General features: G+C 40.3%; 1 long non-coding RNA gene across 2 annotated transcripts; it reads left to right on the top strand.

The window, feature by feature from the left end:
* The first annotated feature begins 45,852 nt into the window (after positions 1-45,852).
* On the top strand, positions 45,853-58,611 carry LOC138371279 (uncharacterized). 2 transcript variants are annotated; one of them, XR_011230385.1, is made up of 4 exons: positions 45,853-46,009; positions 46,519-46,736; positions 51,155-51,261; positions 58,154-58,611. It is a non-coding gene; the product is annotated as an uncharacterized lncRNA (long non-coding RNA). The 2 variants fall into 2 exon arrangements; XR_011230384.1 differs by having other exon boundaries at positions 46,519-46,754.
* The last annotated feature ends 13,478 nt before the right edge of the window (positions 58,612-72,089 follow it).

Here is a 72,089-nt window from a genome sequence, read left to right as displayed (position 1 = left end):
ATAATGGATAAATAATTCTAATAATGGAAGCGCTAATTATATGAACAAGTGCCATATATTTATTCAGACGAAAACAACAGCGAACACAAACCAGCGTATATACAATATATATATATATATATATATATATATATATATATATATATATATATATATATATATATATATATATATATATATATATATATATATATATATATATATATATATATATATATATATATATTAGTATATTTTGGTAGCAGTCTTTCCTGTAGACATATATTATTAAATATGACCGAAAAAGTAAGATTAATAATTCTAACACGAATTTTCTCAATCTTTCGTACATTACGCTTCACTGTTGGAGGTAAATCAAAAATCACTTCTCCAAAATTCATTTTTATTTCTAGTCTGACGCGACACGGGCGCGTTTCGTAAAACTTATTACATTTTCAAAGACTTCACAAATACACAACTGATTAGAACTTGCATTTCCCTGATTTTATATCTACATTTGAGTGAGGTGGGAAGGGTGATGTGGCATTACATTTGAGTGAGGTGGGAAGGGTGATGTGGCATTAACACAAGACAGAACACTAGGGGATATTAATAGGGTATTAAAAGTATCAACACAAGACAGAACAGAAACAATGGGTATTGAATAGAAGTGTTTGTAGAAAGCCTATTGGTCCATATTTCTTGATGCTTCTATATTGGAGCGCAGTCTTGAGGTGGGTAGAATATAGTTGTGCAATAATTGGCTGTTGATTGCTGGTGTTGACTTCTTGATGTGTAGTGCCTCGCAAACGTCAAGCCGCCTGCTATCGCTGTATCTATCGATGATTTCTGTGTTGTTTACTAGGATTTCTCTGGCGATGGTTTGGTTATGGGAAGAGATTATATGTTCCTTAATGGAGCCCTGTTGTTTATGCATCGTTAAACGCCTAGAAAGAGATGTTGTTGTCTTGCCTATATACTGGGTTTTTTGGAGCTTACAGTCCCCAAGTGGGCATTTGAAGGCATAGACGACGTTAGTCTCTTTTAAAGCGTTCTGTTTTGTGTCTGGAGAGTTTCTCATGAGTAGGCTGGCCGTTTTTCTGGTTTTATAGTAAATCGTCAGTTGTATCCTCTGATTTTTGTCTGTAGGGATAACGTTTCTATTAACAATATCTTTCAGGACCCTTTCCTCTGTTTTATGAGCTGTGGAAAAGAAGTTCCTGTAAAATAGTCTAATAGGGGGTATAGGTGTTGTGTTAGTTGTCTCTTCGGAGGTTGCATGGCTTTTCACTTTCCTTCTTATGATGTCTTCGATGAAACCATTGGAGAAGCCGTTATTGACTAGGACCTGCCTTACCCTACAGAGTTCTTCGTCGACTTGCTTCTATTCTGAGCTGTGGCTGAGAGCACGGTCGACGTATGCGTTAACAACACTCCTCTTGTACCTGTCAGGGCAGTCGCTGTTGGCATTTAGGCACATTCCTATGTTTATTTCCTTTGTGTAGACTGCAGTGTGGAAACCTCTGCCCTTTTCCATGACTGTTACATCTAGAAAAGGCAGCTTCCCATCCTTTTCCGTCTCGTAAGTGAAACGCAGCACGTTTGTCTTAGCACTGAAAGTCTTAGTCGACATGAACTTGAAACCGGCCATATACTGCAGGTATGTTGACGACATTTTTACACAGGTACCTGATGTCAGACATCTGCAGGAGCTGAAGGAGGCATTTGAGCAGAGTTCCGTGCTGCGTTTCACTTACGAGACGGAAAAGGATGGGAAGCTGCCTTTTCTAGATGTAACAGTCATGGAAAAGGGCGGAGGTTTCCACACTGCAGTCTACACAAAGGAAACAAACATAGGAATGTGCCTAAATGCCAACAGCGACTGCCCTGACAGGTACAAGAGGAGTGTTGTTAACGCATACGTCGACCGTGCTCTCAGCCACAGCTCAGAATGGAAGCAAGTCGACGAAGAACTCTGTAGGGTAAGGCAGGTCCTAGTCAATAACGGCTTCTCCAATGGTTTCATCGAAGACATCATAAGAAGGAAAGTGAAAAGCCATGCAACCTCCGAAGAGACAACTAACACAACACCTATACCCCCTATTAGACTATTTTACAGGAACTTCTTTTCCACAGCTCATAAAACAGAGGAAAGGGTCCTGAAAGATATTGTTAATAGAAACGTTATCCCTACAGACAAAAATCAGAGGATACAACTGACGATTTACTATAAAACCAGAAAAACGGCCAGCCTACTCATGAGAAACTCTCCAGACACAAAACAGAACGCTTTAAAAGAGACTAACGTCGTCTATGCCTTCAAATGCCCACTTGGGGACTGTAAGCTCCAAAAAACCCAGTATATAGGCAAGACAACAACATCTCTTTCTAGGCGTTTAACGATGCATAAACAACAGGGCTCCATTAAGGAACATATAATCTCTTCCCATAACCAAACCATCGCCAGAGAAATCCTAGTAAACAACACAGAAATCATCGATAGATACAGCGATAGCAGGCGGCTTGACGTTTGCGAGGCACTACACATCAAGAAGTCAACACCAGCAATCAACAGCCAATTATTGCACAACTATATTCTACCCACCTCAAGACTCCGCTCCAATATAGAAGCATCAAGAAATATGGATCAATAGGCTTTCTACAAACACTTCTATTCAATACCCATTGTTTCTGTTCTGTCTTGTGTTGATACTTTTAATACCCTATTAATATCCCCTAGTGTTCTGTCTTGTGTTAATGCCACATCACCCTTCCCACCTCACTCAAATGTAATGCCACATCACCCTTCCCACCTCACTCAAATGTAGATATAAAATCAGGGAAATGCAAGTTCTAATCAGTTGTGTATTTGTGAAGTCTTTGAAAATGTAATAAGTTTTACGAAACGCGCCCGTGTCGCGTCAGACTAGAAATAAAAATGAATTTTGGAGAAGTGATTTTTGATTTACCTCCAACAGTGAAGCGTAATGTACGAAAGATTGAGAAAATTCGTGTTAGAATTATTAATCTTACTTTTTCGGTCATATTTAATAATATATATATATATATATATATATATATATATATATATATATATATATATATATATATATATATATATATAAGTGTTAAACCTCTCCCTGCAAGATGACCAATGGGACCAAGCAACGCTCCCAGTTAGACTCGGGGGAATAGGTATTCGCAAGGCGACACAGTTAGCATTGCCAGCATTCTTATCCTCGACCAGTGCAACAGGTGAATTAGTTAAGGAAATACTACCGGAACACCTAAGAGACTCCATTGGTATTCATGATCCCAAATTCGCGGAAGGAGCCGGTCAGTGGGACACTCTCGTCAACTCTCATCCTCGACCGACTTTTCTAAATGACTGCAAACAGTCCAAATGGGATATCCCCATAGTGGAGAACATCGCCACATCATTGCTGGAGGCAGCTTCCAGGAAGGACAAAGCGCGTCTTCTAGCTGTGCAAGCGCCCCATGCCGGGGACTTCCTGTTGGCAGTCCCTAATTCCGCCTTGGGTACCCGCCTGGACCATCGGACCCTAAGTATTGGTGTTGCTCTGCGCCTTGCCGCCCCTATCTCCACCGAGCACAGGTGTATTTGCGGCCATGCACGGGCAGGCCAATATGGCAGCCATGGTCTCATCTGTCGTAAGACACAGGGAAAGATTGCCAGACATGAAGCAGTCAATGACATCATCAAGAAAAGTTTGGCTTCAGCTGGGTGCCCAGCACAAAGGGAACCTCAGTTGTGCAGACCTGACAACAGTCAAAAACGCCCAGATGGAGTCACCCTGCAGCCGTGGAGGGAAGGTAAACAGGTCGTGTGGGACTACACGTGTGCATCCACATTGGCTGATACCTATCTACCTTACAGCGCAGCTGAGGGAGGCGGGGCGGCCACCTTCAGGGAGACCCAGAAAACTAACAAGTACAGGGACCTAGAACGTTGTTACAGGTTCGTGCCAATAGGCTCTGAGACTCTGGGCGCCTGGGGTAAATGTGCACTTGAGTTCCTGAAGGAGCTGGGCGAGGAACTCATTGGGAAGACTAGAGAACCAAGAGCGGCCGGTTTTATGTTCCAGCGCCTCAGTGTCGCTGTTCAGAGGGGAAATGCGTGCTGTATCTTGGGTACGCACCCGACCCCCGAGGAGCTGGATGAGGTTTTTGAACACTGATTGGTATATTGTTATATAAGTGTGTGTTTTCTGTAAACTGTAGCAGTGCAATAAAATCAAATAAAAAAAAAAAATAGGGGTGGTAGGAGAGGAAAAGATTAAAGTATTCAGTGAGAATCCACAAGGTCTTCTCTGAACACTATTTATTTTCTTCTTCGAGGATGTGGGTCTCTTTAATTAAACCAGTGGTGGTACCCCTAAATATATATATATATATATATATATATATATATATATATATATATATATATATATATATATATATATATATATATATGCGAACAAGCCTGAATGGTTCCCAGGACAATATGCAACTGAAAACTCACACCCCAGAAGTGACTCGAACCCATACTCCCAGGAGCGACGCAACTGGTATGTACAAGACGCCTTAATCCACTTGACCATCACGACCGGACATAATGAGGTGATAGCCGAGGCTATTTGAACCACCCCACCACCGGCACTCGGATAGTAATCTTGGGCATAGCATTTTACCAAATCACCTCATTCTTTGGGGCACACGTGAGGAACACAAATGCGAACAAGCCTGAATGGTTCCCAGGACAATATGCAACTGAAAACTCACACCCCAGAAGTGACTCGAACCCATACTCCCAGGAGCCACGCAACTGGTATGTACAAGACGCCTTAATCCACTTGACCATCACGACCGGACATAATGAGGTGATAGCCGAGGCTATTTGAACCACCCCACCGCCGGCACTCGGATAGTAATCTTGGGCATAGCATTTTACCAAATCACCTCATTCTTTGGGGCACACGTGAGGAACACAAATGCGAACAAGCCTGAATGGTTCCCAGGACAATATGCAACTGAAAACTCCCACCCCAGAAGTGACTCGAACCCATACTCCCAGGAGCCACGCAACTGGTATGTACAAGACGCCTTAATCCACTTGACCATCACGACCGGACATAATGAGGTGATAGCCGAGGCTATTTGAACCACCCCACCGCCGGCACTCGGATAGTAATCTTGGGCATAGCATTTTACCAAATCACCTCATTCTTTGGGGCACACGTGAGGAACACAAATGCGAACAAGCCTGAATGGTTCCCAGGACAATATGCAACTGAAAACTCACACCCCAGAAGTGACTCGAACCCATACTCCCAGGAGCCACGCAACTGGTATGTACAAGACGCCTTAATCCACCTGACCATCACGACCGGACATAATGAGGTGATAGCCGAGGCTATTTGAACCACCCCACCGCCGGCACTCGGATAGTAATCTTGGGCATATAGCATTTTACCAAATCACCTCATTCTTTGGGGCACACGTGAGGAACACAAATGCGAACAAGCCTGAATGGTTCCCAGGACAATATGCAACTGAAAACTCCCACCCCAGAAGTGACTCGAACCCATACTCCCAGGAGCCATGCAACTGGTATGTACAAGATGCCTTAATCCACTTGACCATCACGACCGGACATAATGAGGTGATAGCCGAGGCTATTTGAACCACCCCACCGCCAGCACTCGAATAGTAATCTTGGGCATAGCATTTTACCAAATCACCTCATTCTTTGGGGCACACGTGAGGAACACAAATGCGAACAAGCCTGAATGGTTCCCAGGACAATATGCAACTGAAAACTCACACCCCAGAAGTGACTTGAACCCATACTCCCAGGAGCCACGCAACTGGTATGTACAAGACGCCTTAATCCACTTGACCATCACGACCGGACATAATGAGGTGATAGCCGAGGCTATTTGAACCACCCCACCGCTGGCACTCGGATAGTAATCTTAGGCATAGCATTTTACCAAATCACCTCATTCTTTGGGGCACACGTGAGGAACACAAATGCGAACAAGCCTGAATGGTTCCCAGGACAATATGCAACTGAAAACTCACACCCCAGAAGTGACTCGAACCCATACTGCCAGGAGCCACGCAACTGGTATGTACAAGACGCCTTAATCCACTTGACCATCACGACCGGACATAATGAGGTGATAGCCGAGGCTATTTGAACCACCCCACCGCCGGCACTCGGATAGTAATCTTGGGCATATAGCATTTTACCAAATCACCTCATTCTTTGGGGCACACGTGAGGAACACAAATGCGAACAAGCCTGAATGGTTCCCAGGACAATATGCAAGTGGAACCAGACAATATGATGGTCAAGTGGATTAAGGCGTCTTGTACATACCAGTTGCGTGGCTCCTGGGAGTATGGGTTCGAGTCACTTCTGGGGTGTGAGTTTTCAGTTGCATATTGTCCAGGGAACCATTCAGGCTTGTTCGCATTTGTGTTCCTCACGTGTGCCCCAAAGAATGAGGTGATTTGGTAAAATGCTATGCCCAAGATTACTATCTGAGTGCCGGCGGTGGGGTGGTTCAAATAGCCTCGGCTATCACCTCATTATGTCCGGTCGTGATGGTCAAGTGGATTAAGGCGTCTTGTACATACCAGTTGCGTGGCTCCTGGGAGTATGGGTTCGAGTCACTTCTGGGGTTTGAGTTTTCAGTTGCATATTGTCCTGGGAACCATTCAGGCTTGTTCGCATTTGTGTTCCTCACGTGTGCCCCAAAGAATGAGGTGATTTGGTAAAATGCTATGCCCAAGATTACTATCCGAGTGCCGGCGGTGGGGTGGTTCAAATAGCCTCGGCTATCACCTCATTATGTCCGGTCGTGATGGTCAAGTGGATTAAGGCGTCTTGTAGATACCAGTTGCGTGGCTCCTGGGAGTATGGGTTCGAGTCACTTCTGGGGTGTGAGTTTTCAGTTGCATATTGTCCTGGGAACCATTCAGGCTTGTTCGCATTTGTGTTCCTCACGTGTGTCCCAAAGAATGAGGTGATTTGGTAAAATGCTATTCCCAAGATTACTATCCGAGTGCCGGCGGTGGGGTGGTTCAAATAGCCTCGGCTATCACCTCATTATGTCCGGTCGTGATGGTCAAGTGGATTAAGGCGTCTTGTACATACCAGTTGCGTGGCTCCTGGGAGTATGGGTTCGAGTCACTTCTGGGGTGGGAGTTTTCAGTTGCATATTGTCCTGGGAACCATTCAGGCTTGTTCGCATTTGTGTTCCTCACGTGTGCCCCAAAGAATGAGGTGATTTGGTAAAATGCTATGCCCAAGATTACTATCCGAGTGCCGGCGGTGGGGTGGTTCAAATAGCCTCGGCTATCACCTCATTATGTCCGGTCGTGATGGTCAAGTGGATTAAGGCGTCTTGTACATACCAGTTGCGTGGCTCCTGGGAGTATGGGTTCGAGTCACTTCTGGGGTGTGAGTTTTCAGTTATATATATATATATATATATATATATATATATATATATATATATATATATATATATATGTCGTACCTAATAGCCAGAACGCACTTCTCAGCCTACTATTCAAGGCCCGATTTGCCTAATAAGCCAAGTTTTCATGAATTAATGTTTTTTCGTCTACCTAACCTACCTACCTAACCTAACCTAACCTAGCTTTTTTTGGCTACCTAACCTAACCTTACCTATAAATATAGGTTAGGTTAGGTTAGGTAGGGTTGGTTAGGTTCGGTCATATATCTACGTTAATTTTAACTCCAATAAACTCAGGGCAGCATACTTGGCCCTCTCCTCTTTCTCATCTACATTAATGACCTTCCAAATGCCTCCCAACACCTCAAACCAATTCTATTTGCTGACGACACAACCTTCATTTACTCCAGTCCTGACCCTCTTGCTCTAAATGCCACAGTAAATACTGAGCTAAATAAAGTCCATCTTTGGCTAACTGCCAACAAACTCACCCTTAACATTGACAAAACCTTCTATATTCTGTTTGGCAATAAATCCTCTAGTCTTATAAATCTCAAAATAAACAATACCCAAATTTGTAACAAATTAGATGGCAAATTCCTTGGCATTCTCATTGACCACAAGCTGAATTTCCAGGGACACATTCTAAATATATCTAAAAAAGTTTCAAAAACTGTGGGCATTCTTTCTAAGATCAGATATTATGTACCACGCCCTGCCCTGGTGACTCTCTATTACTCCCTTATCTATCCTTATCTCAACTATGGTATTTGTGCTTGGGGTTCTACTACCCAAAATCACTTACGTCCTCTAATTACCCAACACAAAGCCGCTATTAGAACAATATCCAACTCTGGCCCCAGACATCACTCGGTACCCCTACTCAAATCTCTTAATATGTTAGATATTAAGTCACTGCACATTCTCTCATGTGTATTATACATATATAAAACGCTAAACTATAATGCCAATCCTGATCTTAAAAGCTTCATAGTAGGTTGTAACAGAACCCATGAGCACCACACCAGAAATAAATACAGTTTTGATATTCCTAGAGTACGTCTTAATCAAACTAGAAATGCTCTGCAAATCAAGGGGCCCAGAATGTGGAATGACCTTCCCAACCATGTTAAAGACTGTACCTCTCTCAACCAGTTTAAGATAAAAACTAAACACTACCTAATAAATTCCCTGTAATCTACCTCACTCCTCTATTGTCAACCCATGTCTGTTATTTTCTTTTTTTTTTTTTTTTAATCAACACTGTTTGTCAACCTATTGTATTTGTGCTGCTTTTTCAGTCATGTTTCCCCCTTTTTTTTTATCTTTATTTGTATTTGTTCTCAACATCTTTTATTCTTTATGCTCAATTAGTATTAAGTTCTAGATATTAATGTTTTCTTGCCCGAAACGCATTGCGTAATAGTGGCTTTAGGCATTGTATGTACTAGCTCTATCTATATATCAATCCATTAATGTAACATCACTTGTATGTATATACCTTACCTGAATAAACATCTGAATCTGAATCTGAATCTGAATAAAAAAAATTGACCTCATACATAGAGAAAAGGGTTGCTTTATCATTTCATAAGAAAAAAATTATAGTAAATATATTAATTCAGGAAAACTTGGCTTATTAGGCAAATCGGGCCTTGAATAGTAGGCTGAGAAGTGAGTTCTGGCTACTAGGTACGACATATATATATATATATATATATATATATATATATATATATATATATATATATATATATATATATATATATTTATATATATATATATGTCGTACCTAATAGCCAGAACGCACTTCTCAGCCTACTATTCAAGGCCCGATTTGCCTAATAAGCCAAGTTTTCATGAATTAATGTTTTTTCGTCTACCTAACCTACCTAACCTAACCTAACCTAGCTTTTTTTGGCTACCTAACCTAACCTTACCTATAAATATAGGTTAGGTTAGGTTAGGTAGGGTTGGTTAGGTTCGGTCATATATCTACGTTAATTTTAACTCCAATAAAAAAAAAATGACCTCATACATAGAGAAAAGGGTTGCTTTATCATTTCATAAGAAAAAAATTATAGTAAATATATTAATTCAGGAAAACTTGGCTTATTAGGCAAATCGGGCCTTGAATAGTAGGCTGAGAAGTGAGTTCTGGCTACTAGGTACGACATATATATATATATATATATATATATATATATATATATATATATATATATATATATATATATATATATAAATATATATATATATATATATTTATTTATATATATATAAATAAAAGTGAATATGAAACTCCTGTTGGTCAGTCTGCGCATGTAGTGCATCCAGTATGGGAAAGCTATTTCCTTCAAAAAGTATAATCGTGTGGCTTTATGTTTAAAGAAACCATTTCAAGTACATTCTTTGATTGAAAAACTTGAATATAAATACAAGTGTTAATTGTAAATGACCAGTTATAAACAAAAATAAGAAGTAGGAAAAATGATATATGGAACCAGACAAAAACATTGGAACGCTCAGGTGATGAGAGGGTAAACAACCGCCGCCATCTTAGCAGCGCGCCAGCCGGTGGTGTCCAGCACGAGCATTAAGGGAAAACCTTGACACAAACTGCATCTATCATAAAGAAGAAGCACCACCATTGACCGCCAAGTGCTCACATCAAGTCTAACTCTAAGAAACAACACTCAAGCCTTGACGCTTCTCCCAACATCCGGGGGAGAAAACCTTCACACAAACTGCACCTGTCATAAAGAAGATGAAGACTCACCAGTGTCCACAGTGTCAGAAGGTATTCCCCAGTCCTTCACTTGTGGAGCGTCACATGTTAGTGCATTCAGGTGACAAACCTCATGAATGTCCAGAGTGTGGGAAGAGATTCAGTGAGCGTGGAAATATGAAGACACACATGTTAGTGCATTCAGGTGACAAACCTCACGAGTGTCCAGAGTGTGGGAAGAGATTCAATCGTATTGGAAATATGAAGACTCACATGATGGTGCATGCAGATGAGAGACCTTTTCAATGTGCCGAGTGTGGCAAAAAATTTAGAGTACGTGGAAGTATAATAAGCCACTTGTTAGTGCATTCAGGTGACAAACCTCATAAATGTCCAGAGTGTGGGAAGAGATTCAGTCATCTTGGTAGTATGAGGAGGCACATGATGGTGCATGCAGATGAGAGACCTTTTCAATGTGCTGAGTGTGGCAAAAAATTTAGAGAACGTGGAAGTATAATAAGGCACATGTTAGTGCATTCAGGTGACAAACGTCATGAGTGTCCAGAGTGTGGGAAGAGATTCAGTCAGCTTGGAAGTATGAAGACTCACATGTTAGTGCATTCAGGTGATAAACCTCATGAGTGTCCAGAGTGTGGGAAGAGATTCAGTGAGCGTGGACATATGAAGACTCACAGGATGGTGCATGCGGATCAGAGACCTTTTCAATGTGCTGAGTGTGGCAAAAAATTTAGAGAACGTGGAACTATAATAAAGCACATGTTAGTGCATTCAGGTGACAAGCCTCACGAGTGTCCAGAGTGTGGCAAAAAATTTAGAGAACGTGGAAGTATAATAAGGCACATGTTAGTGCATTCAGGTGACAAGCCTCACGAGTGTCCAGAGTGTGGGAAGAGATTCAGTCGTCTTAGTAATATGAAGAAGCACAAAATGATACATGCAGATAATAGGCTAAACACTTCGAGTGTGGAAGGTAATTAAGAGAATGTTGAAGGATAATGAGACACATACAGGTATATTAACTTAACTTTAATCTAACAGTGTGCTATCACAATGTCAGTTGGATGTTCTTCAAAGGTAATTCTATTTTGTTTAAGAAATACACTTCACCATGAAAGGTAAAGATCAAGATATTTTATTATATTGTTCTTTTATGAAAGTTAGATGACCAAGCAAGAACTAGAGAAGCTGTCACTATAGGAAAATTCAAAATTGCTTATAAGTATAGAAATATCTCTTTAGTTTAGCAAAGATAAATCAAAGCTTTAAATATTTTTCTTCATATTTATGAAAATAATAATGTGCTTTCTGTTTTTGTTTTCTGTGAAAATTTATTTAAAATGTAATATACTCTGTAGCTAAGTTATGGACATTATTGTTGTAATATTATTTAGCATTGGTGCTGGTGAAGAAGACAGTCTGAGATGTACTTAAGATGAGACCATTTGATTGATAGGGAAATGTAGGTTAATCAAGGAATTTTCTCATCAGATTCATATGCAAACTGATGTCTATTTTATATTTTTTGTTTAGGCATATTTATGAATAATACTCTTGATTATAAATATTTCACCGAAGAGTTTATTGAAGGCAGATTGGCATTTATAACTGTCAGTCAAGTTAATATGAAATTTAAATTTATATTACTCTAGAAATTTACATCACTCTAAATTTACCAGAAATTTATATTACTCTAGCCTAACTTTATCAGTTATGCTGTAATTGTCTTGGAATAATATTTTACCCGATTTACCTGAGGGCCACTAACCCTAGTTGCCTCAATAAAAACGGGAAGCTGGCAGCTTGTTGAAGATTCCCTTCCCCCCCCCCCCAATTTTCCTTGATTTTTTCCAGGTATATTTTGAAATTCAGCACATTTTGGCAGTTATGTCGTTGGTGGGTAGTCAGTTCCATTGATCAATAACCCTGTGGGTGAAAAAGCCTGATTCCAAGTTATATTAGCTTGATTAGCAATAATATTATCCTGATTCGTATAATCCTCTGTCAATTATATTATCCAAACTGGCAATTATATTAAGATGATTGTGAATTACATAAACCTTACTGGCAATTATATTAGCATGACTGTCAATTTATATCAAACATATTTATTTATGTTGTGGTGCTCGTGGGTTCTATTACATCTATCAATGGAGAGTTTCAGATCAGGATTAGCATTTAGGAACAAGGTTTTGTACATGTAAATAGCACAAGAGAATGTGTAGAGCGAGTGTATATGTAGCATGTTCAGGGATTTAAACAGAGAGGCTGTGTGTTGTTTGAAGACAATTTTATTGTTCTGATAACAGATTTTTATTGGGTGGTGATGAGCATCAGGTAATTTGCCGTGGATGAATGAACCCCAGGCACAGATACCATATGTTCACATACCAACCCTAATTTTCAAAGAAACCTCTAGATTTTTAGCTCCAGCCATTTCATTGCTCTACAACAAATCATTTGAACTCCAAACCTTTCTTGATATTCTAAGGGGAAAAAAGCAAGAGTAACCTTAGTCAATTAAAGTGTCAATCTCACTGAAGTCAACAATTATATACCAATATCAACTCTGCAGATTTTGTCTAAAATATTTTAAAGAGTTAATCTACAAGCAGCCTTAATCTTATTTAGCAAAACAAAATTTACTTAGTTCTTGCCATAATTGTTTCAGGCCCAAAAAAGGACCAATCATGCACCAATTAGTATGATTAACATTATATATGCAGCTCTTGGAAGAAATGAGTACCCTTGTTCATTTATTTGTTGACCTACATTAAGACTTTTTTACACTGTTAACACATTAACTTTCTTAAATTACAACATTACAGAGTAAGAGGTTAATCCCTCCAATACCTAGAGTCTTACCTTAGTGACAGGCTCCAGTATGTCTCTGTGAATGATTCCAATTCACCCACTCTACCTATTAACCCTGGTGTTACACTGGGCAGTATCACTTCACCCTCTCGTCTTTCTCATCTCTCCCTCCCTTTCCAGCCCGTTGCCATCATGAGGGGGCTTGGTTGGCGGATGGTAGAGTGTGATGCTCCATGGGACAGTGTCCTCTGTCCTTTTGAAGCCTAATGCTCTTGCTGCCATCTTCACTAATTGTGCTGAATAATTTTTCCTATTAAGTTTAATTTTTCCTTCCCAATTCTCCTGTTTAATTGCTATTTCCTTGTGACGTTTTGCAATTCTTGATTATTCTTTCAGATGTTTTCTTCTGTTTAGACACCGGGTTTTTGGGGAGGCACACCCTCTCACCCGTAAAACTGTGGTACTCGGCATTGTCGAGCAAGAGTACACCTTTATTGTCAATCTTTTCCTTCATTGCTGAGCCCAATTATATCGTGCTGAGCTTCCATTATATCTTGACGGACTGATGATTCCTATCGTTGCGATTGTAGGGCGTATATCTACAGTGCACCCCTGGGGGGGGGGGGCTTTGTCTTGTTGGGTGTCCTATCCTCTAATTGTGGCTCCATGGTGGGTATGGGGCCTTGTTTGTCGATGAAATGTTTACTCGTTCATTAACATGCTGATATCTGACCCTCTTTTTAACTTCTAAGACGAGAGGTGTGGGAGACCAGGCCCCCCAAGTCGGACTGTGATGGAAAGCTGGGCTCTGTAGCCCACACTACATTGGTCCCAGATCAGGCAGCTCCTGACTCTCCCTGCTTGATGGAGTTTTGGGAGCTCTTCTACTACCTGACTTGTGAGTGCTTGGTCCACCAGGTCCCAACTACTCCTATCTGCTCCCCCTCCCACCTCTGTGGCTGGGTTGAGCCCCAAGCTTCCAATGATGACCACCTCATCACATGGAGTGGCTCCATCTCTCATTGTAACAACTGGGCCTCTTTGTCCCCCCCCCCCCCCTCTTACTGGGGGTGCCCGGTGCTGTTCCCTCCGCAGTCACACTCACACGATTCCTTCCAGTTCTAATACGTTCCAAGCTTTATTTGGTTCTGCTACATGGATTAAGTATTTTGGTCTTAGTCATGTTGATTCTACTCGTCCTGATAATTTATTCATCCATAAACACCTAGTTGATTTGGTGGATACCTTTGTCATTTTTATCCCCTCGCCTACTGGTACATGTTTCATTGCAGCGCCTTCTCGGGAAGCAGCTGCCTGCTTAGCCTCGTTGTCCTGCATTGGGAAACCCCGGTTCGGAACTCCAAAAATGCCTAGTTAAATGCTAGGATTTACACTGCTACTCTCCCGCACCATGTAGCGACTGGTGATAGCTGTCAATGCTATCAATCAGAGCTATCGATGTGCTTTAATATACCTAGTAATCTCTCATTTTTTTTTTTTACAAAGTATCTGTCAACTTCTTATAAATTTTGCTACAATTTACCTACTTAAAATTATCTGCTAGATTAAGGACCTTCTCGAAACGCTGCATGTACTAGTAGCTTTACAAGAATGTAAACACCATGCTATGTACCCCTAACAAACCCAATGTTCCTTGCGTGTGTGTGTGTGTGTGTGTATAGACATATATATATGTCGTACTTAGTAGCCAGAATGCACTTCTCAGCCTAATATGCAAGGCTCAATTTGCCTAATAAGCCAAGTTTTCATGAATTGTTTTTCGACTACCTAACCTACCTAACCTAACTTTTTCGGCTACCTAACCTAACCTATATAGATAGGTTAGATTAGGTTGGGTAGGGTTGGTTAGGTTCGGTCATATATCTCCGTCAATTTTAACTCCAATAAAAAGAAATTGACCTCATACATAATGAAATGGGTAGCTTTATCATTTCATATGCAAAAAATTAGAGAAAATATATTAATTCAGGAAAATTTGGCTTAATAGTCAAATCGGGCCTTGCATAGTAGGCTGAGAAGTGCGTTCTGGCTACTAGGTATGACATATATATATATATATATATATATATATATATATATATATATATATATATATATATATGTCATACCTAGTAGCCAGAACGCACTTCTCAGCCTACTATGCAAGGCCCGATTTGACTATTAAGCCAAATTTTCCTGAATTAATATATTTTCTCTAATTTTTTGCATATGAAATGATAAAGCTACCCATTTCATTATGTATGAGGTCAATTTTTTTTTATTGGAGTTAAAATTGACGGAGATATATGACCGAACCTAACCAACCCTACCTAACCTAACCTAACCTATCTTTATAGGTTAGGTTAGGTTAGGTAGCCAAAAAAGTTAGGTTAGGTTAGGTTAGGTAGGTTAGGTAGTCGAAAAACAATTAATTCATGAAAACTTGGCTTATTAGGCAAATCGGGCCTTGCATAGTAGGCTGAGAAGTGTGTTCTGGCTACTAGGTACGACATATATATATATATATATATATATATATATATATATATATATATATATATATATATATATATATATATATATATGACAATGTCAGACCACCCAGACCAGATTCCTTCTGAAGATGTATTTAATATACGAAAGTACTTAAGGAAATTCCTGTTTCATTTTCCTCCGTGGTCTGACATTGTCACATTCTTAATCACGTGTTTATTTTCGTGATATACACACACACACACACACATATATATATATATATATATATATATATATATATATATATATATATATATATATATATATATATATATATATATATATCTGAAAACTCACACCCCAGAAGTGACTCGAACCCATACTCCCAGAAGCAACGCAACTGGTATGTACAAGACGCCTTAATCCACTTGACCATCACGACCGGACATAATGAGGTGATAGCCGAGGCTATATGAACCACCCCACCGCCGGCACTCGGATAGTTATCTTGGGCATAGCATTTTACCAAATCACCTCATTCTTTGGGGCACACGTGAGGAACACAAATGCGAACAAGCCTGAATGGTCCCCAGGACATATGCAACTGAAAACTCACACTTGCATTTGTGTTCCTCACGTGTGCCCCAAAGAATGAGGTGATTTGGTAAAATGCTATGCCCAAGATAACTATCCGAGTGCCGGCGGTGGGGTGGTTCATATAGCCTCGGCTATCACCTCATTATGTCCGGTCGTGATGGTCAAGTGGATTAAGGCGTCTTGTACATACCAGTTGCGTTGCTTCTGGGAGTATGGGTTCGAGTCACTTCTGGGGTGTGAGTTTTCAGTTGCATATGTCCTGGGGACCATTCAGGCTTGTTCGCATTTGTGTTCCTCACGTGTGCCCCAAAGAATGAGGTGATTTGGTAAAATGCTATGCCCAAGATAACTATCCGAGTGCCGGCGGTGGGGTGGTTCATATAGCCTCGGCTATCACCTCATTATGTCCGGTCGTGATGGTCAAGTGGATTAAGGCGTCTTGTACATACCAGTTGCGATGCTTCTGGGAGTATGGGTTCGAGTCACTTCTGGGGTGTGAGTTTTCAGTTGCATATGTCCTGGGGACCATTCAGGCTTGTTCGCATTTGTGTTCCTCACGTGTGCCCCAAAGAATGAGGTGATTTGGTAAAATGCTATGCCCAAGATAACTATCCGAGTGCCGGCGGTGGGGTGGTTCATATAGCCTCGGCTATCACCTCATTATGTCCGGTCGTGATGGTCAAGTGGATTAAGGCGTCTTGTACATACCAGTTGCGTTGCTTCTGGGAGTATGGGTTCGAGTCACTTCTGGGGTGTGAGTTTTCAGTTGCATATGTCCTGGGGACCATTCAGGCTTGTTCGCATTTGTGTTCCTCACGTGTGCCCCAAAGAATGAGGTGATTTGGTAAAATGCTATGCCCAAGATAACTATCCGAGTGCCGGCGGTGGGGTGGTTCATATAGCCTCGGCTATCACCTCATTATGTCCGGTCGTGATGGTCAAGTGGATTAAGGCGTCTTGTACATACCAGTTGCGTTGCTTCTGGGAGTATGGGTTCGAGTCACTTCTGGGGTGTGAGTTTTCAGTTGCATATGTCCTGGGGACCATTCAGGCTTGTTCGCATATATATATATATATATATATATATATATATATATATATATATATATATATATATATATATATATATATATATATATAATAACCTAGAAGGGGTACCACCTCTGGTGCAAGTGTAGGGACCCATAGCCTCGGAGAAGAAAATAACGAGTACTCAGAGAAGACCTTGTGGATTCTCACTGAACACTTTGATATTTTCTTCTCCTACCATCCCTATCCTTTTGGTATGTGTGTATATTTATCCAATTTTATTTGAAAATGTCATTACACAAAATATATATATATATATATATATGTCGTACCTAGTAGCCAGAACGCACTTCTCGGCCTACTATGTAAGGCCCGATTTGCCTATTAAGCCAAGTTTTCCTGAATTAATATATTTTCTCAATTTTTTTTCTTATGAAATGATAAAACTACCCATTTCATTATGTATGAGGTCAATTTATTTTTATTGGAGTTAAAATTAACGTAGATATATGACCGAACCTAACCAACCCTACCTAACCTAACCTATCTTTATGGGTTAGGGTAGGTTAGGTAGCCGAAAAAGTTAGGTTAGGTTAGGTTAGGTAGGTTAGGTAGTCGAAAAACAATTAATTCATGAAAACTTGGCTTAATAGGCAAATCGGGCCTTGCATAGTAGGCAGAGAAGTGCGTTCTGGCTATTAGGTACGACATATATATATATATATATATATATATGTATATATATATATATATATTATATATATATATATATATATATATATATATATATATATATATATATATTATAAATACATTGGTGTATACTGGCAGCAGGTTTTCTTTCAAACATGTTTCATTGAATATGACCGCATATTCTGTATTTATTATTTTCTGGTTTAGGGCTTCTATCCCTCTAACTATTTTCTTAGCATCAGGGCTTAATTGAAATAGGAGTTCTCCAAAACTCATTTTTGTACTTTTAAGGTGAAGAAAAGAAGTGATTTACTATAGGGTGTATTACACTTATTTATATTGTTTGCACAACGTTTCGAACCTCCATGGTTCATTCTCAAGTGAACAGATCTTACAATACTAGTTGATTTTATACCCGCACTGGGTCAGGTGATAATACAATAAAGGTGAAAACATGGGGGGGATATATAAGGGGTAAATGTGAGGTGAAACATAGAGGCTGCAGAAGGCTTATTGGCCCATACGAGGCATCTCCTATCTAAACACAAAGATTAATCCTGTGTAATTGGCCTATTATGTTGAACATTGTCTTCTGTGTTTGCATCGATATGTTCTTGTCTTGTCCTTACTCTCATGGTGGGTAGAGTAAATAGTTCCGTGATTTGGGTGTTCATGGTAGGTCGCTCTATTCTTATGTGAATTGCCTCAAGAATTTGTAATCTTCTTGCATCTTGGGTTTTGTCTATTATGCAGGTATTCTTGTTCAACATTTCTCTTGTTAGAGTAATGTCATTGACCTAATTGACCTAAAAAGACACCTAGAGAGAGAGTCAGTACTCCAATTTACACATGAAAATAGTGAAAATAACAGTCTGCCATTCCTGGATGTAATAATAACAAAAACAGGAACCTCTTTAAGCACCAACGTGTGCTTAAAGCCCACCAACCCCACCAACATAGGATTATGCCTGAATGGTAGAAGTGAGTGCCCCCAAAGATACAAAGCCAGTGTTCTCAATGTGTATATTCGTCGAGTGCTTACCCACTGCTCTGAATGAGTTTTGAGTTTTGGAGAACTCCTATTTCACTCCTATTATTTCTCCAAATGAGTTTTGGAGAACTCCTATTTCAATTAAGCCCTGATGCTAAGAAAATAGTTAGAGGGATAGAAGCCCTAAACCAGAAAATAATAAATACAGAATATGCGGTCATATTCAATGAAACATATAAATACATTATATACATATATTATATATATTATATATATGCATTATATATATATATATATATATATATATATATATATATATATATATATATATATATATTGTGACGGTAACGCGTTGGTGTTTGGCTGTTTCAAACGCTAGGGGTATGGCCTCCTCACAAAAAAAAAAAAAGGGAAAAGCTGGAACTTTCGTCTGTGGTAAGGTAATGGGAAGACACACAAAACACAAGTAAATTTAACAATGAAATTTTAATTACGTTAAAAAAGCAAGACATGAATAAAATTGGGCATAAAAATTGTAACAGATAAATCAAATAAAATAATAAGAATAATCACTGGCAAATGAAAAGTTACGTTAAGACAAGTGAATAATAGCAAAGGAAATAATGATGCAGGAATAATGGCATCAAGCTGCCACCTCCCTTAGTACATGTAAGCCAAGGCTTAGTCTACCAATGAGACGTGTTAACTTGTGTGGAGCACGATATATTCTGTCTTCCCTAGGTCGCGGTGGCCCAGACATCAGCTCGTGTGGCGGGTGGTGGAGCAGGTGCGACGAGCACCAGCCAATCAGCGACAGGCAGGCGATGGACAAGCAGTTTGCCGGTTCACGGTGGCGGAGGCGAGCAGGTGTGCCAGTGCTGGATACGTTTTGCTCTCTGGCAAAACTTGTTGTTGTACTTGTTGGATATATCTTCTATATTAGTTGTTTCTGGGACGTAGTTTGGAGGGAAGAGCAGGCTCAATCTCTTGAAAGAGATTATCGTCACATCTCTCCCCCGAAGCCTGCGGTTCTGGAAGAAGTACGTCGTTATGTGGTGGAGTAATAGGTGGAGTCGCTTCTACTTCATAAACTCTGGAGAGGGCATCGGCTATGATGTTGTCAGAACCCTTGATATAGCGGATCTCCAGGTTGAAATCTTGTAAATACAAAGCCCATCGTAGAAGACGCTGGTTAGTGAATTGGGCTTGATGTAGGAAGCTGAGAGGGTTGTGGTCTGAGAAGATGGTGGTAGACCTGGCACCTTGTAGGTACGGAGCGAAATGCTGGAGATTCAGGACGATGGATAGTAGCTCCTTTTCAATAGTGCTGTAGTTCCTCTGGTGGGGTTTCAATTTGTAGCTGTAGTAGCTGACAGGTAGAACCTCCTCGCCTCGTTGCTGCATCAGGACACCACCAACGCCGGTACCACTGGTGTCGACATGAAGGACGAAAGGCTTGGTGATATCTGGCGAGGCGAGAATGGGATTAGAACAGAGGAGGAATTTGAGTTGTTCGAAAGCAACGGTTTGCTGCATGGTCCACTTATACCGTTGCTTGGGACTGGTTAATAGGATTAGAGGTGTGGCGACTGCACTGAAATTTCTCACAAACCTACGGTAGTAGGAGGCAAGACCAAGGAAGCGCAGGAGCTGCTTCCTGGTGGTAGGCTGTGGATAATGTTGGATGGCTTGAGTGTGTGAGTTTAACGGAGCTAGGCTGCCACTCCCAATAACATGACCCAGATAACGCACTTTACCTTTCGCGAAGGTGGACTTGCCCAGGTTGATGGTGAGGCCGGCTGTCAGGAGCTTGGCGAACAGACGTCGCAGCTGGAGCAGATGTTCACTCCAGGTGTTGGATGCTACGACGATATCATCCAAGTAGGCGTATGTGTTATCCAAGCCCTGGATGACACGGTTGACAGCTCTCTGAAAGGTAGCCGGGGCATTACATAGTCCGAAAGGAAGGCGTTCATATCTGAAAAGTCCAAAAGGAGTGATAAAGGCAGATATTTCTTTAGCTCGCTCCGTTAAGCACACTTGATAATACCCCTTAAGCAAGTTCACTTGGGACAAGTACTGGGCATTACCAATGGCGTCAAGAATGTCATCTATCCTTGGCAAGGGGTAAGCATCCTTGACTGTCACGTTATTCAACTTACGATAGTCGGTACATAGCCTCACCTTACCTTGGGGTTTTGGCACCAAGATACAGGGTGAGGCCCAGTGGGACTCACAAGGTGTAGCCAGTCCATGATCCAAGAGGTACTGCACCTCAGCACGCATGACTTCCTTCTTGCTAGGGCTGATTCGGTAGAAGGGTTGACGAATCGGCCGGGTGTCGGGGAGCAGTTGGATGTCGTGCTGGGTAACATTACACTCTTGGGGGTCATCTCGGAACAACTCCTGATGTTCTCTGAAGATCTTGACGAGAGGTGCACTATGATTATCCTGAAAGTAGTTGGGAAGATCATTAAGGATTTCTGAATTAGAAAGCGCTGACTCCTTGTCAGTGCTTTCGGGAGGAGAAGCAGGGAAGGTCTCACTGTGGATGTATGGTTCTGTAAAAGCAGAGTAGTTTAACATGACAGTGGGAGGAGTACCATTATATAGCTTCAGGAGGTTGACGTGGCACAGCTGGGTCTTCCGCCGCCTATCTGGAGTTTATAGAACGTAGTTATGGTTGTTTCTGCACTCCTTGATGTGGTAGGGTCCTGAAAACCTGTTTGTAAAGGAGAACCTGGGATAGGGAAGTAAGCAAGCACGAAGTCTCCCGGCTTAAATTTTCTTACTTTGCTGGTCTGGTCGTAATGAGTCTTCATCCTCTCCTGTGCTTTCAATAGATTATCATGGGCAAAACTGTGGACTCTCTTTAGAATGTGTTGAAGGTTTTGAAGAAACTGGGGCACATTCTGATGCTCACTGAAGGTGGCATCTCGTAGAGAGTCTTTGAAAGCCTTGAGGGGAGTACGGCACTTACGGCCGTAGAGCATCTCATAAGGAGATACTCCTAGGGACTCATTGGGAAGACTTCTATAAATGTGCAGTATCAGATCTATTTGCTTATCCCAATCCTTAGAGGTTTCACTACAAAACTTTTTCAGGAGTGCTTTGATAGTCTGATGACTACGCTCAAGAGAACCCTGTGAAGCAGGATGATAGGGGCTGGACAATACCTGTTTGATGTTGAACTCCTCCAGTGTCCTTTTGAAGAGATCACTGGTGAAGTTGGTACCACAGTCGCTCTGAACCTCCCTGGGAAATCCATACTGGGTGAAGATCTTCAATAAGTGCTTCACAACCGTAGCAGCCGTAATGTTCTTCACTGGAACTGCTATGGGAAATCTGGTGGTAAGACACAGGATGGTTAAGATATAGGAGTTACCTGAACTGGTCCGAGGTAAAGGACCAACACAGTCTATAATAAGTCTGTGGAAAGGTTCCGCAGGCACCTGTATGGGAATCAATGGCGCTCTGGTAATAGAGATGTTCGGTTTACCTGCCATCTGACATGTATGACACTGTTTTACGTACTGTTTGACGCTATTTACCATACCTGGCCAGTAGCAGTCTTGACGAATTCCATGGTAAGTCTTGTTGAATCCGTAGTGGGAGAGTGCTTCGTGGGCCAGATGTAGAATAGTGGGCCGCAGGCTGGCAGGAATCACAAGTTGTTCGATGTTGGCCCAATCGTCGTCCTCCTTCAGTTTACTGGGTCTATATCTGCGGTAGAGCAAGTCGTTCTCTAGGAAGAACCCAGGAATACTGTCGGGTTGAGTCTCAGCCTGGAAAAATTATGGTGTTAAGGTAAGATCTTCACTCTGTAACTTACGGAACTCCAACTTGGTCAGATTCGGGGGTAGTTTCTGAGGGTCTTGAGGGACAGCGGTAGCAGTAGAGTCAGCTGGCTGTGGTTGTGCGGCTTGTGCACGGGTGGTCACTAGAACCGGAGGAGAAACTTCATCACTCTCTTGAACCTTTGCTGGAACATACTCGAATATAGGGTTATCTGGCACAGAGGTACACACCTGGGGTTTGTCCATGACGATCAGGTTGGTCGGTTGCAGGTCTTCCGCCAAGTCGTTGCCTAGGAGAAGTTGCACTCCAGGCATGGGAAAAGGCTTTTCCCTGACGGCGACTTGGACTTCTCCGTTCACGAAGGGACAATCCAGGTGGACTCTGGCGAGAGGATAAGGAGTGGTAGCAGTGAGGTCAGTGATGAAGACAGTTTCTCCGGTGTAGGCGATGTTGGGCACAGCCGACTTCAAGATGATCGATTGAAGAGCCGCTGTGTCCCTCAAGATCTTCAATTTGAAACGTCCCTCCGGATTTGAACCGTTGGCAGAGACAGTTCCAGTATACAGGTGGTTACTGAAAAGAGAAAGATCATTAACATGAACACCAACATTCATCACAGGCTTACCGGACTTAGGAGAAGTTGGTTTGGGTTTTTGCGTGTCGGTGGTTCCTTTATATTGAGACTTACCACATTTATCTATGGTATGTCCATAGAGTCTACAATACTTGCAGTACAATTGCAAGCCAGCTTGATCGGTACTCACTTTCTCGTAACTGTACCACGACTTCTTACTGGAGGATGGTTCTGGTGTCAGCCGGTGGATGAGGCTGTAAGTGTCAGCCGACTTAGCACACTTCAGGTAGTCGGTTTCTTCTTTATCTGCTAAATATAGACGGACAGGAGGCGGCACACGCCTCAAGAATTCTTCAACTAGCATAAGGTTGACGAGTTCTGTAAAAGTAGAGACATGTGCTGCTTCCAGCCATTTCATAAAATATCTTCGTTTTGTGTTAGCAAACTCGAGAAAGGTAGTGGTACTTGCCTTCAGGTTGTCACGGAATTTTCTTTGATAACTTTCGGTGGAGAGAAGGTAGGCATCCAACACTGCTTGTTTCAGAGTCTGGTAGTCATTCTCAGACGCCAAAGTACTGAGTGTGACTGCAGCTCTACCTGTAAGATGTACTCTGAGAAGTGTGGCCCATTGGTCGGCAGGCCAACTGAGTTGATTAGCAAGGGTTTCAAAGGTGGTAAAAAACACGTCAACTTCTGCTTCTACAAATGATGGCATTAACTTACTTGCATGTGATATATTAAAACTGACGGGAAGATTGGCAGTAGCTTGCTGGTGTTGAGCGAGGTGTGAAGTTTCCAACGCGAATTCTCGTTGACGACACTCTATAGCCAGAGTCGCTTGTTGCTTGTCATGTTCGTGTTGCATCTCCAACTCGCGTCGCTTTGTTTCAAGCTGTACTCGTTCCCGCTCATGGAGCATTGCAACCTCACGTTCCTGGAGGGCGAGTTCACGTTCCTTGAGGGCGATTTCTCGTTCTTGTTCTTCCTTCCTCAAGGCAGCCTCACGTTCTTGTTCTTCCCTTCCTATGGCAGCTGCTTCTCTTTGCTGCTCGAGGGCTTCCCTTTGCTGCTCACGTTCAATCTTGGCCAGCTCTAGTTTGAGTTTCATCGTTGCCAAATCAGTTTTATCTGCAATATAGTAAGTTTCAGAGTCTATCTTACCTTGCTCTAAGAAATGATCCAGTAACAGGTTGTGTATTTCACTCTTGTTGGCTTGGTAGGGAACTGTTAGTTGATACTCATGTGCAAGAGTTTGTAATTCAGCTCTCTTGGCATGACTTAAAGTCCCAATTGCACCTGCTGGACCTGCATGGAAAGCTTGGAGACGAAACATGGTGAAATTAGCAAATAAATGTACAACGAATATACCGTTGTGATATAGTGAATGTCAGAAACAGGACAACGTGGCAACTGGTACCTATCCTGTGGAATCTTTAACAATTAAAGTTAAGTACAAGATGTTAAATGATTAATTTAAATCAAGGTCGCAGGAAATCTTGTACCCGGTACTCATGTAAGAGAATAAGGGCAAGAAAATCCTACTAAACAAGTGAAACTGAGTTTCTAAAACAAATGAAACAGTTAATTGCCTCAAAAGTAAAATTGATAGTCCAAGGATGTAGGCATACCTTGCCGAGTCTCTATAGGACATAAGCAAGTTTTTCCCACTGAAATTAATATGATACAGAATTAGCAAACTTTTGTGCTCTGAAAAAGAAAGCTAATTCCCTACCAACGTAGGTATCATCATCTCTGACTGACGTGTAGGGGTGCGAGGTGTCAACTGGTGACGAGAACTGCTGCTGAGGTCCCAATTCAGCAACTAAAGTTCGTGCTAGAGGAACTATGGCCCTCTTTATCCTCCTACTGTCAGATTGCAGAAGATTAGGTGCACTTGACCCGGGGGCAGACCACAGTACCAGGGTACCAATATGATGATCTGTCGAAAATATGAGAAATATCCAAGGGACAAAAGATGGTAAACACGAGTAATAACACGGAGGGAGAGATGACCAATTAAGAGTATGACTGAGGCCTACAGTCACCACGTAATCCAAAGTTGTCTCACCTTCACCATATGCTACTCTCGGAATGCACAATACACACAGCACCATATAAAAATAAAATTGAATATGAAAAATAGTAAAAGCTACGTTACCAAAGCCAAATACGCTTACCATAAATTACTACTTGGCACCAGTACCTGAGTGAAGCTCCCGGACAGGCCCCCACTTTATGTGACAGTAACGCGTTGGTGTTCGGCTGTTTCAAAAGCTAGGGGTATGGCCTCGTCACATAAAGAAAAAAAAAGAGAAAAGCTGGAACTTTCGTCTGTGGTAAGGTAATGGGAAGACACACAAAACACAAGTAAATTTAACAATGAAATTTTAATTACGTTAGGAAAGCAAGACATGAATAAAATTGGGCATAAAAATTGTAACATAAATCAATCAACCAAAATAATAAGAATAATGACTGGCAAATGAAAAGTTACGTTAAGACAAGTGAATAATAGCAAAGTAAATATAGCAAAGGAAATAATGATGCAGGAATATTGGATTCAAGCTGCCACCTCCCTTAGTACACGTAAGCCAAGGCTTAGTCTACCAATGAGACGTGTTAACTTGTGTGGAGCACGATATATTCTGTCTTCCCTAGGTCGCGGTGGCCCAGACATCAGCTCGTGTGGCGGGTGGTGGAGCAGGTGCGACGGGCACCAGCCAATCAGCGACAGGCAGGCGATGGACAAGCAGTTTGCCGGTTCACGGTGGCGGAGGCGAGCAGGTGTGCCGGTGCTGGATACGTTTTGCTCTCTGGCAAAACTTGTTGTTGTACTTGTTGGATATATCTTCTATATTAGTTGTTTCTGGGACGTAGTTTGGAGGGAAGAGCAGGCTCAATCTCTCTTGAAAGAGATTATCGTCACAATATATATATATATATATATATATGCAAACAAGCCTGAATGGTCCCCAGGACTATATACAACTGAAAACTCACACCCCAGAAGTGACTCGAACCCATACTCCCACAACTGGTATGTACAGGGACGCCTTAATCCGCTTGACCATCACGACCGGACATAAGGAAGTGATAGCCGAGGCTATATGAACCACTCCCCCGCCGGCACTCGGATGGTAATCTTGGGCATAGCATTTTATCAAATCACCTCATTCTTTGGGGCACACGTGAGGAACACAAATGCAAACAAGCCTGAATGGTCCCCAGGACTATATACAACTGAAAACTCACACCCCAGAAGTGACTCGAACCCATACTCCCACAACTGGTATGTACAGGGACGCCTTAATCCGCTTGACCATCACGACCGGACATAAGGAAGTGATAGCCGAGGCTATATGAACCACTCCCCCGCCGGCACTCGGATGGTAATCTTGGGCATAGCATTTTATCAAATCACCTCATTCTTTGGGGCACACGTGAGGAACACAAATGCAAACAAGCCTGAATGGTCCCCAGGACTATATACAACTGAAAACTCACACCCCAGAAGTGACTCGAACCCATACTCCCACAACTGGTATGTACAGGGACGCCTTAATCCGCTTGACCATCACGACCGGACATAAGGAAGTGATAGCCGAGGCTATATGAACCACTCCCCCGCCGGCACTCGGATGGTAATCTTGGGCATAGCATTTTATCAAATCACCTCATTCTTTGGGGCACACGTGAGGAACACAAATGCAAACAAGCCTGAATGGTCCCCAGGACTATATACAACTGAAAACTCACACCCCAGAAGTGACTCGAACCCATACTCCCACAACTGGTATGTACAGGGACGCCTTAATCCGCTTGACCATCACGACCGGACATAAGGAAGTGATAGCCGAGGCTATATGAACCACTCCCCCGCCGGCACTCGGATGGTAATCTTGGGCATAGCATTTTATCAAATCACCTCATTCTTTGGGGCACACGTGAGGAACACAAATGCAAACAAGCCTGAATGGTCCCCAGGACTATATACAACTGAAAACTCACACCCCAGAAGTGACTCGAACCCATACTCCCACAACTGGTATGTACAGGGACGCCTTAATCCGCTTGACCATCACGACCGGACATAAGGAAGTGATAGCCGAGGCTATATGAACCACTCCCCCGCCGGCACTCGGATGGTAATCTTGGGCATAGCATTTTATCAAATCACCTCATTCTTTGGGGCACACGTGAGGAACACAAATGCAAACAAGCCTGAATGGTCCCCAGGACTATATACAACTGAAAACTCACACCCCAGAAGTGACTCGAACCCATACTCCCACAACTGGTATGTACAGGGACGCCTTAATCCGCTTGACCATCACGACCGGACATAAGGAAGTGATAGCCGAGGCTATATGAACCACTCCCCCGCCGGCACTCGGATGGTAATCTTGGGCATAGCATTTTATCAAATCACCTCATTCTTTGGGGCACACGTGAGGAACACAAATGCAAACAAGCCTGAATGGTCCCCAGGACTATATACAACTGAAAACTCACACCCCAGAAGTGACTCGAACCCATACTCCCACAACTGGTATGTACAGGGACGCCTTAATCCGCTTGACCATCACGACCGGACATAAGGAAGTGATAGCCGAGGCTATATGAACCACTCCCCCGCCGGCACTCGGATGGTAATCTTGGGCATAGCATTTTATCAAATCACCTCATTCTTTGGGGCACACGTGAGGAACACAAATGCAAACAAGCCTGAATGGTCCCCAGGACTATATACAACTGAAAACTCACACCCCAGAAGTGACTCGAACCCATACTCCCACAACTGGTATGTACAGGGACGCCTTAATCCGCTTGACCATCACGACCGGACATAAGGAAGTGATAGCCGAGGCTATATGAACCACTCCCCCGCCGGCACTCGGATGGTAATCTTGGGCATAGCATTTTATCAAATCACCTCATTCTTTGGGGCACACGTGAGGAACACAAATGCAAACAAGCCTGAATGGTCCCCAGGACTATATACAACTGAAAACTCACACCCCAGAAGTGACTCGAACCCATACTCCCACAACTGGTATGTACAGGGACGCCTTAATCCGCTTGACCATCACGACCGGACATAAGGAAGTGATAGCCGAGGCTATATGAACCACTCCCCCGCCGGCACTCGGATGGTAATCTTGGGCATAGCATTTTATCAAATCACCTCATTCTTTGGGGCACACGTGAGGAACACAAATGCAAACAAGCCTGAATGGTCCCCAGGACTATATACAACTGAAAACTCACACCCCAGAAGTGACTCGAACCCATACTCCCACAACTGGTATGTACAGGGACGCCTTAATCCGCTTGACCATCACGACCGGACATAAGGAAGTGATAGCCGAGGCTATATGAACCACTCCCCCGCCGGCACTCGGATGGTAATCTTGGGCATAGCATTTTATCAAATCACCTCATTCTTTGGGGCACACGTGAGGAACACAAATGCAAACAAGCCTGAATGGTCCCCAGGACTATATACAACTGAAAACTCACACCCCAGAAGTGACTCGAACCCATACTCCCACAACTGGTATGTACAGGGACGCCTTAATCCGCTTGACCATCACGACCGGACATAAGGAAGTGATAGCCGAGGCTATATGAACCACTCCCCCGCCGGCACTCGGATGGTAATCTTGGGCATAGCATTTTATCAAATCACCTCATTCTTTGGGGCACACGTGAGGAACACAAATGCAAACAAGCCTGAATGGTCCCCAGGACTATATACAACTGAAAACTCACACCCCAGAAGTGACTCGAACCCATACTCCCACAACTGGTATGTACAGGGACGCCTTAATCCGCTTGACCATCACGACCGGACATAAGGAAGTGATAGCCGAGGCTATATGAACCACTCCCCCGCCGGCACTCGGATGGTAATCTTGGGCATAGCATTTTATCAAATCACCTCATTCTTTGGGGCACACGTGAGGAACACAAATGCAAACAAGCCTGAATGGTCCCCAGGACTATATACAACTGAAAACTCACACCCCAGAAGTGACTCGAACCCATACTCCCACAACTGGTATGTACAGGGACGCCTTAATCCGCTTGACCATCACGACCGGACATAAGGAAGTGATAGCCGAGGCTATATGAACCACTCCCCCGCCGGCACTCGGATGGTAATCTTGGGCATAGCATTTTATCAAATCACCTCATTCTTTGGGGCACACGTGAGGAACACAAATGCAAACAAGCCTGAATGGTCCCCAGGACTATATACAACTGAAAACTCACACCCCAGAAGTGACTCGAACCCATACTCCCACAACTGGTATGTACAGGGACGCCTTAATCCGCTTGACCATCACGACCGGACATAAGGAAGTGATAGCCGAGGCTATATGAACCACTCCCCCGCCGGCACTCGGATGTACGTCCCTGTACATACCAGTTGTGGGAGTATGGGTTCGAGTCACTTCTGGGGTGTGAGTTTTCAGTTGTATATAGTCCTGGGGACCATTCAGGCTTGTTTGCATTTGTGTTCCTCACGTGTGCCCCAAAGAATGAGGTGATTTGATAAAATGCTATGCCCAAGATTACCATCCGAGTGCCGGCGGGGGAGTGGTTCATATAGCCTCGGCTATCACTTCCTTATGTCCGGTCGTGATGGTCAAGCGGATTAAGGCGTCCCTGTACATACCAGTTGTGGGAGTATGGGTTCGAGTCACTTCTGGGGTGTGAGTTTTCAGTTGTATATAGTCCTGGGGACCATTCAGGCTTGTTTGCATTTGTGTTCCTCACGTGTGCCCCAAAGAATGAGGTGATTTGATAAAATGCTATGCCCAAGATTACCATCCGAGTGCCGGCGGGGGAGTGGTTCATATAGCCTCGGCTATCACTTCCTTATGTCCGGTCGTGATGGTCAAGCGGATTAAGGCGTCCCTGTACATACCAGTTGTGGGAGTATGGGTTCGAGTCACTTCTGGGGTGTGAGTTTTCAGTTGTATATAGTCCTGGGGACCATTCAGGCTTGTTTGCATTTGTGTTCCTCACGTGTGCCCCAAAGAATGAGGTGATTTGATAAAATGCTATGCCCAAGATTACCATCCGAGTGCCGGCGGGGGAGTGGTTCATATAGCCTCGGCTATCACTTCCTTATGTCCGGTCGTGATGGTCAAGCGGATTAAGGCGTCCCTGTACATACCAGTTGTGGGAGTATGGGTTCGAGTCACTTCTGGGGTGTGAGTTTTCAGTTGTATATAGTCCTGGGGACCATTCAGGCTTGTTTGCATTTGTGTTCCTCACGTGTGCCCCAAAGAATGAGGTGATTTGATAAAATGCTATGCCCAAGATTACCATCCGAGTGCCGGCGGGGGAGTGGTTCATATAGCCTCGGCTATCACTTCCTTATGTCCGGTCGTGATGGTCAAGCGGATTAAGGCGTCCCTGTACATACCAGTTGTGGGAGTATGGGTTCGAGTCACTTCTGGGGTGTGAGTTTTCAGTTGTATATAGTCCTGGGGACCATTCAGGCTTGTTTGCATTTGTGTTCCTCACGTGTGCCCCAAAGAATGAGGTGATTTGATAAAATGCTATGCCCAAGATTACCATCCGAGTGCCGGCGGGGGAGTGGTTCATATAGCCTCGGCTATCACTTCCTTATGTCCGGTCGTGATGGTCAAGCGGATTAAGGCGTCCCTGTACATACCAGTTGTGGGAGTATGGGTTCGAGTCACTTCTGGGGTGTGAGTTTTCAGTTGTATATAGTCCTGGGGACCATTCAGGCTTGTTTGCATTTGTGTTCCTCACGTGTGCCCCAAAGAATGAGGTGATTTGATAAAATGCTATGCCCAAGATTACCATCCGAGTGCCGGCGGGGGAGTGGTTCATATAGCCTCGGCTATCACTTCCTTATGTCCGGTCGTGATGGTCAAGCGGATTAAGGCGTCCCTGTACATACCAGTTGTGGGAGTATGGGTTCGAGTCACTTCTGGGGTGTGAGTTTTCAGTTGTATATAGTCCTGGGGACCATTCAGGCTTGTTTGCATTTGTGTTCCTCACGTGTGCCCCAAAGAATGAGGTGATTTGATAAAATGCTATGCCCAAGATTACCATCCGAGTGCCGGCGGGGGAGTGGTTCATATAGCCTCGGCTATCACTTCCTTATGTCCGGTCGTGATGGTCAAGCGGATTAAGGCGTCCCTGTACATACCAGTTGTGGGAGTATGGGTTCGAGTCACTTCTGGGGTGTGAGTTTTCAGTTGTATATAGTCCTGGGGACCATTCAGGCTTGTTTGCATTTGTGTTCCTCACGTGTGCCCCAAAGAATGAGGTGATTTGATAAAATGCTATGCCCAAGATTACCATCCGAGTGCCGGCGGGGGAGTGGTTCATATAGCCTCGGCTATCACTTCCTTATGTCCGGTCGTGATGGTCAAGCGGATTAAGGCGTCCCTGTACATACCAGTTGTGGGAGTATGGGTTCGAGTCACTTCTGGGGTGTGAGTTTTCAGTTGTATATAGTCCTGGGGACCATTCAGGCTTGTTTGCATTTGTGTTCCTCACGTGTGCCCCAAAGAATGAGGTGATTTGATAAAATGCTATGCCCAAGATTACCATCCGAGTGCCGGCGGGGGAGTGGTTCATATAGCCTCGGCTATCACTTCCTTATGTCCGGTCGTGATGGTCAAGCGGATTAAGGCGTCCCTGTACATACCAGTTGTGGGAGTATGGGTTCGAGTCACTTCTGGGGTGTGAGTGTTCAGTTGTATATAGTCCTGGGGACCATTCAGGCTTGTTTGCATTTGTGTTCCTCACGTGTGCCCCAAAGAATGAGGTGATTTGATAAAATGCTATGCCCAAGATTACCATCCGAGTGCCGGCGGGGGAGTGGTTCATATAGCCTCGGCTATCACTTCCTTATGTCCGGTCGTGATGGTCAAGCGGATTAAGGCGTCCCTGTACATACCAGTTGTGGGAGTATGGGTTCGAGTCACTTCTGGGGTGTGAGTTTTCAGTTGTATATAGTCCTGGGGACCATTCAGGCTTGTTTGCATTTGTGTTCCTCACGTGTGCCCCAAAGAATGAGGTGATTTGATAAAATGCTATGCCCAAGATTACCATCCGAGTGCCGGCGGGGGAGTGGTTCATATAGCCTCGGCTATCACTTCCTTATGTCCGGTCGTGATGGTCAAGCGGATTAAGGCGTCCCTGTACATACCAGTTGTGGGAGTATGGGTTCGAGTCACTTCTGGGGTGTGAGTTTTCAGTTGTATATAGTCCTGGGGACCATTCAGGCTTGTTTGCATTTGTGTTCCTCACGTGTGCCCCAAAGAATGAGGTGATTTGATAAAATGCTATGCCCAAGATTACCATCCGAGTGCCGGCGGGGGAGTGGTTCATATAGCCTCGGCTATCACTTCCTTATGTCCGGTCGTGATGGTCAAGCGGATTAAGGCGTCCCTGTACATACCAGTTGTGGGAGTATGGGTTCGAGTCACTTCTGGGGTGTGAGTTTTCAGTTATATATATATATATATATATATATATATATATATATATATATATATATATATATATATATTTAATGTTAAATATGAACAAAAAGGTAAGATTAATAATTCTAACACAAATTTTCTCAATATTTCTTATGTTTCTTTTCACTGTGAATGGTAATTGAAAAATCAATTCTCTAAAATTCATTTTTATTTCTAGTCTGACGCGACGCCTGAACGCGTTTCGTAATAACTTATTACATTTTCAAAGATTTTAGTTTACACACACAACTGTAACCTGTAAACACGCATTATACATCCATACTTATACTCGCATTTGGGTGAGGTGATATGGTACAACAGTTTTGGGTGAGGTGAACAAACTTGGGACAAGCACAAGACAAAACATGAAACAATGGGTATGACTTGGATAAGAGAACATAAGAATGGAAGTAACTGCAGATAGCCTATTGGCCCATACTTCCTCTTGATGCTTCTATATTAGTGCGGAGTCTTGAAGTGGGTAGAATATAGTTGTATATTAATTGGCTGTTGATTGCTGGTGTTGACTTTTTGATGTGTAGTGCCTCGCAGATGTCGAGCCTCCTGCTGTCGCTGTATGTATCAATGATTTCTGTGTTGTTTGTTAAGATTTCTCTGGTGATGGTCTGGTTGTGAGAAGAGATTATAATGTTCTCCATATAATCTCCATAGAGGCTCCATCAAGGAACATATAATCTTTTCTCACAACCAGACCCTCACCAGAGAAATCTTAACAAACAACACAGAAATCATTGATAGATACAGCGACAGCAGGCGGCTTGACGTCAGCGAGGCTCTACACATCAAGAAGTCAACACCAGCAATCAACAGCCAATTAATGCACAACTATATTCTACCCACCTCAAGACTCCGCTCCAATATAGAAGCATCAAGAAATATGGACAAATAGGCTTTCTACAAATCACTTCCATTCAATACCCATTGTTTCGTGTTCTGTCTTGTGTTTAGGAATTTAATACCCTATTAATACCACCTCACCCCATCCACCTCACTCAAATGTAGATATAAACAAATTGAAGATGTGTAAGTTCTATTCAGTTGTGCATGTGTAAGCTAAAGTCGTTGAAAATGTAATAAGTTTTACGAAACGCGCTCAAGTGTCGCATCAGACTAGAAACAAAAAATGAATTTTGGAGAATTGATTTTTGAATTACCACCAACAGTGAAAAGAAACGTACGAAAGATCGAGAAAATTCGTGTTAGAATTATTAATCTTACTTTTTTGGTCATATTTAATAATATATGTCTACAGGAAAGACTGCTACCAAAATATACAAATATATATATATATATATATATATATATATATATATATATATATATATATATATATATATATATATGTCGTACCTAATAGCCAGAACGCACTTATCTGCCTACTATGCAAGGCCCGATTTGCCTAATAAGCCAAGTTTTCATGAATTAATGTTTTTTCGACTACCTAACCTACCTAACCTAACCTAACCTAACTTTTTCTGCTACCTAACCGAACCTAACCTATGAAGATAGGTTAGGTTAGGTTAGGTAGGGTTGGTTAGGTTCAATCATATATCTACGTTAATTTTAACTCCATTAAAAAAAATTGACCTCATACATAATGAAATGGGTAGCTTTATCATTTCATAAGAAAAAAATTAGAGAAAATATATTAATTCATGAAAACTTGGCTTATTAGGCAAATTGGGCCTTGCATAGTAGGCTGATAAGTGCGTTCTGGCTACTAGGTACGACATATATATATATATATATATATATATATATATATATATATATATATATATATATATATATATATATATATATATACATATATATATATTTATGTCATACCTAGTAGCCAGAACACTCTTCTCGGCCTACTATGCAAGGCCCGGTTTGCCTAAAAAGCCAAGTGATTTTCTTTATTTTCAATAAATTGTTTGCAGTTAGTTTATTTGAATTTTTATTATTATATTATATTAAGAACATAAATTATTGACGTAGTTGAGTTTGTTTAGGTTAGGTTAAAATAGGTTAGGTTAGGTTAGGTAGGGTTGGTTAGGTTCAGTCATATTAGTTTTACATATTTACATTAGTTTTAAGTCAAATATAAACAAATTAGCTCATACATAATGAAATGGGTGGCTTTATCATTTCATAAGAAAAAAATAGAAAAAATATGTTAGGAAAACTTGGCTTATTAGGCAAATCAGGCCTTGCATACTAAGTACAACATTATATATATATATATATATATATATATATATATATATATATATATATATATATATATATATATATATATATATATATATATATATATATATATATATATATATATATATATATATTAGTATATTTTGGTAGCAGTCTTTCCTGTAGACATATATTATTAAATATGACCGAAAAAGTATGATTAATAATTCTAACACGAATTTTCTCGATCTTTCTTACGTTTCTTTTCACTGTTGATGGTAATTAAAAAATCAGTTCTCCGAAATTCATTTTTATTTCTAGTCTGACGCGACACTTGAGCGCGTTTCGTAAAACTTATTAGATTTTCAAACACTTTAGTTTACACTCACACACACAACTTTAACTGAATAGAGCTTAAACATCTTCGAGTTTTTATACCTACATTTGGGTGAGGTGACAAGTTACAACAGTTTTGGATGAGGTGAAAATAAACTTTTAACACAAGACAGGACACGAAACAATGGGTATTAAAGGTAGGTAACTGCAGAAGGCCTATTTTTATTGGCCCATATTTCTTGATGCTTCTATATTGGAGCGGAGTCTTGAAGTGGGTAGAATATAGTTGTGCATTAATTGGCTGTTGATTGCTGGTGTTGACTTCTTGATGTGTAGTGCCTCGCAGATGTCAAGCCGCCTGCTATCGCTGTATCTATCGATGATTTCTGTGTTGTTTGCTAAGATTTCTCTGGTGATGGTTTGGTTGTGGGAAGAGACTATATGTTCCTTAATGGAGCCCTGTTGCTTATGCATCGTTAAACGCCTGGAAAGAGATGTTGTTGTCTTGCCTATATACTTAGTTTTTTGAGGCTTACAGTCCCCAAGAGGGCATTTGAAGGCATAGACGACGTTGGTCTCTTTTAAAGCGTTCTGCTTTGTGTCTGGAGAGTTTCTCATGAGTAGGCTGGCCATTTTTTTGGTTTTATAGTAAATTGAAATTTGTATCTTCTGATTTTTGTCTGTATTTATAACGTTTCTACTAACAATATTTTTCAGGACCCTTTCCTCCATTTTATGGCCTGTGGAAAAGAAGTTTCTGTAAAATAGTCTAATTGGGGGTATAGGTGTTGTGTTAGTTGTCTGTTGACCAGACCACACACTAGAAATTGAAGGGACGACGACGTTTCGGTCCATCCTGGACCATTCTCAAGTCGATTGTGATGAGGAGGTAGGGACAGGCAATAAATAGGCAAGAGAGAGCTGAGGAGGAAAGTAAGGTGTAGGGGATAGTAGTAATGAGAACTGCAGCAGGCCTATTGGCCCATACGAGGCAGCTCATATTATAACCACCGAAGGAGATAGTAATAGGAAAAAGAAGAGGATAGCAAGGGAGCGTAGGAGAAGACAATGAACAGAAAAAGGGAGAAGAGAGAAAGAAAAGGAAAGAGAAAGAAAGAAATGGAAGGGGGAAAGCTTATGTTAAGTCACGTTTAACATACATCAACATACTTCAGCCACGTTATTGTGACTCATCGCCTGTTAGTTGTCTCTTCAGAGGTTGCATGGCATTTCACTTTCCTTATTACGATGTCTTCCACGAAACGATTGGAGAAGCCGTTGTTGACTAGGACCTGCCTTATCCTACAGAGTTCTTCGTCGACTTGCTTCCATTCTGAGCTGTGGCTGAGAGCACAGTCGACATAAGCATTAACAGCACTCCTCTTGTACCTGTTTGGGCAGTCACTGTTGGCATTCAGGCACATTCCTATGTTTGTTTCCTTAGTGTAGACTGCAGTGTGGAAAACTCCTTTCCATGACTGTTACATCTAGAAAGGGCAGCTAGCTTCCCATCCTTCTCCATCTCGTAAGTGAAACGCAACACAGAATTCTGCTCAAATGCCTCCTTCAGCTCCTGCAGATGTCTGACATCAGGTACTTGTGTAAAAATGTCGTCAACATACCTGCAGTATATGGCCAGTTTCAAGTTCATGTCGACTAAGACTTTTTGCTCGATGGTACCCATGTAGAAGTTTGCAAACAGGACACCTAGGGGAGAACCCATGGCGACCCCATCTACTTGCTTATGCATGTGTCCATCCGGGCTCAAGAAGGGTGCCTCTCTCCAGACACAAAGCAGAACGCTTTAAAAGAGACCAACGTCGTCTATGCCTTCAAATGCCTTCTTGGGGTCTGTAAGTCTCAAAAAACTCAGTATATAGGCAAGACAACAACATCTCTTTCCAGGCGTTTAACGATACATAAGCAACAGGGCTCCATTAAGGAACATATAGTCTCTTCCCACAACCAAACCATCACCAGAGAAATCTTAGCAAACAACACTGAAATCATCGATAGATACAGCGATAGCAGGCGGCTTGACATCTGCGAGGCACTACACATCAAGAAGTCAACACCAGCAATCAACAGCCAATTAATGCACAACTATATTCTACCCACTTCAAGACTCCGCTCCAATATAGTAGTATCAAGAAATATGGGCCAATAAAAATAGGCCTTCTGCAGTTACCTACCTTTAATACCCATTGTTTCGTGTCCTGTCTTGTGTTAAAAGTTTATTTTCACCTCATCCAAAACTGTTGTAACATGTCACCTCACCAAAATGTAGGTATAAAAACTCGAAGATGTTTAAGCTCTATTGAGTTAAAGGTGTGTGTGTGTGTGTAAACTAAAGTCTTTGAAAATGTAATAAGTTTTACGAAACGCGCTCAAGTGTCGCGTCAGACTAGAAATAAAAAGGAATTTTGGAGAATTGATTTTTGAATTACCATCAACAGTGAAAAGAAACGTAAGAAAGATCGAGAAAATTTGTGTTAGAATTATTAATCATACTTTTTCGGTCATATTTAATAATATATATATATATATATATATATATATATATATATATATATATATATATATATATATATATATATATATATATATATATATATATATATATATATGTAGATATGTAAATATGTAGGGATTGCCCCAAGGATAGTAAACATATCCTTGAAACCCAAGGCCATTCAATGCTCCAGATTGATATGTTACTCGACCTCCCTCGTGGTCATCCTGGCCAGTCTCTTTGCGTAATGAAGATCACTTCTGATAGTAGGTCCCTTCCGTCTTCCGTAATTCTTGCTGGTGCCAGATGCTTTTGAAGGAGCATCTGTTCTCCTCCCCTCTGCATTAGGTGCTGGAAATTTGGGCATGATCGCTTCAAATGCACAAGTGCCGTGTCTCTATGCCCCTTGTGTGGATACTCAGGTCATTATAAGACAGTGCTTTTCTTCCCAAGCTCACTGCATCAATTGCAGTGATGCCCACCCTACCTTCTCCCGCACATGTGTGTAATACAAATTTGAGGAAGCCATCCTCAATTTGAAACATCAGAATCATTTATCTTTTCATGAGGTGAGACGCCAAGTACGCCATCTTTTACCTTCCTCTGGCATGTCTTATACTCGTATATTGCGTTCCACTTGTCGCCCTCTCCCACTCCCTATCTCAGTTTTGCAACCGTTTCCAGGCCATGGACCTGGACACCACCACCACCACCACCTCACCTGCTCTACTGAATTCTGGGCCAGGGTCTTCCTCCTGGTTCTCTGTCTGGTGTCTCCCTTCCCTTCCTCCCTTCCTTCCTTCCCAGTCTTCCCTGTCTCCTGTGCCCTCTTTTTCTTCTCGGCCCTCCCCTCTTGTATTTTGGCCCTCCACACCGCCTGTCCATCCAGGTCGTTGTCCCTCCTCCCAGCAATCTTCATATGAAGAACATAAGAACAAAGGCAACTGCAGAAGGCCTATTGGCCCAAACGAGGCAGCTTCTATCTATAACCACCCAATCCCACTCATATACATGTCCAACCCGCGCTTGAAACATTCGAGGGACCCCACATCTACCACATTACGCGGCAATTGGTTCCACAAATCAACAACCCTGTTACTGAACCAGTATTTACCCAAGTCTGTCTTAAATCTAAACTTAATCAAATTTATACCCATTTCGTGTTCTGTCTTGTGTTGATATTTTTAATACCCTATTAATATCCCCCCTGTTATGTCTATTCATCCACTTGATAACCTCTATCATGTCACCCCTCACTCTTCGCCTTTCCAGTGAATGCAACTTAAGCTTTGTTAATCTTTCTTTATATGAAAGATTTCTAATTTGGGGAATTAACTTAGTCATCCTACGTTGGACACATTCAAGTGAATTTATATCCATTCTATAATACGGCGACCAAAACTGAACTGCATAATCTAAATGGGGCCTAACTAGAGCAAGATATAGCTTAAGAACCACACCAGGTGTCTTGTTACTAACGCTTCAATTAATAAATCCCAGTGTCCTATTCACCTTATTACGAACATTCATGCATTGATCCTTTTGTTTTAAATTCTTACTGATCATAACTCCCAGATCCCTTTCGCAATCCGACTTCGCAATCTCAACACCATCTAGCTTGTAACTCTATCATCATTACCTAGCCTCAGAACTTTACATTTATCAGCATTAAACTGCATTTGCCAATCCTTTGACCATTTCAGAACCCTATCTAGATCAACTTGAAGTGATAGTGAGTCCTCCTCCGAATTAATTTCCCTACCGATTTTCGTATCATCGGCAAATTTGCAAATGTTGCTACTCGAACCTGAATCTAAATCATTTATATATATTATAAACAATAGAGGTCCCAGGACAGACCCCTGAGGTACTCCACTAACAACATTATCCCACTCTGACTTAACCCCATTTATACTAACTCTCTGTTTCCTATGGAATAGCCATGACCTAATCCAACTCAATATAGCACCCCCAATACCATGAGCTTCTATTTTTTAATTAGTCTTTCATGTGGCACTGTATCAAAAGCTTTGCTAAAGTCAAGGTATACAACATCACAATCCTTACCACTATCAACTACCTCAACTATGCTGGAATAAAAAGTTAGCAAATTTGTTAAACATGAACGGCCATTTGTGAAACAATGTTGCGACTCATTTATTAATTTATGTTTTCCAAGATGGAGATGAATTGTATTTGCAATTATTGATTCAAGTAACTTTCCCACAATAGACGTTAGGCTAATTGGTTGATAGTTTGACGCAAGTGATCTATCTCCTTTCTTAAAAATTGGTACCACATTAGCTACCTTCCATGACTCTGGCACTCTGCCTGACTATTGATTTATTAAATATGGTAGACAGTGGCTCAGAAAGCTCCTCTTTGCATTCTTTAAGCACCCTGGCAAACACTTCATCCGGCCCTGGGGATTTGTTTGGTTTTAGTTTTTCTAATTGTTTAATTACATCCTCCCTGGTAACTGCTAAACTAGTCAACCTGTCCTCATCCCCACCCACATAGACTTGTTCGGCTGAAGGCATATTGTTAAGTTCTTCTTTAGTAAATACAGATATAAAATATTTGTTAAAAATACTACTCATCTCCTTTTCATTATCCGTTATTTGACCTGTCTCAAATTTTAACCCAGCAAACACAGAACGTTTGTGGACGTTTTTAAATGGTTCCACAAAGGTAATACTTTAACTTTTGACATAAATACGTATATCTGATGTTCTTAAAACCAAAGGATATAACTAAAAACATATATTCTTGAGACACAGTTTTTTAAGATTTATGTAAAAATTTAAAAATAATAGTGAATGCTATGGTATTATAATGTTTTCATGCTTTATATTTAAGAATAAATAATTTTCAGTCAACATTTAGTTTTTTTTGTTTACTTTCTGTAAAGCTATCCAATTTACGTTCTTATAACATAAATATAACATTTATATGACGTCAGTATAACGTTATTTACACGACATCATTACGTTATTATGATGTTATATTAACGTATAATTCCTGTGTGAAAACCAGAATATATATTGAACTTTATGTTTTAAACCTTGTAAAGTTATCATAAAACTTGGAATAAGACGGTAAGCATGCTTTACTTATGAAAATATACAAACAAATCAACAAAAACATTTTAACATAAAAAACATAAACATAACATAAATTAATTGCATGCATGGGAGTTAACTGGAACTCTGTAATATTGCATACATGAACCTTAAGGTACAAACCCAGTGTATTTACTCATGCAGTTCTTTCCTAAATCTAAATTTTTCCAATTTTTACACTTTGTTTCGAGTTCTGTCTTGTGTTGCTACTTTTAATACCCCATTAATGTCCCCTTTGTTATGTCCATTCATCCCATTGTGCACCTCTACCATATGTCACTCCTAATTCTTTGCTTTTCTAGAGAATGTAATATAAGCTTTGACAATCTTTCTTCATATGACAGGTTAACAGGTAGAACAAAGATTACCATTTATATATGGATAACTATTATAAGTCGGTTTGAATGAGTGAATTGCTGCTTGAAGATAGGTATATACACCTGTGGTACTATCAGATTGCATCGTGGTGAGCCTAAAACCCTTCAGATCCAAGCAAAGGGTAAAATGCCAGCAGATACAATTGCGAACACATTGATACCAAAATGAAAGACCTAGGATGACAATTGGGGTGACCAAAATGAAAAGAGTGTATACATTTTATCGCTCTTGTGCGCTCCCTGGTAACACACTCTCGCTTACTCTGTTTGTTGCGGATGGTAAGCCGGGCTTTTGGAGTTTATATGCCTTTAGTCCTGTAGAGAATTCTATTGCGAACACATTGATGCCAAATTGAAAAAACTAGGATGAGAATTGAGGTAACAAAGTTGAAAAGGGTATACACTTTTCAGTATTATCACGCTCTCTAATGTAATGAGAGTTGCCTGAGGGTGGCTCAGCTTTCTTTTTCTGGTACCCTTGGCCTACATTCATCTTGTCGGCGGGTGGAGCGCGCTGCTGTCTTTGACATTATATGCACATAGTTCTGTTGGGAATTCTATTGCGAACGCATTGATACCAAAATGAAAGACATAGGACGAGAATTAAGGTGACAAAGTTGAAAAGAGTATACACTTTTCAGTATTTCCGCGCACTACCAGGGAATGTCCAAACAAAAATGGAGAGAGTGGAGGGGTAACTTGCCCAAAACGCGAAAGTGTTTGGGGAGATTAACTTTCGTTCAATACTATTATGCAAAAGGAGCCACACATCTATGGTTCATCCAATAAAATCAGCAGACTTCTAGATGTTACTACTGCTCGGCTTAGACTCGGTTACAAGTATTTCTGGGAATTCTCATTATCTGCCGATGTAGACCTGACCAAATGTTAACTGTCAACAAAATTATTTGCACACCCCTTCGTCACTATGTGATAGTGAATTTAGAGACAATTCTATAACCAATGTACCAACGATGTGTCAATATTTCATTCAAAATGATCTGGTACCAGAAATTTTAGCCAAATATCCCCAGTTTGCTAACTGTAAGTAGTAACTAAGTGATTGTAACCTATCCACCGCTGCCCACTGGATGGGGAGCGGTGTGCAGGACAAACATATCAATTGTGACACTAGCTCTCCACATATGTCAGTTGCTTAATTTAGAAACTGTACTTGTGATCGATCTCGAACCTATTGTTGATGTGACGACTTATACTGAATTTTGTAACTAGCTCATCAAGATTGTAACTTGCTTAGCTAAATGAATTGTTGGGTTCAGTCCCTGAGCCCATTATGTGCCTCTGCAACCCTTTCCACTACCGCCCACAAGATGGGTATGGGGTGCATAATAAATGAACTAAACTAACTTTAAGGCATCCTGAAAGAAAGCTTGGAGGGCTTGAAAAATTGCAGAACGAAGCCTTGAGGATAATCCTTGGGTGCCTTCGTACCACAAAGATACTTAATATGAGAAAGGAACTTAATATTCCGAGCGTTGTTTATCGTGTTACTGAAAATAACTGTCAAATTGGTATAAAAATGCTTAGGCTAGCTCATCCTAACCCTTGCACAGAAGCCCTCCAGAATTTCTTTATTGAATGTAAACATTGTTTCAAATAGATAAATAAAATTGGAACTGAACTCAGAAAGTATCAGATTTATAATTTGTACCAAGAGAGACAACAATAGCACTTTCCTGCACTGTAGGAAATTACACCCTTTTCAATTTTTATCCCTCCCTTTCCATCAAAGGAGCAAATTAGAGATCAGTCCCAGCTTTGTCTTGAGGCAAAGCTCAACGTCTTAAGCCATATTGATGCTCTGTCCACAGAGCATTCTCTCTCTCAAATCATATACACTGAAGGTTTCCTACAGCGCCCAACGGGTGCAGCTGGAAGTGCAGTTGTCCTGGCAATAGGATATGACTTATATTTTGAGTGGGGAGTCCGTATAAACAACTGGGCCTCTACCCTTCAGACTGAACTATTTGCCTTGCTCCTTGCACTGAAATGTGTACAAGTATCCAAACTTGATACATTAGTTGTAAGTGACTCTTTATCATCCTTAATTGCTCTCAACTCTTTAAGACATAACTGTAACATGCTTGTGTCTGAAGCTAGACACAAATACAATAACAACTTGAGGAACCTTATCATAAACAATAATCTCAACAAAAATCACATAGTTCTCAGAGGTGATTTCAATATTGACCTAGGGCTACAAAATAACCCTCAAGTAGACTGTTTCCTCAACAGCATGAATTCCTGTATGCTCATCCCCGCAATCACCAGGCCCACCCGAGTCACTCAAACATCTGCGACTACCCTGGATCACTGATGGACCAACATAACAGCTCCTCTTACATCAAGTATAATCACTGACAGAACAACTGACCACTATCCTACCTTCCTTGTAGCGAACATGGCCATAACACCACCAGGTAACAAGAAAATTACCTTTAGGTTACAATGTGAAGCGGCAATAGGCAATCTCACAAATGCCCTCCACAATGTAAACTGGGAATCTAAATTTATCAATACACAGGATAATAATTCGTTAACTAGCCTCTTTCCAAAATTTAAAGCCTTTACAATACTTATTGTCCTCTCCTCACCAAGCAAGTAACTGGCAAAAAGGTTAAATAATCCCTGGCTCACTAATGGCATACTTAAAGCAATCGACAAGAAACATGAATATGAAAAAAAAACTTAGGATTGGCCTAGTTGGAAAAGAAGTAGTTAAGAGGTATTCATCAGTGCTTACCAGTATAATAAGAGCAAAGCGTTCCTATTACGAGAATAGATTCAAAGAAGCAAAAGGCAACATAAAAAGCACATGGAGAGCCATCTCTACCATCCTAGGAGCTAAACAACATTCACATAATAAGATAAAAATCTCCAAGGATGGTTATACACCTGCAACAGATCTTGAAACAGCAACTGAATTTAATAGCTTCTTTTCATCGTTTGGTGCTCACCTTGCCCGAAAAATCCCAGAGACTCAGACATATGTTACCACATATCTTTCACGCAGCTATCCAAACTCTCTTCTCCTCTCTCCGGTCAGCCCTACAGATGTTGTGTCCATCATTCACTCGCTAAAAACCAAAGCTGGGAACATTAGTGAAATACCATCGATGGTACACAGGCGTGCCTCCCATGCCCTTGCACCATCCATAGCACTGCTGTTCAACAAATCCCTAGAGTGTCATACCTTCCCTGATATCCTTAAAAAAGCAAGAGTAACGCCAGTTCATAAAGGAGGTAACACGGCAGACATAAATAATTACAGACCCATATCGAATCTACCTATATTATCAAAATTATTTTTTTTTTTTTACAAACAGCTCTACTCCAATCTTGTAAAATTCAATATACTAAGTCCCTGTCAGTTTGGCTTCCGCTCCCAAAAGAGTACCAATGATGCTATTGTTAGTCTGCTTGACTTAATCTTCTCAGCCCTTGACAAAAGTGAGTTTCCAATTGAACTCTTCATCGGCCTGAGAAAGGCCTTTGATACTGTTAACCATAACTACCTCTTACTTAAATTCCACCATTATGGAATCCGTGGCCTTGCCCTAAACTATATCCGATCCTATCTTAGTAACAGACACCAATATGAAGCCATCAATGATATAACCTCTCCCACTCTACCACTTAATTACCGTAAAGGTGCCACAGAGCAGCATCCTAGGACCCTCCTGTTTCTTATATACATCAATGATCTCCCTAATGTCTCTAACATACTTAAACCTATATTGTTGGCTGATGATACTACTCATCTACTCTGACCCTAACCCACTCCTGTTAAATAATGTTGTAAACAATTAATTAAAAAAAGTCTACTTGTGGATGTCAACCAACAAACCTCACACAAAACATAGAAAAGACCTACTATATCTTATTTGGAAACAAATCAACAAATGCAATTCAGCTTCAGATAGATAATGTAAACATTAGCAATAAAAATGATGGAAAGTTTCTTAGCCTATACTTAGACAAGAGACTCAACTTCCGCACCCATATACAACACATAACTAAAAAGGTTTCTAAAACAGTTGGTATACTGTTTAAGATCAGATATTATGTACCCTACTCTGCTCTCCTCTCACTCTATTATGCACTTATCTATCCCTATCATTCTTATGGCGTTTGTGCTTGGGGTTCAACCTCTGCAAACTACCTCAAGCCCATCATCATCCAGTAAAAATCTGCTATCAGGACAATAAATAACTCTACCTTCAGACAACACACAGCTCCCTTGTTCAAATCCTTAAACATGCTAAACAAATTCACTCCATACATTCTCCTGTGTAAATTACGTTTATAAAGCCCTTTTTCTAACTGCAAACCCTGTTCTGAAACTCTTCCTGGACAGATGTAATAGAACACATGGCCACGTCCCCACCAGACATAAATATCTCTTTGATATCCCCAGAGTCAAACTTAATCTATGTAAACACTCTATGTAAATAAAGGGACCTAGTCTATGGAACTCACTCCCTTATAATGATTTGAAAAGCTGTCCAACTTCTGCCATATTCAAAAATAAAACCAAAAAGTACCTGTAGTACTTTTTAAGTACGAGGGAGTAATGCGTAAAGCGTCCCTCACCTGTGACGTCACAGCGTCACCTGACGCCATATCAACACATCGGCCATTTTGTCGTCAGTTCAGTCATGGCGAGGACTAACCCTTCATGCAAACTGCACCTACTATCAAGAAGAAGAAGATTTTGTGTTCCACCGATAGTATTATCGTAAGTAAGCACTTATATTTTATATTTTATTAAATTAATTGATTCTATTTTTCTGTAATAAAGGTCCAAAGGGTTGTTAAGGAACAAGGGTGTAGCGATACCGACGCTCAGTGCGCTCAACTCACACCAAAATATCACCTGTGTAGCTTCTGTAATTAGTGTTAATTAGTTATGCTATAAGATAATGAAGCGAGTATAAGATTAACTCGCTACAAGGGTACTGTGTTGGGAGGTGAGGGCTGTTACTGGTGTCTGTGGGGATGTGAGGACTTGTACCAACCACTATCACCACCAGTACCTTGTCTTGCATCCTGCTTAGTATTCCTATTGAGATATGAAGTATTATTGCATTCATATAATTATTCATTCATTGTCATTACTATTTTTATGGGCTATGTTCTGTTACCCTAATGCTTTTTACCCCTGGGCATGTCCATTTACTCTCCAGCCCTTCACAAGCCACTGCTGCACCCCCTCCATGCCCATACTTACTGTGCTTATTCTTACAGGACTGCACTGCATTATGTGGTGCTCACTGCCTGGACACCTTGATACATGCATTATAGGGTTCTGGTGGTAGTTCTACTCACCAAGCCCTTCCAAGGCCAGGCTTGACATGTGAGAGCTTGGTCCAACAGGCTGTTGCTTGGACAGGCCCCTCAGGCCCACATATCCACCACAGCCTTGTTTGTCCGGCACTTCAAAATCAAATGTTTATTTACGTAAGGTACATACATATTTTTAGGTAAGGTACTCTTTATTTGGGTAAATTTATCTTCGTAGTATTTAGCTTTGGCTCGTCTAATTATCTTGGATAGCAATAACGAGTAATTCTTTGAGAATTCTTTGGAGACGATTCCTAACCTATACTTCTCCCAACCTATACTTCTTCTCAAGGTCATCTTCACTTCTTGAAGATGTTCAGGTTTTCTCTTGAAGATGTCGACGGTTGTTCCAGCAATACTGTATTTCTTTTATTGCTGAAAACCTGTTTTCAGCCATAAAAAAATAATCCTGAATCCAGAAAAAAATCCCTTTTGTATCGTCTGGAAATTTTCAAATATTGCTGATCAAACCTGAGTCTAAATTATTTGTATATATTATGAATTACAGAGGTCCCAGGACAGGGTTTTTAGGCACTCCACTTACATTTTCCCACTCTGACTTAACCCCCATTTATACAAACTCAGTCTTATCTTTTAGCTAATAATTTATTGTACACACCATACTCAGCCTGTGTAGGGTAGTTTATTGTGCATGTGTAGTATATATATTTGTGTAGTATATTTGGTATATTTAATGCCTCTAACCTCTCCTCATAGTTCTTGTCCTTCAGTTCTGGGAGCCACTTAGTAGCATGTCTTTGCACCTTTTCCAGTTTGTTTATGTGCTTCTTAAGATATGGGCACCATACAACCGCTGCATATTCCAACTTTGGTCTAACAAAAGTCGTGAACAATTTCTTGAGTATTTCGCCATCCATGCATTTAAAAGCTCTGAATATTATCCTTTACCTGCAATTGGTTGTTGCTGTATTTATAGAATATGATTTGTTCTACTTTACATTTGTTTGTTCCTTTTTTTCAAAATTTCTTTCTGCCTCTCTCCTCACTGCCGTGTAGTTGTTTCTCTTTGTATTACTGGTATGTTTGGGGGTTTGGCCTCTTCGTATATTGATTCCATTTTTGTGTCTTTTGGTCTCTGTCCGTCTTGAAATTTCAGTTGAACAAATCCTGTTTCCTAGTTCTGCATCTTTGTTTTGGTATAAATGTTTTTGTTCCTTTATCATATATTTCACAAAATTGACATACTGTGCATTAATTCATCTCAATTACTTCCTTTCCTAACAGCAAGCCTTTCCAGTAAAATTCTTTGAATTCTTTTCTGACTTCTGGCCTAATGTTTGTTTTATCCTAGTGTGTATGATGCCTAGCGTGTGTCTGGTGCCTGTTGTGTTAAACCGAAGATAAATGCATAAGTATAGGTCAGTAATTTCTCCAGCTTTGAAAGGGGTTTTCATTATGCAGCAGTATTCCACTCTAGAGAGCACTAGCGTCTTGAAAACTATCATCATCGGTATAGCATCTCTAGTGTGAAAAGTTCTTGTTATCTATCCTGTCATTTTTCTTGCAGTTGTGACGGCTACTTTATTGTGTTCTTTAAATGTAAGGCCTTCTGACATCAGTACACCCAAATCCTTTACGTTGCTTTTCCGTTCAATGTTATGATTTGACTGAGTTTTGTAAGTGGTTTCCGTTTTTATATTTTTTATTTTTTCCGTAGCGCATGAGCTGAAACTTATGTTCGTTAATCACCATGTTATTTTCTGTAGCCCATAGAAAGACCTGATTTACATCTGATTGGAGGTTTGCCGTGTCCTCTATGTTGCCTACTCTCGTGAAGATTCTAGTGTCATCTGCAAAGGATGATCAAGTACTATAGGTTGTGTCCTTGTCTATGTCCGATATGAGGATGAGAAAAAGTATTGGAGCAAGCACAGTACGCTTGGGGACTGAGCTCTTTACGGTTGATGGTCCAGATTTTATTTTGTTGACTACTACACATTGGGTTCTATTAGTCAGGAAGTTGTATATCCATCTGCCTATTTTTCCGGTAATTCCTTTTGAACGCATTTTATGTGCAATAACACAATGGTCACATTTGTCAAAGGCTTTTTTTTGTCAAAGCGTTTTGTTTGTCTTCCATGGCATCTAGTGCCATGTCAGAGTGGTCCAGCAACTGTGATAGGCAAGAGCGCCCTGTTCTGAAACCATGTTGTCTGGGGTTATGGAGATGCTGTGATTCCATGTATTTTGTGATCTTACTTCTTAGCATTCTCTCAAAGATTTTTATGATGTGCGATGTTAGTGCTATCGGTCTGTAGTTTTTTGCCTCTGCCTTATTTCCTCCTTTATGGGGTGGTGCTATCTCTGCTGTTTTTAGTATGTCAGGGACAATGCCAGTATCTTGGCTTTGTCTCCAAAGAATGTGAAGGGCCTGCGATAACGTTTTTTACAGTTCTTGATGAATATAGAGTTCCAAGAGTCAGGGCCTGGTGCAGAGTGCATAGGCATACTGTCTATGGCTTCTTCAAAATCCAGTGGGGATAGGATCACATCTGATTTATGATTTGATGTTGGTATCATATCCATGAAAAATTCATTTGGGTTATCAATCAGATGGATGGAGAGCTACACTCGTGGTGTCCCATTTTCCCAGCACTCTTTGTCATATAATGCTTTGAAACTTTTGACGGATTTGGCCTCCACCACCTTCTCACCTAACATGTTCCAACCGTTTACCATTCTGTTTGCAAAAGTGAATTGTCTTACATTTCTTCGGCATCTTTGTTTAGTTCGTTTAAATCTATAACCTCTTGTTCTTGAAATTCCAGGTCTCGGGAAATCTTCCCTATCAAGTTTATCAATTCCTGTTACTGTTTTGTACGTAGTGATCATATCTCCTCTTTTCCTTCTGTCTTCTAGTTTGGAATATTTAATGCCTCTAATGTCTCCTCATAAATCCTGCCCTTCAGTTTTGGTATGAATGTTTGTGTGCCTTCATCGTATATTTTGCAAAATATGGAATACATCTCATTTACTTTACTTTAAGAATATGGTTCGATCAATTAAAAACCCTCTTGTTCAAATTGCAAAGAGACTGAAAGAGATGCAGCATGCTCAATGGATTATATATTAGTGATTATTATTAGGATTATATATTAGTGAATCATATTAGTGATTCAATTATTATGGTCATAAAACAATAAACAAATAGTTTTGGTGTTATTACACTCTATTCACAGGTTATATATAAGTATCTGCATGTTTTGTTCACCATTACAAACCACTAAGTTGGTTTGATTTTTGTTGAGATTGTTATTTATGATAAGATTCCTTACGTTATCTGAGAATGAAGCTATGTCGGTATTGGGAAATCTATAGATGGCACTTATAGTCAAGGAGGATTTAAGGGATTTACTGGAGAACTTGGCAAAGGTATATTCACAATAGTCGTCTCTATTACTAATGAGACTATTGCAGATGAAGGTATCTTTGTAAGATATTGCTATGCCACCTCCTTTTTTTTATTAGGCCTGCAGTTGTGAATGGCTTTATTATCACCTTCATTGTATTATCACCTGACCTAATGCGGGTATAAAATCAACTAATATATATATATATATATATATATATATATATATATATATATATATATATATATATATATATATATATATATATATATATATTCAAAATTCGTCAGTGTACTACATTTTTGTTGTTGCTTTTAGGTGTTGCTTTTAACCAGTGTACGTGGGTCTGATTGTGCAACCACAGTTCGAAGAATAATGAAGATATGAACAAACGGCCTGTGGTCACTGTACAGTCTGGAAGGGCAAAAGAAGAAATTGGCATTTCTACAAAAACAAGAACTATATAATGTTATTTTAAGTAAGTAACCAAAAAATTAAATAATTTTTTTAAAGTTTAAAATTCACTTAAAAATGTAAATTTTAAGTTAAAAAATTTTAACCAAAAAACTTAATATTTTTCATATTTGGAACCATTCCATAATCCCAAGCATAAATGATTATATTTCTATCACTTGCTCTTAAGATTGTTTCATTTAATAGAGGTTGGGCATAATTGTTCTCTGCTGCTAATAGAACTGACTGACTTAGCTATAGGAAAATGTAAAATTAATTGGTTTATCCATTACAGTATTTTGCAGTTTATTTCATGATCCTGTGCTTAATACTTGCATAAATAGTAGATTACAAAATGCATTTTTATATCATTAGTATTGAATAATAATAATGCAAATAATTGACTTATAAATGATGTACAATTAATTGGTAGGTGATATTATATTATTAATATTTTTTCATTCTTGCAAAGCCTTAACAAAGTCATTAACATGTTAATATAAACTTGATCACCTTCCACTTATTTTCTCATGTGCTACCTACATGTACAAAACCTTATTCCTAAATGCATATTTTGTTCTGAAACTTGTCCTTTATATGTTGTGTATCACCATCTCTGGAGAGTTTTATCTGATTGATGTATAAATTACTTTTAATTTTACAGAATATTATTGTTATACTGAATTTATTATTATATAAATAACTTAATTTTACAGAATCATCTATCAACGCACATCCACAAGTTGAGGAGGAGGATGTGACCTTCCAGATGTCTGAAGTACTGAAACAGGCACCAAACAGGCCTGGTGGATCTAGGTACAAGGTAAAATAATTTAAATTTTTTTTTTTTTTTTTTACTAATTGTCCGATATATATATATATATATATATATATATATATATATATATATATATTAGTATATTTTGGTAGCAGTCTTTCCTGTAGACATATTTTATTAAATATGACCGAAAAAGTAAGATTAATAATTCTAACACGAATTTTCTCAATCTTTCGTACATTATGCTTCACTGTTGGAGGTAAATCAAAAATCACTTCTCCAAAATTCATTTTTATTTCTAGTCTGACGCGACACGGGCGCATTTCGTAAAACTTATTACATTTTCAAAGACTTCACAAATACACAACTGATTAGAACTTGCGTTTCCCTGATTTTATATCTACATTTGAGTGAGGTGGGAAGGGTGATGTGGCATTACATTTGAGTAAGGTGGGAAGGATGATGTGGCATTAGAGGATATTAATAGGGTATTAAAAGTATCAACACAAGACAGAACACGAAACAATGGATATTGAATAGAAGTGTTTGTAGAAAGCCTATTGGTCCATATTTCTTGATGCTTCTATATTGGAGCGGAGTCTTGAGGTGGGTAGAATATAGTTGTGCAATAATTGGCTGTTGATTGCTGGTGTTGACTTCTTGATGTGTAGTGCCTCGCAAACGTCGAGCCGCCTGCTATCGCTGTATCTATCGATGATTTCTGTGTTGTTTACTAGGATTTCTCTGGCGATGGTTTGGTTATGGGAAGAGATTATATGTTCCTTAATGGAGCCCTGTTGTTTATGCATCGTTAAACGCCTAGAAAGAGATGTTGTTGTCTTGCCTATATACTGGGTTTTTTGGAGCTTACAGTCCCCAAGTGGGCATTTGAAGGCATAGACGACGTTAGTCTCTTTTAAAGCGTTCTGTTTCGTGTCTGGAGAGTTTCTCATGAGTAGGCTGGCCGTTTTTCTGGTTTTATAGTAAATCGTCAGTTGTATCCTCTGATTTTTGTCTGTAGGGATAACGTTTCTATTAACAATATCTTTCAGGACCCTTTCCTCTGTTTTATGAGCTGTGGAAAAGAAGTTCCTGTAAAATAGTCTAATAGGGGGTATAGGTGTTGTGTTAGTTGTCTCTTCGGAGGTTGCATGGCTTTTCACTTTCCTTCTTATGATGTCTTCGATGAAACCATTGGAGAAGCCGTTATTGACTAGAACCTGCCTTACCCTACAGAGTTCTTCGTCGACTTGCTTCCATTCTGAGCTGTGGCTGAGAGCACGGTCGACGTATGCGTTAACAACACTCCTCTTGTACCTGTCAGGGCAGTCGCTGTTGGCATTTAGGCACATTCCTATGTTTGTTTCCTTTGTGTAGACTGCAGTGTGGAAACCTCCGCCCTTTTCCATGACTGTTACATCTAGAAAAGGCAGCTTCCCATCCTTTTCCGTCTCGTAAGTGAAACGCAGCACGGAACTCTGCTCAAATGCCTCCTTCAGCTCCTGCAGATGTCTGACATCAGGTACCTGTGTAAAAATGTCGTCAACATACCTGCAGTATATGGCCGGTTTCAAGTTCATGTCGACTAAGACTTTTTGCTCGATGGTACCCATGTAGAAGTTTGCAAACAGGACACCTAGGGGAGAACCCATAGCGACCCCATCTACTTGCTTATACATGTGCCCATCCGGGCTACCAAAGATACCTTACAAGCAGAACTTATTGTAGAAGGAGGAAAGAATCGAGGCAACTACAGAAGCACCATACTGTCCCCCGAGCTTAGAGCGGCAGCTAAAAGCCTTCGTGAGAACAAGGAGATAGTTGTCAGGAGAGGTGATAAGTCGCCAATATATGTCATTCTTAAAAAAGACGAATATCTGGCGAAAATGAACATCATACTCTCTGACCAAACTAAGTTCCAAAGGGTAACGAAGGACACTACAGCCGAATTAAAAGCAAAGGTCAACAAACTGATCGAAACTGTGAACGCCAAGAAATCCGGACTCCACCTGCCAAAGATCATTGGGGAATATAAACCTGGATATGCGTATGGAAATGTCAAGACGCACAAGCCTGGAAACCCACTTCGGCCAATCATTAGCCAGATACCCACACCCACGTACAGATTGGCGAAGCGACTCAACGGCCTGCTGACTCCTTTTGTTCCTTGCGCCTTCAGCCTGAAGTCTCCAAAGGAATTTGTGGACTTACTGCGGGGCGCACGGGCCACAGGGATAAGAGCCTCGTTGGACGTAGAATCGCTGTTTACCAACGTACCTGTGGACGAGACAATCGGAATGATAGCCGACAGAGTGTATCGTGATCCAGCCTGTACTCCTCTTGACATGCCAGAAAGTATTCTGAGGAAACTACTCCAAGCTTGTACTAAAGAGGCACCCTTCTTGAGCCCGGATGGGCACATGTATAAGCAAGTAGATGGGGTCGCTATGGGTTCTCCCCTAGGTGTCCTGTTTGCAAACTTCTACATGGGTACCATCGAGCAAAAAGTCTTAGTCGACATGAACTTGAAACCGGCCATATACTGCAGGTATGTTGACGACATTTTTACACAGGTACCTGATGTCAGACATCTGCAGGAGCTGAAGGAGGCATTTGAGCAGAGTTCCGTGCTGCGTTTCACTTACGAGACGGAAAAGGATGGGAAGCTGCCTTTTCTAGATGTAACAGTCATGGAAAAGGGCGGAGGTTTCCACACTGCAGTCTACACAAAGGAAACAAACATAGGAATGTGCCTAAATGCCAACAGCGACTGCCCTGACAGGTACAAGAGGAGTGTTGTTAACGCATACGTCGACCGTGCTCTCAGCCACAGCTCAGAATGGAAGCAAGTCGACGAAGAACTCTGTAGGGTAAGGCAGGTTCTAGTCAATAACGGCTTCTCCAATGGTTTCATCGAAGACATCATAAGAAGGAAAGTGAAAAGCCATGCAACCTCCGAAGAGACAACTAACACAACACCTATACCCCCTATTAGACTATTTTACAGGAACTTCTTTTCCACAGCTCATAAAACAGAGGAAAGGGTCCTGAAAGATATTGTTAATAGAAACGTTATCCCTACAGACAAAAATCAGAGGATACAACTGACGATTTACTATAAAACCAGAAAAACGGCCAGCCTACTCATGAGAAACTCTCCAGACACGAAACAGAACGCTTTAAAAGAGACTAACGTCGTCTATGCCTTCAAATGCCCACTTGGGGACTGTAAGCTCCAAAAAACCCAGTATATAGGCAAGACAACAACATCTCTTTCTAGGCGTTTAACGATGCATAAACAACAGGGCTCCATTAAGGAACATATAATCTCTTCCCATAACCAAACCATCGCCAGAGAAATCCTAGTAAACAACACAGAAATCATCGATAGATACAGCGATAGCAGGCGGCTCGACGTTTGCGAGGCACTACACATCAAGAAGTCAACACCAGCAATCAACAGCCAATTATTGCACAACTATATTCTACCCACCTCAAGACTCCGCTCCAATATAGAAGCATCAAGAAATATGGACCAATAGGCTTTCTACAAACACTTCTATTCAATATCCATTGTTTCGTGTTCTGTCTTGTGTTGATACTTTTAATACCCTATTAATATCCTCTAATGCCACATCATCCTTCCCACCTTACTCAAATGTAATGCCACATCACCCTTCCCACCTCACTCAAATGTAGATATAAAATCAGGGAAACGCAAGTTCTAATCAGTTGTGTATTTGTGAAGTCTTTGAAAATGTAATAAGTTTTACGAAACGCGCCCGTGTCGCGTCAGACTAGAAATAAAAATGAATTTTGGAGAAGTGATTTTTGATTTACCTCCAACAGTGAAGCATAATGTACGAAAGATTGAGAAAATTCGTGTTAGAATTATTAATCTTACTTTTTCGGTCATATTTAATAAAATATATATATATATATATATATATATATATATATATATATATATATATATATATATATAAATAAATATATATATATATATAAATATATATATAATGTGTCGTACCTAGTAGCCAGAACGCACATCTCAGCCTACTATGCAAGGCCCGATTTGCCTAATAAGCCAAGTTTTCTTGAATTAATGTTTTTTCAACTACCTAACCTAACATTTTCAGCTACCTAACCTAACCTATAAAGATAGGTTAGGTTCGGTCATATATCTCTATTAATTTTAACTCCAATAAAAAAAGAATTGACCTCATACATAATGAAATGGATAGCTTTATCATTTCATAAGAAAAAAAATAGAGAAAATATATTAATTCATGAAAACTTGGCTTATTAGGCAAATCGGGCCTTGCATAGTAGGCTGAAAAGTGCGTTCTGGCGACTAGGTACGACATATATATATATATATATATATATATATATATATATATATATATATATAATATGTATGTATGTGTGTGTGCGTGTGTAATTACCTAAGTGTAGTTAAAGGATGAGACCGTCTTCCCAGCACTCTTTGTCATATAACGCTTTGAAACTACTGACAGTCTTGGCCTCCACCACCTTCTCACCTAACTTGTTCCAACCGTCTACCACTCTATTTGCGAAAGTGAATTTTCTTATATTTCTTTAGCATCTGTGTTAAGCTAGTTTCAATCTATGACCTCCTGTTCTTGAAGTTCCAGGTCTCAGGAAATCTTCCCTGTCGATTTTATCAATTCCTGTTACTATTTTGTATGTAGTGATCATATCACCTCTTCTGTCTTTTAGTTTTGGCATATTTAATGCCTCTAACGTCTCCTCGTAGCTCTTGCCCTTCCGTTCTGGGAGCCACTTAGTAGCATGTCTTTGCACCTTTTCCAGTTTGTTGATGTGCTTCTTAAGATATGGGCCAACTTCTGTTGTTGGGCACCACACAACAGCTGCATATTCTAGCTTTGGCGTAACAAAAGTCATGAACAATTTCTTTAGTATATCACCATCCATGTATTTAAACGCAATTCTAAAGTTAGAAAGCGTAGCATAGGCTCCGCGCACAATATTCTTTATGTGGTCCTCAGGTGATAGTTTTCTATCTAGAACCACCCCTAGATCTCTTTCTTTATCAGAATTCTTTAAAGATTTCTCACATAATGTATAGGTTGTGTGGGGTCTATGTTCTCCTGTTCCACATTCCATAACATGGCATTTATTAACATTAAATTCCATTTGCCAAGTGGTGCTCCATATACTTATTTTATCCAGGTTTTCTTGAAGGGCATGACAATCATCTAAATTTCTTATCCTTCCTATTATCTTAGCATCATCAGCAAACATGTTCATGTAATTCTGTATACCAACTGGTAGATCATTTATGTAGACAATAAACATCACTGGTGCAAGAACTGAACCCTGTGGTACTCCACTTGTGACATTTCTCCAGTCCGATACATTGCCTCTGATTACTGCCCTCATTTTTCTATGTCAGAAAATTTTTCATCCATATTAGAAGCTTACCTGTCACCCCTCCAATATTTTCCAGTTTCCAGAACAACCTCTCTATGTGGAACTGTCGAATGCCTTTTTTAGGTCCAAATAGATGCAGTCAACCCAACCATCTCTTTCCTGTAATATATCTGTTGCTCGATCATAGAAACTGAGTAAATTCGATACACAGGATCTTCCAAATCGAAAACCATACTGTCTGTCTGAAATTATATCATTTCTCTCCAGGTGTTCTACCCATTTAGTTTTAATTATTTTTTCCAATATTCCAATTCCAATTTTTTCCAATAATGTGTGTGTGTGTGCGTATATTTGTGTTGTTGAATATGACCGAAAGTCATAGTCTTTCTGCCCCTCTTCTTACTGCTATTGTTGTTTCTCGCATCTTTGTATTGCTTGTATGTTTGGGCAATTTTTCCCTTTTTCCTAGTTCTGCATCTCTGCTTTAGTATAAATTTTGTTGTGCCATTATCATATATTTCACAAAACTTGACATACATCTCATTTACTTCATGTCCTAATAGCAAGTGTTTGTCAAATTCCTTAAGGAAATATCTGAGTTCCCCATAATGACCTCTCCACAAGTCAGGTTTTTCAACTGCTTCAAGCTCATTTTCTTCCAGATTATAATGCATTGCATACTTTATTCCCAAAAAGACATGGTCACTTTTACCCAAGTGACAATGTCACTTGGGTAAAAGGAGGGAGGTACTGAAAGGAGGAAAAGGGAGGTACCAAAGGAGGGAGGTACTGAATGATAAATATATCTTTCTCTTTCCTGGTAAATATAATATCCAGCATGGAGGGAACATCCCCTTCCCTCATCCTCGTAGCTTGTTTAACATGTAGAAACATGAATGTTTACAGGGTGAGGTTTACGAATATATATATATATATATATATATATAATATATATATATATATATATATATATATATATATATATATATATATATATATATATATATATATATGTCGTACCTAGTAGCCAGAACGTACTTCTCAGCCTACTATGCAAGGCCCGATTTGCCTAATAAGCCAAGTTTTCATGAATTAATTGTTTTTCGACTATCTAACCTACCTAACCTAACCTAACTTTTTCGGCTACCTAACCAAACCTAACCTATAAAGATAGGTTAGGTTAGGTTAGGTAGGGTTGGTTAGGTTCGGTCATATATCTACGTTAATTTTAACTCCAATAAAAAAAAATTGACCTCATACATAATGAAATGGGTAGCTTTATCATTTCATAAGAAAAAATTAGAAATAATATATTAATTCAGGAAAACTTGGCTTATTAGGCAAATCGGGCCTTGAATAGTAGGCCAAAAAGTGAGTTCTGGCTACTAGGTACGACATATATATATATATATATATATATATATATATATATATATATATATATATATATATAAAGTTTGTGTGTGTGTAATTTATATAAATAAATAATTAAATATTAATTTTGTTAATATCTTTTCAGGGAAAACTTGCAAGTACAATTCGTATACAAGAGGGGCAACAAGAGCCAGAGGATGTCTACTAAGAAAATATATAAGTCTTTATCCTCACACTCTTGATATATGGTCTTCTCTGGTCTCTTTATTTTCTCTCCTCACAAATGTCCCTTTTTTTTATTTCTTTTACGTTTCTCTCCTGTTTTTCTTGTCTTTTAATCTCTCCTTTCCTCATCTCTTCTAACACCTCTCGTTTCCTGTCTCTTCTAGCTTCTCTCTTCCTTTACTTTTTATATTTGTGGTATTCATTTATGTCATTTTTATCTTGTATATTTTTCTTGTATCTTTTTCTTATCTTGTGTTTCTCTTCCCCTTCTCTTCAATGATTTCTCATTTCTCTCCTCTCTCTGTTGTTTCTGTTCTGTCTTCTCTCTCCTTGCCTTAATTTTGTTCTGTCTCCTCTTTTGTTGTCTGTGTGTCTTTCTGTCTCTGACTGTCTCTCTTTCTCTCTCTCTCTCTCTCTCTCTCTCTCTCTCTCTCTCTCTCTCTCTCTCTCTCTCTCTCTCTCTCTCTCTCTCTCTCTCTCTCTCTCTTTCTCTCTTTCTCTCTTTCTCTGGCTCTCTCTCTCGCTCTCTCTCTCTCTTGCTCTCTCTCTCTGGCTCTCTCTCTCTCTGGCTCTCTCTCTCTCTCTCTCTCTCGCTCTCTCTCTCTCTCGCTCTCTCTCTCTCTCGCTCTCTCTCTCTGGCTCTCTTGCTCTCTCTGGCTCTCTTGCTCTCTCTCTCTCTCAGGCTCTCTCTCTCTCTCTGACTCTGGCTCTCTCTCTCTCTCTCTGACTCTGGCTCTCTCTCTCTCTCTGGCTCTGGCTATCTCTCTCTCTCTGGCTCTGGCTATCTCTCTCTCTCTGGCTCTGGCTCTCTCTCTCTCTGGCTCTCTCTCTCTCTCTCTGGCTCTCTCTTTCTCTGGCTCTCTCTCTCTCTCTGGCTCTCTCTCTCTCTGTCTCTCTCTGTCTCTCTCTCTCTCTCTCTCTCTCTCTCTCTCTCTCTCTCTCTCTCTCTCTCTCTCTCTCTCTCTCTCTCTCTCTCTCTCTCTCTCTCTCTCTCTCTCTTTCTTTCTTTCTCTGGCTCTCTAGCTCTCTCTGGCTCTCGCTCTCTCTGGCTCTCGCTCTCTCTGGCTCTCGCTCTCTCTGGCTCTCTCTCTCTCTCTGGCTCTGGCTCTCTCTCTCTCTGGCTCTGGCTCTCTCTCTCTCTGGCTCTGGCTCTCTCTGGCTCTGACTCTCTCTCTAGCTCTGACTCTCTCTCTCTCTGGCTCTGGCTCATGCTCTCTCTCTGGCTCTCTCTCTCCCTGGCTCTGGCTCTCTCTCTCTCTGGCTCTCTCTCTCTCTGGCTTTGGCTCTCTCTCTCTCTCTGGCTCTCTCTTTCTCTCTGGCTCTCTCTCTCTGGCTCTGGCTCTCTCTCTCTCTCTCTCTCTGGCTCTGACTCTCTCTCTCTCTGGCTCTCTCTTTCTCTGGCTCTGTGGCGCTCTCTCTCTGGCTCTTGCTCTCTCTCTCTGGCTCTCATATTTCATTTGATTTAAAAATGTCTGAGATTTTTACTTAATCTAAGTTATATTGCATGGTGCTAATATGAATATTATACATGACTGTTTTTTCTTTTCTTTCTCTCTCTTTCTCCCTTTCTTTCTTTCTCTTTCTTTCCTTCTCTCTCTCTTTTTCTTTCTCTTTCTACATGAATATTATACTTGACTGTGTTTACATTCATTTGTAGATTTTTATTTTTAGTTAATTAGTCCTAAACTTTTGATTAAAAGATTTTTATTATTAGTCATAGAAAAACTATAGTGTTATATGTATACTCGGAAAATTTTACTTGTTTTAGTTTTAAGTAACAATAACTGCTTGTAACGTCAGACTGATCTCAGCATGACATGAATCACAGGCTGCTTGATCACAAAATCTATTGTGTTCACATATTGCATATATAGATTTTTATAGATTTTTAAATTTTTACTTTTATATTCTGTTATAGATATAGTCTATATATTTCGAGCTATTACATATATTTTGTTGTATTACTCATTCTTAATTAATTAAATATAATATTTTAATTCTCTTTTTGTACCCTATTTATTTGTAATTTGCACATACATATATAGGATGTCCATTTCTTTCTCAGATATGTCTTCTTTCTTTCTCTCCCTTTCTATTTCAGATATGAATTAAAAAATTATTATACCCTAATTTACCCTAAACGTTTTAATGTAGGTAATTAAAAGATTATAAAAAAGTTTTTAGAAATGTTAATTATTTACGTTCTAAGGTTGTATATAAAAGTTCTCAAAAAACCTTTTCTAAACGTAATTATAAACGTGCTGAAAACAATGAAATGTCGTTTTTAGGATGTTTTAAAAACATGAAAATGTTTGCTGGGACTCTAGGAATATCAAAACTGTATTTATTTCTGGTGTGGTGCTCATGGGTTCTGTTACAACCTTCTATGAAGCTTTTGAGATCAGGATTGGCATTATAGTTTAGCGTTTTATATATGTATAATACACATGAGAGAATGTGCAGTGACTTAATGTCTAACATATTCAGAGATTTGAGTAGGGGTACCGAGTGATGTCTGGGGCCAGAATTGGATATTGTCCTAATAGCAGCTTTGTGTTGAGTAATTAGAGGACGTAAGTGATTTTGGGTAGTAGAGCCCCAAGCACAAATACCATAATTGAGATATGGATAGATAAGGGAGTAATAGAGAGTCACCAGGGCAGGGCGTGGTACATAATATCTGATCTTAGAAAGAATGCCCACAGTTTTTGAAACTTTTTTTGATATGTTTAGAATGTGTCCCTGGAAATTCAGCTTGTGGTCAATGAGAATGCCCAGGAATTTGCCATCTAATTTGTTACAAATTTGGGTATTGTTTATTTTGAGATTTATTTGATTAGAGGATTTATTGTCAAACAGAATATAGAAAGTTTTGTCAATGTTAAGGGTGAGTTTGTTGGCAGTTAGCCACAGATGGACTTTATTTAGCTCAGTATTTACTGTGGCATTTAGAGCAAGGGGATCAGGACTGGAGTAAATGAAGGTTGTGTCGTCAGCAAATAGAATTGGTTTGAGGTGTTGGGAGGCATTTGGAAGGTCATTAATGTAGATGAGAAAGAGGAGAGGGCCAAGTATGCTGCCCTGGGGAACACCAATGTTGATGGGTAGGGTGGGAGAAATTGTATTATTCACAGAAACATATTGGAGCCTGTCAGTAAGGTAGGATTTGAGGTATTGTAGGGAGTGTCCTCTGACTCCATAATGATGTAATTTAAGAAGAAGGTTTTGGTGGTTGACAGTATCAAAAGCTTTACGCAGGTCCACAAACAACCCAACAGGGAACTCATTTTTATCAAGAGCTGTATGAATCGAGTTAAGCATACTAATAAGTGCATCGTTAGTGCTTTTTTTTGGGTCTGAAGCCATATTGGCAAGGGCTAAGTATATTGAGTTTGGCTAGATATGAGTAAAGCTGCTTATAGATTAGTTTTTCAAAAATTTTTGACAAGTTTGGCAGGATAGATATAGGTCTGTAGTTGTTAACATCTGTGAGATCACCACATTTGTGGACAGGCGTTACTCTCGCTTTTTTTAGAATATCTGGGAAGGTTTGGAGTTCAAGTGACTTGTTGAAGAGCAAAGCAATAGCAGGGGCTAAAGATCTGGAGGCTTTTTTGTAAATTAAAGTTGGTATCTCCTCAAGGGCACCAGACTTGGTTTTAAGGGAAAGGATTATCTCATTGGCATCAGTGGAATTAATAGGCTTTAGGTACAGAGACTGTGGATAGTTACCTGTAAGATAGTCCTTAATGTCAGTACTGGAAGATGGAATATCATTTGCAAGGGATGAACCAATGGAAGAGAAGAACCTATTGAACTCAATAGCAGAATCAGAGGCTGAAAGCTGACCATCGTTATTAGACAGGAGAGTCGGTTTGTTATTTAAAGACTTCTTTGATCCCAATATTTGTGAAATTGTTCTCCAAGTTTGATTAATGTTGCTCTTTATTTGGGTAAATTTATCTTCGTAGTATTTAGTTTTGGCTCGTCTAATTATCTTAGACAGCAATAATGAGTAATTCTTTGAGAATTCTTTGGAGACAATTCCTAACCTATACTTCTTCTCAAGGTCATGTTTTTTATTAATAGATTTAAGTATTCCCTTTGTAAGCCAGGGATTGTTAAGCCTTTTGGTTGTGACTTGTTTTGTAAGCATAGGACAGTGGGTATTATAAAGGCTAAGAGTTTTTTGAAGAAAAGATTGCACTGCTAGGTTGATGTCCACTATGTTACCTAACTCGGACTCCCAGTTGACATTATCAGCAGCAGTTATAAAATTGTCTATAGCAGTTTCATTGTGTAGTCTAAAACGTATCACTCTTGACTCAAGAGGTGGTTTGCTAATGTTAGTTAAGAGAAATGTGGGGTAATGGTCTGTAGTGCTATCGGTGATTATACCTGAAGTAAGCGGAGAGGTTATGTTTGTCCAGATGTGATCTAGCGTCATGGCAGTGCTATCAGTGATTCTAGTAGGTCTAGTGATTAAGGGTATGAGGAAGCAGGAATTCATACAGTTGAGGAAGCTAACAGCAGTAGGGTGTTCAGGCTCGCAGAGGTCAATATTAAAGTCCCCTGCGATAATTAGGTGGGTTTTGTTCAGTCTGTTATCAAGTATTAGATTTCTAAGGTTTGAGTTGAATTCGGACACGTCAGTGTTAGGAATTCTATAAACTGCACCCACAGTCAGGACAGACTCGACACCCTTGACTCTGAAGCTGGCGAAGATATACTCCCCATAGCAGTCTCTGGTTCTAATTTCTTTTAAGCATGTTAGTTCTTGGTGGTAGTAAAGAGCAGTGCCACCACCTCTCTGAAGTTGACGACAGTTGTGAATTGCTGAGTAGTTAGGCATGTTAAAGAGCTGAGTAGTATCCTCTTTCAACCATGTTTCAGTAAGTATAATAAAAGAGAATTTGTTGTCAATAGCTTCTATCAAGGCACTAACATCATCGAAGTGTTTCCCTAGGGATCTAACGTTCAAATTGATTACAGAGATATTGTGATTATGAGTTAATACATTGTTTACATCATGTGCTGCAAAATATCTGCAATTTAGATCATTAAAGTGATAATTGTCATAGATAGTGGATAAGAGGTTAAGTTCAGGGTCTATACTTGTCTGCATAAAAAAAAAGCTGATTGCAGGAAAAACAAGGAAAGAAAGGCAAATTACAAGGTAGAAATAAGCTATAAAATAGGGAAAAAAATGTACACAATACTGTACAAAACAAACACAAAAGGGGCTTACAGGGGTACAATGGAGTATGGCTAGGCTAGGCAACCTAGGTAATAAATGAGATTAAAGAAAAAACATATAAACATGGACTATACAAAACACAAGATATAGAAATACAAAACAAAAATATAAACAAGACTAAGCAATACAAAAACAAATTGAGCAAAAATGAAAAATGAGGTAGATTGCTTACAAGTACTCTCAGGTACACTGTAAGTAACAATTTGCAATTTGAGATGCAGGCAAAGCCAGGGGTACAATGGAGTAAGGGAGCATGGCGAGGCTAGGCAACCTAGGTAATAAATGAAATCAAAGAAAAGTTGAATAATAAGCATAGGCAAATTTAAGCTAATGATTATTAACTATAAATAGTTCAGTTATGACTGTATAATTAATAAGACCTGAAGAACTATTAATGCACTCAATTAAATAATTTCAGTAAATGACTAGTTAAGAGTAAGTTAAAAATTAAGTCAGAAAATGAAACAATGAGACTTAGGAAACCTAGCCCCACTAGTTGACAGGGGGTTAATTAAGTTAATTCACTGGGAGTGATAATGAGCTGAGACAAACCACATTGGAAGAGGAAAGTGTTGAGGTTCTCTTCTTTAGTAATTGTGAACATTTTGCCCTCTGCGGTTTTTCTCACCTTTATCAGTCCATCTCTAACGAAGCACTATTGAATCGCATCTGGTTTTTTTTGACGGATTTGACGCAGGCGGTAGAGGAGGTGCTGTCTGTTCCTAGTCAAGCACTCGTTGATGTATAATCCCTTCCGTTGGGTTGCAGCTGTCCGGACTAGATTGGATTTCGTGAACTGGGAAGACAGCTTCAGGCGATTTTTCCGTTGGTTTTGACCTGATGGATTCTTTTTGCCTACTCTGTAGGCAGCAATAACGTCAGATTTGTTTAGAATGAGCTGCAATTTGTCTTTTATGAGATCCTGAGCTATTTCGACAAGGTTTTCACCTTCATGTTCCACAGGTATATCTTGGGACGACACTATAACAGAGTCTAGCAGCTTTTGCTGGTCTTGTTCATCCTGGGAGACAGAACGTTGGGCTGAAAATGTACTGATACATGCAGTCATTTTGCTGAGAGCTTCCTCCTGTTTTTTAATGGCTTCATCAGTTTTCAGAAGGTTGTTTTCCTCACGGAGATCAATCAAGTCATGCTGTAGTTGGTCTTGGCTTGCCTTGCAGTTTCTAATATCCTCGCGGAGGAGGATTATTTCTTGTTGTTGTTGTTGGAGATTAGCGCGGATCGCTAGATTCTCATTTAGAAGACTCAAGATGATAGTATTTTGAGACTCGAGGACTTGGCAAGACTTTTTGAACCACTGATTCTCGGCCCAGTTATAGAATTCCGGTGAGGGACCGGAAGCTCGCTTGAGTTGCTTATAATGGGATGCTAGCATGTCCATAGGAGAGGGTTGAGAGTACTCTGCTCCCTTGCTCAAAGGGGTGGAGGGGAGGGCAGCACCGCTGCCCTGGACCCCAGAGCTTCCAGACGGAGAAACACGAATATTGTTTGAGTTGGCCGAGATGGTTGCCTTGTTAAGGGGTTTGTTGTCCTTCTTTCCCTGCACAGTCCCATTTTTAGGAGACATGATTGGTTAGAATGGACTGGGGGTATATATTGCGAAGAAACTTGCGTCAGGCAGCGCGGTGGCGGCAGCATGCACTGGTACTCACAGCCGTAGAGGAATGTTTTGAAACTTAATTGAGATGGAATGAGTTGAATTTGGTCGGTTACTTTGGTTTTGCTATAACATGCTAGGACTCCATGTACTTAGCTGCCTGTGGGTGGGGTCTACATCATCTGGCGATAGTTTAAGGGCTGATATACAGCTTAGAGTGAGGAGCGAGCGTAGCGTACACAAGAGAGAGTCTTGTGAAAAGAAGTGAAAAGTTTCAAAAACTGTGGGCATTCTTTCTAAGATCAGATATTATGTACCACGCCCTGCCCTGGTGACTCTCTATTACTCCCTTATCTATCCATATCTCAACTATGGTATTTGTGCTTGGGGCTCTACTACCCAAAATCACTTACGTCCTCTAATTACTCAACACAAAGCTGCTATTAGGACAATATCCAACTCTGGCCCCAGACATCACTCGGTACCCCTACTCAAATCTCTGAATATGTTAGACATTAAGTCACTGCACATTCTCTCATGTGTATTATACATATATAAAACGCTAAACTATAATGCCAATCCCGATCTCAAAAGCTTCATAGAAGGTTGTAACAGAACCCATGAGCACCACACCAGAAATAAATACAGTTTTGATATTCCTAGAGTACGACTTAATCAAACTAGAAATGCTCTACAAATCAAGGGGCCCAGAATGTGGAATGACCTTCCCAACCATGTTAAAGACTGTACCTCTCTCAACCAGTTTAAGTTAAAAAACGAAGCTATACCTAATAAATTCCCTGTAACCTACCTTACCCTTCTATTGTCAACCAATGTCTGTTTTTTTTTTTTAAGAGCGCTGTTTGTCGACATAATTGTATTTGTGCTGCTTTTTCATCTATGTTTTCATTTCTTGTTTTCATTCTACTCATTATGCTCAATTAGTATTAAGCTTGTCATTTAAGTTTATCATGCCCGAAACGCTTTGCGTAATAGTGGCTTTAGGCATTGTATGTACTGGCTCTACCTATAAGTCAACCAATCTTTGCAAAAATTTATTGTATGTATATACCTTACCTAAATAAACATTTTATTTTATTTTATTTATTTAAATGCCCTCTTGGGGACTGTAAGCTCCAAAAAACCCAGTATATAGGCAAGACAACAACATCTCTTTCTAGGCGTTTAACGATGCATAAGCAACAGGGCTCCATTAAGGAACATACAATCTCATCCCACAACCAAACCATCGCCAGAGAAATCCTAGTAAACAACACAGAAATCATCGATAGATACAGCGATAGCAGACGCCTTGACATTTGCGAGGCACTACACATTAAAAAGTCAACACCAGCAATCAACAGCCAATTAATGCACAACTATATTCTACCCACCTCAAGACTCCGCTCCAATATAGAAGCATCAAGAAATATGGACCAATAGGCTTTCTACAATCACTTCCATTCAATACCCATTGTTTCGTGTTCTGTCTTGTGTTGATGAATTTAATACCCTATTAATACCACCTCACCCCATCCACCTCACTCAAATGTAGATATAAACAAATCGGAGATGTGTAAAGTTCTATTCAGTTGTGTATGTGTAAACTAAAGTCTTTGAAAATGTAATAAGTTTTATGAAACGCGCTCAAGTGTCTCGTCAGACTAGAAATAAAAATGAATTTTGGAGAATTGATTTTTGAATTACCACCAACAGTGAAAAGGAATGTACGAAGGATCGAGAAAATTCGTGTTAGAATTATTAATCTTACTTTTTCGGTCATATTTAATAATATATGTCTACAGGAAAGACTGCTACCAAAATATACTAATATATATATATATATATATATATATATATATATATATATATATATATATATATATATATATATATATATATATATATATATATATATATATATGTGTGTGTGTGTGTATATCACGAAAATAAACACGTGATTAAGAATGTGACAATGTCAGACCACGGAGGAAAATGAAACAGGAAATTTCCTTAAATTTCCTTAAATTTATATATATATATATATATATATATATATATATATATATATATATATATATATATATATATATATATATATATATAAATATATACATATATATATATATATATATATATATATAACTGAAAACTCACACCCCAGAAGTGACTCGAACCCATACTCCCACAACTGGTATGTACAGGGACGCCTTAATCCGCTTGACCATCACGACCGGACATAAGGAAGTGATAGCCGAGGCTATATGAACCACTTCCCCGCCGGCACTCGGATGGTAATCTTGGGCATAGCATTTTATCAAATCACCTCATTCTTTGGGGCACACGTGAGGAACACAAATGCAAACAAGCCTGAATGGTCCCCAGGACTATATACAACTGAAAACTCACACCCCAGAAGTGACTCGAACCCATACTCCCACAACTGGTATGTACAGGGACGCCTTAATCCGCTTGACCATCACGACCGGACATAAGGAAGTGATAGCCGAGGCTATATGAACCACTTCCCCGCCGGCACTCGGATGGTAATCTTGGGCATAGCATTTTATCAAATCACCTCATTCTTTGGGGCACACGTGAGGAACACAAATGCAAACAAGCCTGAATGGTCCCCAGGACTATATACAACTGAAAACTCACACCCCAGAAGTGACTCGAACCCATACTCCCACAACTGGTATGTACAGGGACGCCTTAATCCGCTTGACCATCACGACCGGACATAAGGAAGTGATAGCCGAGGCTATATGAACCACTTCCCCGCCGGCACTCGGATGGTAATCTTGGGCATAGCATTTTATCAAATCACCTCATTCTTTGGGGCACACGTGAGGAACACAAATGCAAACAAGCCTGAATGGTCCCCAGGACTATATACAACTGAAAACTCACACCCCAGAAGTGACTCGAACCCATACTCCCACAACTGGTATGTACAGGGACGCCTTAATCCGCTTGACCATCACGACCGGACATAAGGAAGTGATAGCCGAGGCTATATGAACCACTTCCCCGCCGGCACTCGGATGGTAATCTTGGGCATAGCATTTTATCAAATCACCTCATTCTTTGGGGCACACGTGAGGAACACAAATGCAAACAAGCCTGAATGGTCCCCAGGACTATATACAACTGAAAACTCACACCCCAGAAGTGACTCGAACCCATACTCCCACAACTGGTATGTACAGGGACGCCTTAATCCGCTTGACCATCACGACCGGACATAAGGAAGTGATAGCCGAGGCTATATGAACCACTTCCCCGCCGGCACTCGGATGGTAATCTTGGGCATAGCATTTTATCAAATCACCTCATTCTTTGGGGCACACGTGAGGAACACAAATGCAAACAAGCCTGAATGGTCCCCAGGACTATATACAACTGAAAACTCACACCCCAGAAGTGACTCGAACCCATACTCCCACAACTGGTATGTACAGGGACGCCTTAATCCGCTTGACCATCACGACCGGACATAAGGAAGTGATAGCCGAGGCTATATGAACCACTTCCCCGCCCCCGAGTTTTCAGTTGTATATAGTCCTGGGGACCATTCAGGCTTGTTTGCATTTGTGTTCCTCACGTGTGCCCCAAAGAATGAGGTGATTTGATAAAATGCTATGCCCAAGATTACCATCCGAGTGCCGGCGGGGAAGTGGTTCATATAGCCTCGGCTATCACTTCCTTATGTCCGGTCGTGATGGTCAAGCGGATTAAGGCGTCCCTGTACATACCAGTTGTTGGGAGTATGGGTTCGAGTCACTTCTGGGGTGTGAGTTTTCAGTTGTATATAGTCCTGGGGACCATTCAGGCTTGTTTGCATTTGTGTTCCTCACGTGTGCCCCAAAGAATGAGGTGATTTGATAAAATGCTATGCCCAAGATTACCATCCGAGTGCCGGCGGGGAAGTGGTTCATATAGCCTCGGCTATCACTTCCTTATGTCCGGTCGTGATGGTCAAGCGGATTAAGGCGTCCCTGTACATACCAGTTGTGGGAGTATGGGTTCGAGTCACTTCTGGGGTGTGAGTTTTCAGTTGTATATAGTCCTGGGGACCATTCAGGCTTGTTTGCATTTGTGTTCCTCACGTGTGCCCCAAAGAATGAGGTGATTTGATAAAATGCTATGCCCAAGATTACCATCCGAGTGCCGGCGGGGAAGTGGTTCATATAGCCTCGGCTATCACTTCCTTATGTCCGGTCGTGATGGTCAAGCGGATTAAGGCGTCCCTGTACATACCAGTTGTGGGAGTATGGGTTCGAGTCACTTCTGGGGTGTGAGTTTTCAGTTGTATATAGTCCTGGGGACCATTCAGGCTTGTTTGCATTTGTGTTCCTCACGTGTGCCCCAAAGAATGAGGTGATTTGATAAAATGCTATGCCCAAGATTACCATCCGAGTGCCGGCGGGGAAGTGGTTCATATAGCCTCGGCTATCACTTCCTTATGTCCGGTCGTGATGGTCAAGCGGATTAAGGCGTCCCTGTACATACCAGTTGTGGGAGTATGGGTTCGAGTCACTTCTGGGGTGTGAGTTTTCAGTTGTATATAGTCCTGGGGACCATTCAGGCTTGTTTGCATTTGTGTTCCTCACGTGTGCCCCAAAGAATGAGGTGATTTGATAAAATGCTATGCCCAAGATTACCATCCGAGTGCCGGCGGGGAAGTGGTTCATATAGCCTCGGCTATCACTTCCTTATGTCCGGTCGTGATGGTCAAGCGGATTAAGGCGTCCCTGTACATACCAGTTGTGGGAGTATGGGTTCGAGTCACTTCTGGGGTGTGAGTTTTCAGTTGTATATAGTCCTGGGGACCATTCAGGCTTGTTTGCATTTGTGTTCCTCACGTGTGCCCCAAAGAATGAGGTGATTTGATAAAATGCTATGCCCAAGATTACCATCCGAGTGCCGGCGGGGAAGTGGTTCATATAGCCTCGGCTATCACTTCCTTATGTCCGGTCGTGATGGTCAAGCGGATTAAGGCGTCCCTGTACATACCAGTTGTGGGAGTATGGGTTCGAGTCACTTCTGGGGTGTGAGTTTTCAGTTGTATATAGTCCTGGGGACCATTCAGGCTTGTTTGCATATATATATATATATATATATATGTATATATATATATATATATATATATATATATATATATATATATATATATATATAAATACAGTATATATATATATATATATATATATATGTCATACCTAGTAGCCAGAACTCACTTCTCAGCCTACTATGCGAGGCCCGATTTGCCTAATAAGCCAAGTTTTACTGAATTAATATAGTTTCTCTAATTTTTTTTCTTATGAAATGATAAAGCTACCCATTTCATTATGTATGAGGTAAAATTGTTTTTATTGGAGTTAAAATTAACGTAGATATATGACCGAACCTAACCGACCCTACCTAACCTAACCTAACCTATCTTTATAGGTTAGGTTAGGTTAGGTAGCCGAAAAAGTTAGGTTAGGTTAGGTTAGGTAGGTTATGTAGTCGAAAAAAACATTAATTCATGAAAACTTCGCTTATTAGGCAAATCGGGCCTTGCATATTAGGCTGAGAAGTGCGTTCTGGCTACTAGGTACGACATATATATATATATATATATATATATATATGTCGTACCTAGTAGCCAGAACGCACTTCTCAGCCTACTATGCATGGCCCAATTTGCCTAATAAGCCAAGTTTTCATGAATTAATTGTTTTTCGACTACCTAACCTACCTAACCTAACCTAACCTAACTTTTTCTGCTACCTAACCGAACCTAACCTATAAAGATAGGTTAGGTTAGGTTAGGTAGGGTTGGTTAGGTTTGGTCATATATCTACGTTAATTTTAACTCCAATAATTTTTTTTTATCTCATATATAATGAAATGGGTAGCTTTATCATTTCATAAGAAAAAAATTTGAGAAAATATATTAATTCAGGAAAACTTGGCTTATTAGGCAAATCGGGCCTTGCATAGTAGGCTGAGAAGTGAGTTCTGGCTACTAGGTACGACATATATATATATATATATATATATATATATATATATATATATATATATATATATATATATAAATATATATATATATATATATATATATATATATATATATATATATATATATATATATATATATATATATATATATATATATATATATATATGTCGTACCTAGTAGCCATAACGCACTTCTCAGACTACTATGCAAGGCCCGATTTGCCTAATAAGCCAAGTTTTCCTGAATTAATATATTTTCTTTAATTTTTTTCTTATGAAATGATAAAACTACCCATTTCATTATGTATGAGGTCAATTTTTTTTTATTGGAGTTAAAATTAACGTAGATATATGACCGAACCTAACCAACCCTACCTAACCTAACCTAATCTATCTTAATAGGTTAGGTTAGGTTAGGTAGCCGAAAAAGTTAGGTTAGGTTAGGCTAGGTAGGTTAGGTAGTCGAAAAACAATTAATTCATGAAAACTTGGTTTATTAGGCAAACCGGGCCTTGCATAGTAGGCTGAGAAGTGCGTTCTGGCTATTAGGTACGAAATATATATATATATATGTTGTACCTAGTAGCCAGAACGCAGTACTCTGCCTACTATGCAAGCCCGATTTGCCTAATAACCCAAGTTTCCCTGACATTATATATATATATTTTTTTTTTTATGAAATGATAAAGCTATCCATTTCATTATGTATGAGTTAATTTGTTTATATTTGACATAAAACTAATGTAGATGTATGACTGAACCTAGCCAACCCTACCTAACCTAACCTAAACAAACTCAACTACGTCAATAATTTATGTTCTTAATATAATATAATAATAATAATTCAAATAAACTAACTGCAAACAATTTATTAATAATAAAGAAAATCATTCGGCCTATTAGGCAAATTGGGCCTTGCATAGTAGGCCGAGAAGAGCATTCTGGCTACTAGGTATGACATTATATATA

The sequence above is a fragment of the Procambarus clarkii genome, chromosome 35 (assembly GCF_040958095.1).
Source record: "Procambarus clarkii isolate CNS0578487 chromosome 35, FALCON_Pclarkii_2.0, whole genome shotgun sequence".
Classification (NCBI taxonomy): domain Eukaryota; kingdom Metazoa; phylum Arthropoda; class Malacostraca; order Decapoda; family Cambaridae; genus Procambarus; species Procambarus clarkii.
This window is presented reverse-complemented; position numbering and strand designations above follow the sequence as displayed.